The following is a 60,948-nucleotide window of genomic DNA, read 5'->3' on the forward strand; positions in this document are numbered from 1 at the left end:
TAATTCTAACAGCTCTCATACCTTCCACATCAGCTAGGTTTAGTAAGTATTGCTTTTGAACTAAGATTTAAAACAATTTTAATTAAGTAATTCCAAGAACATGTGCCTTGCTATCCAATTGCTCTAACTGAATGGCAATGTGGAGAGTTCATTTATGTTCTACAGTTATTCTTTTTTAAAAATTCATTTATTATTTATTTTTGCTTGTTCTGGGTCCTTGTTGCTGCAAACAGGCTTTTTATAGTTGCAGCGACCAGGGGCTCCTCTCCATTGTGGATTGCCCTGCAGCATGTGGGATATTACCAGACCAGGGATTGAACGTGTGTCCTCTGCTTTAGCAGGGGGATTCTTATCCACTGCGCCACCAGGAAAGTCCTTAGAGTTATTCTTCATCAGCAGCTCTTCATTTGTCCCCTTTATGGGGATAAATTTTTTATAACAAATACAGCATCATTTTGATTTAATGCATTCAAATACTCAAAATGTAACATGATGCCTGCACGTAGAAGTATGGGCAGCGTTTGTTGACTCGACAACATGCTTTGTGTAGGTGGACTTGGCTGCGTTGCTTTGGAGCAATGTGGAAGATTAAAGTCCAGGTTAAAGCACTAATGTATGTACCCATTGTTAGTCGCTCAGTTGTGTCCAACTCTGCAAGCCTGCGGACTGTAGCCTGTCAGGTTCCTCTGTCCATGGACTTTTCCAGGCAAGAATACTGGAATGGATTGCCGTTTCCTTCTCCAGTGTACCCATTAGAATATTTCATAAAAGAGCTTAGACGATTTACTTATTCTTTCTCAAAGTGTCACAAAGTATGACAGCTTTCTCAATTTAATCTTGCTATTGTTTAATCACTAAGTCATGTCCAACTCTTTGCGACCCCATAGATTCTAGCCTGCCAGGCTCCTCTGTCCAAGAGATTTCCCAGTCAAGAATATTGGAGCAAGTTGCCATTTCCTACTCCAGGGGATCTTCCTGATCCAGGGATGGAACCTGAGTCTCCTGCATTGGCAGGCAGGTTCTTTACCACCATACTGCTGGGGAAGCTTAGAAGGGGATATTTAGAATACCAAAATCGTAATCTTTTCATATGATCACTTCAAGAAATTTATGTGTTTATTCGTTTGTTTTTAATTTGCAGGCAGACCATTTTTGGGCCTGGAAAATGAGGCTTTAATTGTGACATGTTCCAGACAAGAAAAATATCCATACCCTGTGGACTGGTATTACTCAAAGACCAACAAAAGTATTTCTACCCAGAGAGGAAATCGGATAGTTGCCTCAGGGAAGCATCTCAAGTTCCTCCCAGCCAAAGTCAGCGACTCGGGATTTTATACCTGCATTGTCAGACGGTATTGTCCAGGCCTGCTCCTTCGTCTTTAACAGCTGATATTCTGAGCTGCCTCACTTCTCTTCCCTTTCTAGACCTCTCGAACAGTCATATGTATGAAGTAATCTGAATAAAAAGCACTTCTAGAAATGTCTTCATGGTGAAGTTCAGGTGGTGGTGAACTATTTGTCATTATTACTTGGAGGCACTGCAAAGCATGCAGTATTTTAGTTCCCCGAACAGGGATTGAGCTCTGTTAGGGATGTGCCCCTCTGCAATGGACTCACAGAGTCTTAACCACTGGCCCACCAGGGAAGTCCCTGGTAAGCTATTTGTATGTATAATTGCAGGGCTTAACTTATAGCCCAATTAGAAAAAGACCAGGTTGTTCTAGTGGCTGAGAAACTGAGAGCAATCACTCACTTTGAGTTCCAAACAAGAACAATCCAGTATAAAAAGGTTAGGCTTGTGATGAATGTAAAAGGGTGGTCACCTGGGCCTTCCACCTGAGGGGCAAGCCCGAGTGCATTACTCTACATGCGGTTGTCACAAATGTTGTCTCATAAATGTTGTGTGCCTGTTTGGTAAATATAAGCTATGAGACCAACTATGTCCAAAGGCAAATCGCTCTAGCTGGGTACCTGGGCTCTGAGGTCAGATGGTGCTAGTTTTGAATCCACGGTCCTCACTGCTTATCTGTGTGCTGTTGTTAAGTTGCTTCTCCTTCACTGTTACCTCATCTGTCAAATACACATGATAACAGAACCCACTTCAGAGCCTGTTATGAGCACAAAATGAGGTAATATTACCACCATAAATAGTATATAGAAAACTCTTAATAGATACTAATTATTTTCATTATTATATCAGGCGTTGGTGTCACAGCACATACAGTATACAGAGAAATGGTGAGGGAGTCCTTTTTAAGGCTACAGCAGAGGTTATGCTTTAAGCTTCGCTGGTGGCTCAGTGGTAAAGAATCTGCCTGCCAATACAGGAGATGTGGGTTCATCCAGGACGATCTGCTGGAGAAGGAAGTGGTAACCTGCTCCAGCATTCTTGCCTGGAGGACCCAATGGGTAGAGGAATCTGATGGGCTACAGTCCATGGGATTGCAAAGAGCTGGACGCGACTGAGCAACTGAACAGCAGCTACAAGGGGTTATATTTTATTTAAAATGTAACCAAAAAAGCAATTAAAACTGTAGATTTTAATGACTATTTTAAAATAAGAACTACTGTGTATCAATTGTTTTAGGAAGAAACATTAGAGTTGAATTATTTCATAGTGTTAGTATTCAGTAAAAGTTAGAGTCAGAGTAAGTCATTTCATAATGCTGCTGCTGCTGCTGCTGCTAATGCTAATATTAAGTAAAAATTAGAGTCGGATTAGGCTTCCCTGGAGGCTCAGTGGTAAACAACCTGAGAGCCAGTGCAAGAGACGCAGGTTTGATCCCTGGGTTGGGAAGATCCTCTAGAGAAGGAAATGGCAATCCACTCCAGTATTCTTGCCAGATTAAGAGTTGGATTAAGTCATTTCATAATGCTAAATAATATTAAGTAAAAGTTAGAGTTGGATTAAATTATTGCATAATGCTAAGTGACTTTTTAAAAATTGCTTATTTTATTTTAATAGTCCTACCTCCAATAAGACTGGATATGTGAATGTCACCATTTTTGAAAAACAACCAGATTGCAATATTCCAGATTATCTGATATATTCAACGACATCTGGATCAGAAAAAAATTCCCTAATATTTTGTCCTACAATTAACCGCTACAATTGGACACAGCCTGTTGAGTGGTTTAAGGTAAAAAGAAACTTGCCGGGAAATAGATGAAAATACACAATCAAAATAGGTAAGAAAGAATTACTAAAAGTGGACTGGAACCTTTCATTTCAGAACTGTGAAGTTCTCCAAGGACCAAGGTACCTGGTACACAAGTCGTTCTTGCTGATTGACGATGCAACCAACAAGGATACTGGTCATTATACATGTAAATTTATACACAACGAATATGGAGTCAAATATATTGTAACAGCAACCAAATCATTCACAGTTACTGGTAAGCTACTGAATGTAACAAGGGCAATATCGAAAAAAGATAAAGTGAGAGAAATCGTGTCCTTCTTGTTGATTTGCCTGTATTTTATCCTCCTCCTTGAGCTTCCTCCTGCCTCACCTTTTCTTACACATCCTCTAATATGATGCAAGGAGATTTTCTAAATTATACACCATCATGTTTTAAGACATTTGGGGGAGGGGGCGAAATTACACTATGAATCCAAAGCCACATCTGCTCTCTCCTCTATGTTTTAATTTTTCAAAGGTAATGCAATCACCTAACTTTTTTTGAACTGCAACTCAACTATTTGAAGAGCAAGATTAACTCTCTTTCTCCCAATGTCTTGTCAGAGTTTCTGTAAATAGAGCAAGATCTATTTACTCTCTGATATAACTAACTGGATTAGAAGTATAATGAGAAACTTTATAAAGAGATGCATAGATATTATTGGGTGGTTTTCAATCTTGATTTGCAAGGCTTTCATCATCATCTACCACCTTAGGTGGTCATTTAATTCTAAGTTTTAAGTTCACCTTACATTCTATAAAAATCCATCAGGGGAAAGGCCTCACAATCAAACATGCCCGATCTACAAAGAGCTGGGGTCTCCTCAGCACAGCTTGATCTATGGGTATAGATGAAACCTATATGCCTGGCACATTTCTTTGGGCAGAACCATAGTGGACAAGAGTTTTGTCTGGAGTTTTCCAGGGCTCCGCCCCTGTAAAATGAGCAGCACTGGACCACATTTGTGCTCGCATCTCTCAGTGTTCAACATCAAACCCCACGGAGGTCCTTAATCACAGCATTCTGAGATAAGTGAGAATCAAGGGGTACAGGAATGCATGCGTGCTCCATTAGAACTAACTTCTCATTCAGTTAGTTATATCAGAGATTAAATAGGCTTCTCTCTATTTACAGAAACTTTGAGAATATTTTTACCATGTCTAAGCAGGAATTTGGACTTTCTGATATGGCAAGCCACATAGGTGGAAGGTTGCGAGCAGAAGTGTAGACTGACGTGTTTATCACTTTCACGGGTCTTTGGAAATCCTCCCTGTAGCGTTATGCCTATTCTATGGAATCAAGGTTTTCTGGCAATTGCTACATTATGCAATTCATTTAATGGTTTGCATAGTATTTGTTTTAACAATAAAAAAGAGAGAAGAGAAAATATATATATAAAAAAAACCATAGCTAATAACAGAAAGGTATTGCTTGACTGTTTTGGTTTCATTTGTGTGTGTGTGTGGGGGGGTGTATGTGTATACATGTGTATTTCTTGCCATGGATCACTATTGAAAAATTTGAGAAATATCACTGTGAAATAGGTTAGAAATAAGAAAATACAACCTTTGTATTGACGACTATTCAATGCTCTCCAAATATTGAAATTCTGTCTTTGTCTTTAATTTCAGAGGAGAAGGGCTTTTCTTTGCCTCCTGTAATTAAAGCGCCTCCACAAAACGAAATAAAGGAAGTGGAAATTGGTAAGAAAACTATAAGAATACTGTAAAATTTTTGCCTGGAAAATCCTTCCACGTGACCCAGGGGTCAGGCTATCTCCATAGTAGGTCTTGAGGATTAAATGAGATATACTTGCAAACACCCACCTTGGGCACTTTCTAAAATTAGGGATATGTGCTCACCACCATATACAGCACTCACATTTGTACTGTGCTCTGCTTTGCTTTTTGTTTTTTGGTACTTTCACCTGTGCTGCCTCATTTCCCTCTTGCTTCTGTCCAGGAGGTAGATATTGTCCCACTTAATGTTTATGGATGGTTAGGCTTAGACGGATCAGTGTGTGCTGTGTGCTAAGTCACTGCAGTCATGTCCCACTCTTTGCGACGCTATGGACTGTAGCCTGCCAGGCTCCTCTCTCCATGGGATTTTCCAGGCAAGAATACTGGAGTGGGTTGCCATGCTTCCTCCAGGGAATCTTCCCAACCCAGGGATCCAACTCGCAACCCACATCTCTTACATCTGCACTGGCAGGCAGGTTCTTTACCACTAGGCACCTGGGAAGCCCCATCTTTCTATTAGAACGCTAGAGTACCTTGTGTTCCAATTGTGTGTTTATACCCTTGTCATCTTCTGGGAGACTCTAAACTCCTTTTCTCTCTTCAGATGCCTCTTGTTTGTTTTTTTCGTATTTTTAAAGTCTTTCCTGAATTTGTTACAGTATTGCTTCTGTCTTACATTTTGGCTTTACGGCTGTGAGGCATATGGGATCTTTTAGCTTCCCAAACAGGGATTCACCTCACACCCCCTGCATTGGAAGGACAATTCTTAACCACTGGACCACCAGGGAAGTCCCTGGATGCCTAATTCTTGACCCAGGAATTACGAACTCAGTAGGGGACAGCTGAATGCACTGTCCTAAGGCAGGAAACAGCCCTTAAGTCTTTCCTCTGAAGGAGGAAGTCTCAGATTAACAGGAGGGAGAGTAGAGAGGCTCTTGTTAGAAGATTAGAAATAGTGGAATAGTTAGAAATCGTGGAATTGTAGCTGAGTCAGGTGAAATGGTTTTACCTACAAAGGTAATAACAGGGAGAGGAGGGGTATTTGGTAGGATGAGAAAGGAGTGGAAGACAGCCATTAAAAAGAAATTGCAAATGACCCAATTTCATTCCTTTTTATGGCTGAGTAATAGTCCCCACAGTGAGTGAAAAAAGTCAGAAAGAGAAAAACAAATATTGTATATTAATGTATATATGTGGAATCTAGACAAATGGGGCAGGTGAACCTATTTCAGAGCAGGAATAGAGACGCAGATGTACAGAATGGATGTGTGGAAATGGTGGGAGTGGTGGAATGAACTGGGAGATTGGGACTGACATATATACACTGCCGTGTGAGACAGATGGCTAGTGGGAACCTGCTGTACAGGGCAGGGAGCTCAGCGTGGTGCTCTGTGACGACCTAGAAGATTGGGATGGAGGGGGGTGGAGTGGGGTGGGATGGATGTCTGACAGAGAGGGCATATGTGTGTACATACAGCTGATCCGTGTTGTTGCACAGCAGGAACACAACATTGTAAAAAAAAAAAAACAAAAAAACATTGTGTGCTCAGTCACTCAGTCGTGTCCCACTCTTTTCAACCCCGTGAACTGTAGCCCGCCAGGCTCCTCTGTCCATGGGATCTCCTAGGCAAGAATACTGGAGTGGGTTGCCATTCCCTTCACCAGGGGATCTTCCCAACCCAGGGATCGAACCTGTGTCTCCTGCATTGGCAGGAGGATTCTTTACCACTGAGCCACCTGGGAAACCCCAAACAACTATATCCCATTTTTTTTTTAAACAGCTATACTCCAATTTAAAAAAAATAAATTTCAATGTATAGTAAAGGGAAATCTTAGATTATAATGTGGCATTGGTGAAACCTCTTTAGTTTCTGCTGCAGAGCAGGGGAGAAAGGCGAGGGGGGAGGGGGCTGACCTTTACCCTGACCTGTGAGTGAAATGAAGAAGCTGGGAGAGGAGAGGAGGAGGCGAAGGGAGGGCAGAGAAAGAAGAAGGTGCTGCCGATGAGGAAGGGAAACGGGGATACATTTATAGCCATGCATCTGCCTGCAGTGCAGGACATGAGGACTGGCTTCCCGGGTCAGGAAGATCCCTGGAGAAGGGAGTGGCAGCTCACTCCAGTATTCTTGCCTGGAAAGTTCCTTGGACAGAGCAGCCTGGCAGGCTGCAGTCCATGGGGTCAAAAAGAGTCAGATGTGACTGAGTAACAATTTCACTTTTCTTTCGTGGCACACAGAGGATGTTCAGTGAATTTTTTTCACATTAAATTAAATCCCATTTGAACAGAATTTTATGGATGAGTTTCTTTCCTTCTTATCTAGGAAAACCAATAAACATAACGTGCTTGGCTTGCTTTGGGAAAGGCCCTCAGGTCATGGCTGAGGCCTTCTGGCGGGTGAACGGAAGTGAGGTCAAGAACTTTGGTGAAACGAGAATACAAGTGGTGCAGGAGCAAACACAAAGGTATTTTTAAACGGCAGTTAAAGCAGTCCCTACCTTCCCACATGGTTTGCAACTGTACAGTAAGCGCTGAAAGTAACAGACTGCCTTTTAATCCTAGCGATGAGCTGACTTGCCGAAACACCGTTTTAAAAATAGAGGATGTAAAAGAAGAGGATTTGACATCGAAGTACGACTGTCTGGCCATGAATTTCCACGGCTTCATCACGCACACTGTAACACTAAGGAGGAAAAATCCAAGTAAGGCGTGTTTCTGAGACTCCAGTCACTTGAGTTTGCTGTATCAACTGTAAGCTGAAATCATATTCTTAGAGAACAGTGTGTTGGTGTGCGGTTGCAGGAAAATCCATCAAGACAACAAAATGCTCCATCTCACAAACTGAAGAAGGCAGGAGGAGAAAAGATTTGTCCTGGGTGTAGGTATTACACATATACACATTGTATATACAGACAGATATATATTGTGTAGAGAGACAGAATTCAAGACAGAAAGGAAGCGATTGAACTGGCACCGTGCTTTTTATGATCAGCACACTCAGACACCGTTAAACCAGTCAGTAAGGACACACTCCTTCTCCCTGGGAGTGAGTGCACCTTTCTTCCACTCCCTCCATGTACGACTGTACACAATGATGGCAGCAAAAAATAGTTTCACAAACACTTCCTTCCTGAGCACCTGTCGATTCTCTCACTTGTTTGCACATCCAAGTAAAGACACTCCCCTGGTTAGATGAAGCATTTAGTCCAGTGTAACAAAGGGTGCAGGGAAAATTCTGATATCTTTTCTTGTTACTCCATGTGTGATGATGTAGAAATTATTTAATGTGTTTGTCATATAGTCACAGGGAGAGTTCAACTCTCAGTTTATACCGGTAAGTGGGGTACTGTGCTGTGCTTAGGCGCTCAGTTGTGTCGGACTCTTTGTGACCCCATGGACTGTAGCTCCGCCAGGCTCCTCTGTCCATGGGAATTCTCCAGGCAAGAACACTAGAGTGGGTTGCCATGCCCTCCTCCAAGGGATCTTCCCAACTCAGGGACCGAACCCAGGTCTCCCGCATTGCAGGTGGATTCTTTACCATCTGAGACACCAGGGAAGTCCAAGCGAGGTACAGTCCAGATTAATTTGGATAAACCCACAGCAGCACAACTTGATTGGGAGAGATGGGAAAATTTAACTAATTTGATAGGGTTATTTAGTCTTTGCCTGAAGTGGTCCTTGGGATTTTTCTTGTTTGAATTCAACATGAACCACTGATTTGTAAGTTTTTGTAAAACAATGGAGCCATGACTACTGCAGATGATTTTAAATGCTATCATGCTCCATGGGTTGTCAGGATTCTGCTAGTTATATATACATATATATATCCATGTCATCTCAAGATGTGTTGACCCTGATGAGATGTCATTTTATGCTGACATTTGTGGTGTTGGTGGGCACAGAAGACCCCACAGGAACGGGAAAGCCACCCGACCCCAACTCTGCCACGGCGTCCTTATCCCACTGCTGTCTGTGCTCACATTGTCGTTTTATGAATGTTCTCTAGGTTCCTGTGTATTGGAATTGTTTTCTTTCTTTTTTTTTTTTTGATTGGAATGTAATTGTTTTTTTTGTGTTCGTTTCTGCTGTTCGACCAAGTGAATCAGCTATGTGCATACATATATCTCCCACCTTGGATCTCTCTCCCATCCCCGCCCCCATCCCACCCCTCTAGGTCATCACAGAGCTCCCAGCTGGAATTGTTCTCATGTTCTGCATACATGTGATTTTGTTTCTTCTAATTCATCTTTATATGCTGACTTTCACCTGCTTTTCTTCAAATCAACACGATTATACTGTCTCAACAACTGTGTAAATTAAACAAAAATTGTTGCAACTGCTTTTAATGGTCATAATCAATTCCTTTGTTTCTAATCATACAGTAAAAGAAATTACACACTGTCCTGAATTTTAAAAATGAAAACTTAAAAAGCCTATGTCCCCATATGATTAAATATTCAACATTTGATACTACTACTATTAATAATAATAATGCGTGCATTCAGTTGTGTCCAACTCTTTGTGACCCCAAGGACTGTAGCCCGCCAGGCTCCTTTGTCCATAGCATTCTCCAGGCAAGAATCCTGGAGTGGGTTGCCATTCCCTTCTCCAGGGGATCTTCCCAATCCAGGGATCGATCCAGGTTTCCTACATTGCAAGCAGATTTTTTACTGTCTGACCCATCAGGGAATACTACTAATAATAAACATTTATTCATTGTTCTCTAAATATGAGGACCAGTCATTATTTTTCATACAATTTTTCATTTGTTTTATCAAAAATCCATAATGCAGTTATGATTACTATTGTCTACTTTTATAAATGAGGAAATTGAAACAAAGAGAGGTTGACTAATTGTGCAGTTTTACGAGCCAGGATTCAGACACAGCTTTTCCTGTTTATAAACACTTACGGAAAATATTCAGTGTTAGGCATCACATTTAAGGGTTATTTATGCATTTGTAAAGTAACATTTAGGAAGATACTGAACTTCAACTTCTCTAAATGTCTTCAATTAACTTCTCTCTGCTTGTAAACCAGTCACATGTATAAATATTGTGCAAGAAACTGGAATTCCCAGCGCTTGTCCAAGTATTATTTTTAGAAAAAGTGACCTGGAGAGGAATCGTGTTGAAAAAATTTACTTAGGGAATATTTATCATTTAAACTGATGACAACACAGACACCAGGCCCACGGCCAATTTTCAGTTTTGAATCAGCTCACTTTAGTCATTATTTTTACATTTTTTTTATTAAAAAGTTTTTTTTTTTTAAATTTGGTTGTGCCATTAGGCATGTGGGATCTTAATTCCCTGACCAGGAATCAAACCTGTGCCCCCTGAAGTGGACATGCAGAGTCCTAGCCACTGGAGTGTCAGGGAATTCCCCACCTTGGTAATTCTTGATTTCATACTGCTAGATAGTCAGGGAGCTGATGAACTAATGAAGGAGTTTGCAAATCTGGACCAGTGATTTTCTTTGCAAAACTGGGAGCCTATGTCTTGAGATCAGATGCAAATGAAAAGGGAATTATCCAGCCAAATCTCATTTGAGTCTCCTCAAATTTATCTTTAAGTGGGACTATTTGTAAGATAGGATGGTTAACTATTTTAAAGAGAGAAGTAGACTTACAACAGCCAAAATTACTATTGATGAGCACAGTCCTTACATTCAGTTTGTATGTATCTGATACAGTCCAGATGGGGACCCTCTTGCATATATATGTTGTGAAGCAACGAGTAAGGGTAAAAGTGCAGCAGTGGCTAAAAAATGTTCAACAAAAGGGAAATAATGATGTGTTTAGGACCTGCTGCTGCTGCTACTCCTGCTAATTCTCGTCAGTCCTGTCCGACTCTGTGCGAGCCCATAGACAGCAGCCCACCAGGCTTCCCCGTCCCTGGGATTCTCCAAGCAAGAACACTGGAGTGGGTTGCCATTTCCTTCTCCAATGCAGGAAAGTGAAAAGTGAAAGTGAAGTCGCTCAGTTGTGTCCGACTCTAGCGACCCATGGACTACAGCCCACCAGGCTCCTCCGTCCATGGGATTTTCCAGGCAAAAGTACTGGAGTGGGGTGCCATTGCCTTCTCAGATTTAGGACCTAAAACCCAGTAATTTGACTTTATCAAACACTCATTAGAGAGTTACAAAGTTCTTGTTTCTCCCGTTGCTTTCACCAACCCCAGATGTGGTAAGTCTCTAAGACCTGCTGATTATTTCTCCCTAGTGCCACCAATGCCAAGCTTGTCCACTCTTTTCTCCTTATTACATGGATCTGGCCCCTCCCATACTGCAGAAACTTCCCTCTCATTCTACTCCGAGGATCTATTGGCCACGGAAACAAAACTTTCATACCATCAGACTAATCTTGCTTGAAAACCACCTTTATTGTTAAGGAACCACTCAACACTCTTCAGTGGTTCCCACAACCAGGATAGAGACAAAATGCTTTTCTGGACCCTCCAGTCTGATCAGAACCTAGGCCTGGATCCAGCTTTCCAATCATGTATTCCAGCAATTCCCCAAATTAGATTATCTGTCTTCCTCAGAAAACACACTCCCATCTCTGCCCTTGGAATCACAGCATCCTTGCATGCCAGGAGTGCATTTTTTCCTTTGAAACTCTCCGAGTCTTACTTGGAGACCTCCAGGGACCTCATTCTGCAGGAAGTCTCCAACTGCTAGTCCAGTACACTGTGGGCACGCCTTCCTGAAACCTCTGTTAGCTAAAACTGAGTCTTTCACTTTCTGTCTTAGCTAAGTTTACACGTGTCTCTACATGTTTTATATTGAAAAGACCCTGATGCTGGGGAAGACTGAAGGCAGGAGAAGAAGGGGACGACAGAGGATGAGATGGCTGGGTGGGATCACTGATTCAATGGACATGAGTTTGAGCAAACTCCAGGAGATGGGGAAGGACAGACAAGCCTGGCATGCTGCAGTCCATGGGGGCGTAGAGTCAGACATGACTGAGCGAGAACAACAGCTGTATCTCTTATGCTTTGAAAATCCCCTACAATGCCTAGCCTGGTACCTTGCACAGAATGGAGGCTCAATAACCATTAATTTACTATTTCTTGAAACAGCCATGAGAATTCCACGTAGGCAGTCCTTGTGTGAATCTCTTGTCCTCCCAATGGATGCCAGTACCCACGTGTGTTTTTATTTTCTCCTGTTTTAGAAATAATAATAATCATGTTTCTCCTCCCCCATCTTTTGAATAGTGGATCAACAAAGTACCTACTACATGCTTGCAGGATTTACCCTATTATTATTACTAATCAATGCCTTGGTGATAATTCTAAAAGTGTTCTGGATTGAGATTATTCTGTTCTGGAGAGACATAGTTAGACCTTCCAAAACTAGGAATGGTAAGTGGCAAGTTTCAAATTTTCTTTAATGGAAAAGGTTCTATAATGGCTGTTGTTTGCGTATCTAATAATCTCTTAATAGTTATGCTACTAAACTTAGATTTTCTTTTGCTTATTATTAGCGTATTATCAATAAATCTTTGTGAGTACTCAGAGGACACTCTTCATCCTGTCTGGTCATTCCTTATGGTTCTGAAATTCACCTAAACAGCTCCAATTTTCTCCCCAGTAGAACTGCTGTTCTTACTAATTCCTCAATAACAGAATCTGCTCCCAGCCCAGAAAGGGCATTTGGGGAAATATGTACTGGTAAAACTTTACGGAAGTCAAACATTTACAAAATTGTTCTTTTCCAGAGGTGAGCATGTTAGAAAGGTCCATCAGATTGTAGGTGTATTTTTACCAGAAACCCTGTTCCGTAAAGAGTCTTACCTCCCTACATATGTATACACATGAAAGGAAGCAGTTATACCTGCTAAATATGAACACCGTTCTTTCATTTGGAGGCAGATAAAATTTAGATTTTCCATAGAGTCACTCAACTAGAGCTAATTGTTTGATTTGTGAGAAATTCAGACCCCTTAAACATTTCTCCTCCCTTGCCACCATGAACTACATTTTAGCATTTTCACTTCCCCATGGGGAAAAGAAAAACTAAAATTTAGATTTGCCTGGCACAGCAAAAAAATCCCTTATCTGTGACTATAAATACTTATTAATATATTATTAATCAAACAGGACAATATGGTTTGAACTAAACTGGTCAGGCACTTGTCTGTGTTCAGTCTGAACAATCTGAACTCTGTTCAAGTTCAGCTTGAACTCAGTTCAAGTCTAAGACAGTAAAAAGGAGAATGTGGGACCAAGACTGGTTTCCTGATGACTGAGTGTGCTGAGTCGTGTCTGACTCTTTGTGACCCCATGGACTGTAGCCCGCCAGGCTCCACTGTCCATGGGATTTCCCAGGGAAAAATACTGGAGTGAATTGTCACTTCCTGCTCCAGGGGATCTTCCCAATCCAGGGACCGAACCCGAGTCTCTTGCGTCTCCTCCACTGGCAGGTTTATCCTTTACCACTGTGCCACCTGGGAAGTCACTTTCTGACGACATTTTGGGGATGGTAGATTGTTGTCATCCTCTCCAGATTCTAGAGTATTTGAGAGGCTGTGGTATATTCACCAATAATCCTAAAACTCTCCCCGAGAAATGTCTATCAAGAGTAAAATGAGAATTTTTTAAGGACCAGTTAATAATGTTGTGTTCCTTGCTCTCATGTTCAGATGGGAAGATCTATGATGCTTATGTGATCTATCCACGAAGCTGCAAAAACAGTCCAGAGGGGGCCAGCTCTGTGGAGTACTTTGTTCACCAGATTCTGCCCGACGTTCTTGAAAATAAATGTGGTTACAACTTATGCATCTATGGGAGAGACCTGCTTCCTGGACAAGGTAAACTTATCCACAACCATCAGGGACAGAAACTCTCATTCCTCAGAAAGCTAAGTGATGAGCTCTTGGATCAGGAGTTGCAATCATTATTCCAGGTCTTAGGACCAGAACTTTTAAATATTTCTCCAGAAGAAGGAAGTACTTCTTCTTTTCTTCTCCTCTCCCCATCACCACTCTGATCCTGAGGTCTTCACAGGAATGGCAGTGATGTGAAGACAGGGTAAGACATCCTTGTTTGTGGATCTGGCAGGGCCCAGCCCCTACTTTGGGCTTCCCTGGTGGCGCAGTGGTAAAGAGTCTACCTGCCAATGCAGGAGATACAGGAGACACAAGTTCGATCTGAGTCGGGAAGATCCCCTGAAAGAGGGAAAGGCAGCCCACTCCAGTATTCTTGCCTGGGAAATCCCATGGACAGAGGAGCCTGGTGGGCTACAGTTCTTGGGGTCACAAAGAGTTGGACATGACTGAGCAACTGAGCACATCCACCTGCCCAGGTCCGCCACTGGGAGAACTGACATCTCTGAAGTCTGTCTAGATCTGAAAGAAGACTTAACATCCAAAGAATTACATTCTGCTATCCAGAGGCACTGGCTAACATATTTGAAAGGACTCAAAGTTTTTATAATTTTCCTGACACTGGAGAAACATTTGCAAATGTATGTCCTCACAAGAACAGATGGAACTGTCTTCTGTTTCTTAATACTCCTTGTCAATTTCACGTGCTTTTGACAGCTGGGTCACAACTCTAGCATTTCAGTAGTGTTTCTTCTTTCTCTCCATATTTATGTCAAGTACTACCTTAGGGACCCTCTTTTTTTGCGGGGGGGGGGGGGGCGGAGGCAAGGAATACCACTTTATTTAGAATGGCCAGCCTCAGGGAGGGGATGTGTTAATTTCTTCTTTCCTGTAGCTATCCCCAGGTGGACAGGGTCCTGAACAAAGACACTTTGGAAACCCTCCTTCTAATGCTTCTCGAATTCCTCAGGGACCAGGAAGCATTTGGAACATGAACCAGGCAGGGTATGTTTCATAGACTGTGAGTTTCAACTGGCATTCCTACCAAAAAGGGATTCAAATGCCTATATGCGAGACAGCAAAAGAGACACTGATCTAAAGAACAGACTTTTGGACTCTGTGGGAGAAGGCGAGGGTGGGATGATTTGAGAGAACAGCACTGAAACATGTATATTGCCATATGTGAACTAGATCACCAGTCCAAGTTCGATGCATGAAACAGGGCACCCAAAGCCAGTGCACTGGGACAACCCAGAGGGAACAGAGAGGGAGGGAGGTGGGAGTGGGGTTCAGAATGGGGGACACATGGTGGATACACCCATGGCTGATCCATGTCAATGTATGGCAAAACCCACCACAATATCGTAAAGTAATTAGCCTCCAATTGAAGTAAATAAATAAAAATTTTTAAAAAGAAATGAACACATCACAGGTGAATCTGATTCATCCTGAAATATTCAGGTACTGTTAATGGCCTAGTACCAGCTTGCGAGAACTGTAGAGTATACAATTCAGGAGGATGTAACCCACATCTCTCCTGAGGTGCCCTTCTTCCTCCAGCTCTCCCCATTGGCTATTTGTGGACCCCATGGACTGTAGCCCTCCAGGCTCCTCTGTCCATGGAATTCTCCAGGCAAGAATACTGGAGTGGGTTGCCGTTCCCTTCTCCAGGGGATCTTCCTGACCAGGGATGGAACCCACGTCTCTGTTTCCTGCATTGGCAGGCAGATTCTTTACCACTAGCGCCACCTGGGAAGTCCACGTCCTCTGATCTCACCTCAACTAAAATAAATTAAAAACCAACACCAAAATTCACTTTTCCCTTAGAATAATTTCATAACTGGGCCATGCAGTGCATTTCTTCTCATGACGGTTACCCGCCATCAGCTCTTTCAAGCCCACTCTGCACCCCCTACTCCATCCAGTGGCCTGATGACTGATCTTTATGGAAGGCATCATCTGCTTCACACCAGGCTAGGCCAACAGGAGGCACAGGCAGGGGCTCAGAGGGCAGGGTGTATCCCTGGTCCCCTCCGGGTGGGGTAGCCTAGGTAGCTGTGCTTCTCCCTGCTGAGCACTGGCTGCTGTTGGCTGGTCCTCCAGGTACACAGCTTGGGCTCCGTAACCGTTCCCACCCTTCACACCTGGAGGGTGACTGTCACTCTCTGATGTTACCAGTTGTGGAGGTCTGAGCGTCTCTCATTGATTTCCCTTGGCTCCGCCCACATCTTTTATAAGCTGTCCTTTCATTAAACTCTCTCTTCTCCATGCTTTCAAGTATTCTGAGATTTCTGTTAGGATCTACTGACACAAGGGCTCTGGTTGGCACCATTCGACACTGATTTCCTGCTTTCAACCCTGTGGACTGGCAGTCTTTGGCCCCTGCTCTCTAAGAATCTCTGGACTTTTTTTTTTTTTTTTCATGGATGTGCTTCCTTCATCACTCTCTTCCCTCTTGCTTTGACAGCTGCATGTTTTACATGTTTTCAGTCCACCCAGAAGTTAAGGGAAATCACCGTAGAGTTGATGGTCGATAAACAGTGACTTGACAAACGGATCTCATCTTCCTTAAAATTTTCCTAGTTTCAATCAAATTAGCTTCTAAAAAAGAGACTACTGGGGGTTGGGGGGGGGGTGAGCAAAGTGGATCCAAGACTTCCTAGAGACTTGAGTCAGTTCAGAGAAGCAAAGGTTCCTGAGTTTGCGCTCTTCAACAAGAGAGTTAAAATTCTAAGTCAGAGTGAGAGTAGCACGGAAGTATATACATTACAATGTATAAAATAGGTCGCTGGTGGGAAGCTGCTGTACGCAGCACGGGGGACTTAGTTGGGTGCCCTGTGATGACCTAGAGAGTGGGATGAAGCAGGGGTGGGAGGGAAGCTCAAGATGGATAAAGTAAGTGAAGTAAAGTTGCTCAGTTGTGTCTGACTCTTAGTGACCCCATGGACTGTAGCCTACCAGGCTCCTCCCATGGGATTTTCCAGGCAAGAGTACTGGAGTGGGATGCCATTTCCTTCTCCAGAGGATCTTCCCCACCCAGGAATCAAACCCAGGTCTCCACATTGTAGGCAGACGCTTTACCGTCTGAGCCACCAGGGAAGTCAAGACGGACGGGATATGTGTATACTAATGGCTCAGATATGCAGATGACACCACCCTTATGGCAGAAAGTGAAGAGGAACTAAAAAGCCTTTTGATGAAAGTGAAAGAGGAGAGTGAGAAAGTTGGCTTAAAGCTCAACATTCAAAAAACGAAGATCATGGCATCTGGTCCCATCACTTCATGGGAAATAGATGGGGAAACAGTGGAAACAGTGTCAGACTTTATTTTTGGGGCTCCAAAATCACTGCAGATGGTGACTGCAGCCATGAAATTAAAAGATGCTTACTCCTTGGAAGAAAAGTTATGACCAACCTAGATAGAATATTGAAAAGCAGAGACATTACTTTGCCAACAAAGGTCTGTCTAGTCAAGGCTATGGTTTTTCCAGTGGTCATGTATGGATGTGAGAGTAGGACTGTGAAGAAAGCTGAGCACCAAAGAATTGATGCTTTTGAACTGTGGTGTTGGAGAAGACTCTTTAGAGTCCCTTGGACTGCAAGGGGATCCAACTAGTCCATTCTGAAGGAGATCAGCCCTGGGTGTTCTTTGGAAGGAATGAGGCTAAAGCTGAAACTGCAGTACTTTGGCCACCTCATGCGAAGAGTTGACTCATTGGAAAAGACTCTGATGCTGGGAGGGATTGGGGGCAAGAGGAGAAGGGGACGACAGAGGATGAGATGGCCGGATGGCATCACCAACTTGATGGACATGAGTCTGAGTGAACTCTGGGAGATGGTGATGGACAGGGAGGCCTGGAGTGCTTTGATTCATGGGGTCACAGAGTCGGACACGACTGAGCGACTGAACTGAACTGATGGGTGATTCATGTTGTACAGCAGAAACTAACACAACATTATAAAGCAATTTTCCTCCAATTAAAATTTTAAAAATTTTAACAATTCTAAGTCCTTTTGCAGTATGTAAACTAATATTCTAGGAAGATAATGTGTAGATAATTCCTCTGTCCATGGAATTCTCCAGGCAAGAATACTGGAGCGGGTAGTTGTTCCCTTCTCCAGGGGATCTTCCCGAATCAGGATTGAACCGAGGTCTCCCGAATTGCAGACGGGTTCTTCACAGGTTGGGCTACCAGGGAAGCCGCAACGTGTGGACAATGAACCTGAATTCCAAGTCTCCTGCTATGTAACTGTAGGCTCCCCTTGATCTAAAGAACTCTCGACTGCTCTGCCTGGGAGAGGAGAGGGCTTGGCACTCGCGCGGTGACAGCTGTGTGCGGGTTCTTACCTCCTCCGCCGTGTCTTTTATCACTAGATGTAGCCAGCGCAGTGGAAAGCAGCATCAGGATGAGCAGGCGGCACCTCTTCATCCTCACTCCCGAGATCGTGCACAGCAAGGAGTTTACCTATGAGCGGGAGATCGCCTTGCACAGCGCCCTCATTCAGCAGGACTCCAAGGCCATCCTCATTGAAATGGAGGCTCTGTGCCCGCCTGGCGGCCTGCAGTTTGAGGAGCTCCAGGACTCCCTTAAGCATCTCATCAAAGTGCAGGGGACCATCAAGTGGAGGGAGGACCACGTGGCCAACAAGCGGTCCCTGAATTCCAAGTTCTGGAAACACGTAAGGTACCACATGCCACAGGTGCCAAGCCGACTCCCCAGGAAAACTCCAAGCTTGGCATCCTTGAGTGCCCAGGGGTAGCAGTGGTTGCTTTGATGGCGAATGCATCCCGTGTTGTGGAGCCGTATTTCTCCTAACTGGGTCACGCTGCTGTACCAGACGCTGAGCTCCAGAAATAGGACTATAGCGGAGGGATTTCAGACCTCAGGCTTCATGCTCTAACTTTACTTCCGTTTCCCTGATTCCGGGTGCGTGCAAAATGCCCAGGGATTTTCAGCCTCAAGCTCCCTGACTCTTAACCTCACATTCCATCTCCCTTGGCTAGTCCTTCTCCATTGTAGTTTAGCATATTCTAGCTACAGGAGCCTGGTGGGCTGCAGCCCATGGGGTCGCTAGAGTCGGGCACGACTGGGCGACTTCACTTTCTCGTTTCACTTTCATGCATTGGAGAAGGAAATGGCAACCCACTCCAGTGTTCTTGCCTGGAGAATCCCAGGGACGGGGGAGCTTGGTGGGCTGCAGTCTATGGGGTCGTGAAGAGTCGGACACGACTGAAATGACTTAGCAGCAGCAGCAGCTATATTCTTCCTCTCTCTCACTCTCTCATTCTCTCTTTATCCCTTGTCTATATTACATAATTTGAACATATTTTGAAAGTTTTAGAATTAAATTTTCATGTAATCTTAAAGAATACTCAGATCATCTCTAGCGGAACACTGGTATTAAATCTTCCTCACTCTGCCAGAACATGTTCAAGTTTATTCAACCAGATGCTTAATTTTTATCATCTCAATATTGCCGATTTTGTTGGTGTACCTTACTCAATTATCCAGTTGTCATTATATTTGTTGGTTTTGATTCTAAAATTTATTTCATATGAGAGAAATGAGAATAATCATACCAAAACTCCTTGTATTTCTGTGCTAATCAAATGAGAAAGTATTTAGACCAGAGTAAGAGTTCATGAAATAGTGATAACTTGTTAAGACATGTTCTTGCAATGTGGATTTCATTCTATGTCCTCTTAAGCAGAGGTCCCCAATCTCTGGGATCTAATGCCTGATGCTCTGTGGTGGAGCTGATGTAATAATAATAGAAATAAAGTGCACGAGAAATGCAATGCGCTTGAATCATCCTAAACCATCCCCCCCACCCCCCACCCCCCACCCCCGGCCATGGAAAAACTGTTTTTCATGAAACCAGTCCTTGGTGCCAACAGAGTTGGGGACCAGTGCTCTGAAGAGTGAATTCTCTCCAGATTCACTACCACCTGGAAGGACAGAGGCTTTTCTGATTCATGAACATGGGATATTTTGGAACTGATTTTATTTCCTTCTTTGCATTAACTACTTGAAAGCATAAAGCCAAATCTGGAATCTTTCTATAGCAAATACATGGGCTATCATAACAGGGAATTGAAAATAATCTCTTCCCTAGCTCCATAATAAAAGAAACTGAAAAATTGGATGTCATCAAAGTTTCAGATGTCTGCTGATAATTCTCACCTTACTAGTCTCTTTGGGAGGGGCAGTTCCTTTTCAGAGAGAAGTAAAGTAAGAATTTTTCCAGGTTTACCTATTCATTTTTAAAATCACCTATTGATTAGCAGACATTTAAAATTTTGATTATGCCCAACTTATCAATTTTTGTTACATGGATAACATGTGTTCATTTTCTGTGTCCTAAATTTTTTTTTTTTTTTTGCTTATCCCAAGGTCATGGAGAATTTGTCTTATGTACTGTTATGAACTGTATATGATTCCAGCTTTTATGTTTAAGTCTATGGTCTATTGTAAGTTAATATTTGTATGTAGAAATATCCCCCCATAGGGATACCCAATTACTTCAGCAACATTTGTGAAATAATTTTCATTCCCTACTGAACTGACATGGTATCTTGGTTAAATAGCTATAGACTATATATGTGAAAGTGAAAGTTGCTCAGTCATGTCTGACTCTTTGTGACCCCATGGACTATACAAGTCCATGGAATTCTCCGGGCCAGAATACTGGAGTGGGTAGGCTTTCCCTTCTTCAGGGGATCTTTCCAACCCAGGGATCAAACCCAGGTCTCCCCCATTGCAGGCAGACTCTTAACCAGCTGAACCACAAGGGAAGCCCAGACTATATATGTATGGATCTGTTCTTTTATTTTCCACGTATATGCTCATGTTAATATCACACTACCAAGATTACTATTGCCTTGTAAACCTTCAAGTTGGTTTGATTCCTCTCTGTTCTGTGAGATTGTCCTGACTATTCTAGATGGTTTGCATTTTCATATGATTTTTAGAATGTGTTTCAGTTTTTTTGAAAACTCCTCCTATGACTGAATATACAGACTCTATAAATTCTGTAGTTTGTGGAGAGTAGATATCTTAACAATGAGTCTCCCATTCATAGACATGGGTCTAGCCCCCCATTCACTGGGGTATTTCCTGTCTCCTAGCAGTATTTTATATATTTCATAGTAGATATCTTGCATATCTTTGAAAAAAAAATATCCTTTGGTATTTGATTTTTTTTATGTTTTTGTAAGTGGTATCTTTCTAGCAAAGTTCATTTTCCAAATTTCCATTTTTAGTATATGGAATTGCAATCTGTTGCACTGATGGTCTGGTAGCAAGCGATGAGGATGAAGACAGAACATGAAATCTGGTGCAATGGGTCAGCAGATCTGCAGCCTCTATTGAACTGAGGTGCAGAGTCCACTCTGAGTCCAGTTTTTATTCCTAATTGCAGACTACAAGATTTTCTCAGATCTTAATCTTTCTCAAGACACATGCTGTATTAATAACGTACTCCTAAATGTCATGGACTACACTGACAAAGTCCAGATCTCCTTGTGTTTACCCCAAGCCTTTCCCTTCTGGGCTAGTCTTGGGAACAATTAGCAAGTATGTAGGCAGTGTTAGTGCCTGACACTGACTAGCTTTCCAAGATCCATGCTTTTATGATCCCAGTCATACTCCCTTCTGGGTCTGGCCTTGGGGTTGTAACAAGGAGATTATTCTTAAGGAAAACATAAAAGATAATCATTACCATAGTTTCTTAATATATGCTATTTTTCCAGGTGCTATTTCTGTGAAATTTCTCAAAGCTGTGAAAGTACATTATTAGGAATTCCCACTACACAGTCAATTTCTATATATTCACCTTGTGTTTTGTGATCTTGATAAATTCATTAATTTTTTCCAACAGGCTTTTCTTGTAGATTTCAAAGGGTGATCAACATAAAATTATGCCCTCTGCCAAAACCAGTAGTTTTTATTTCTTCCTTTCCAATCTTTATGCCTTTTACTTTTATTTCTTTACTAATTACAAAATATTTGTCCTAGATGAGAGCTGACATCTTTATCTTGTTCCCCATCTTAGGAAAATGCCAAGCGTTTCACCATTAATTATGTAGTTACATGTAGCTTTCTTATAGGTGTTCTTCATCAGCACCCATTCATAAGAATGGTCCCTTCTGTTCCCAATTTCCCTAGTGTTATTAATCAAGAAACAGTATTGAATATTGCCAGTTGCTTTTTAATTGCATTTATTGAGAAATCCTATGGTTTTTCTCTTTTATTAGATGAATGACTTTGATTGGATAAAAAGAATGAAAATCACTCTCTTTGAGCCCTTTAACCTCTGCTATGGGTTTCATTTCTCATTTTTGTTTGAAAGATACAATCACAGGCCAGTCTAAAAATACATCCTGAGTTCCATCTGCTGATTTTTTAAAAAATGCACAATGTGGGAGTTGAGAGTTAAAGTTGTATTGGGGGCAAAATAAGGACTGCATCCTGGAGATAGCATTTCAGATAGTTCTGAGAAACTGCTGTGAGGAAGTGATGGGAGGAGCTAGACTATTTAGGAGTTTTGCAACCAAAGGCAGGTAGTTGGAAACATCAAAGGATTACTGTTAATTAAAGAAACCAGATGCTTCAGGTTAAGGAATTTAGCTCATTTCTATGTGTGGGAAGATTCAAGAGTCTGGGCTCACTGAAATCATTCCTTTGAGGTGCATCTCATCTGTCTGGGGGTCATATCCTGTATTTGCACGTCCTGAAGTGCCTCAAGCTTCACCTTAGGGAGCGGCTACATTCTGCTGACAGCTAGATGGCAGGTATTCTTTCCTTCCAGAGTGACCTTAGGGCTCACATTGGAGGGCTGAAATCGTGGATATCTGTGACATCCTTATTTACTGATACGGCAGGAAATGTTCCATTTCTCTCACCACACCATAAAAACTTACAAACACACCTCCTTTAGCCTCCTTTTCTTCTAACCCTTTTAAAATTTCAATTTAACATCCCTGTGCTTCTCTTTTACTTCCCAAGAGGGAACGCCCATCCATCAGGCTTAGCAGAAAGCCTTAGGACCCAGCCAGGACCCCAGGGCTTGAAACACCAAGTCCTCCGCACCTTTGGTTAGCCTCGGGGAAGCCGGGCCCCGCGGGTTAGGACTGCTCTTCTGCCTCCAGGGGGCCGCCTGCCGGCCCAGCTCCTTCTCTTAAAGCGCAAATGCTCTCAGTCCAAAGACTGACTCCGGGACTCTGGTGCAAGCTGCCCGCTGCGCCCAGGGTGCGTAGCAGCTGCCCCGGCGCGCCCCCTCCTGGCCCCGGGGGCCGCTAGCCAGCTTCGGGGACCTAGGCGCGCCGCCCCTCGCCGCAGCCTCCTCAGCCCCCTCGGCTCCCGGCTCCAGCGAGCCGCTCCCCGGAACCCAAGGGCGGGGCGCCCAGCGACAGGAGCCTGTACCCCGAGCGCGGCGAGGAGCGCGCACTCCGCTCCCAGTGCGCCGCGGACCGGGACACCCAGGACCCAGAACGCGCCGAACCTGGGACACCGGGACTCTAAGCGCCCCCATCCGAGGAGCATCCCCAAACTGGGAGAACCCCGGACCCGGAGCGCCCCCACGGAGGAGAAGCCAGACTCGAAGAATCCTGACCGGAGCAAACCCGGACGGGGAGTGTCCCAGACCCAGGACTCGTTCCCCGGCACAGGAGCAGCGAGCACCCCACTCGCAGCTGAGTTCTGCCAGACTCTTTGTTTTCATACTTTCCGTTCCTTTTTTTTTTCTTTTTCTTTTCTTTTCTTTTTCAACCTTCTCTGTTTGCACTTGCGGTTCCTTTCTTGTTTCGAGGTGGGAGAAAGGCAGCAGGTATTGTTTCTCGCCTGCCTCCGCCAACCGAACCGTGTGGAGGAAGCCCCCGCCCTAGCCTCGGGACCCCTTCTGAAGGTAAGAAAGACCTGTCTTTTTCACCTTCACCTTCTTCCACTGTCCTCTGCTGCCAAGGGGCGGCCAGCCTCTGGGGCAGCATTTCTGAAAGATCAGTTAAATATGACGATGTATGAAAGTGTTCGTCGCTCAGTCGTGTCTGACTGTTTGCGACCCTATGGACTGTAGCCCCGCCAGGCTCCTCTGTCCATGGAATTCTCCAGGCAAGAACAGATGGAACAGAGTCGCCTTTATGTGTCTCCTGGATTGCAGGTGGATTCTTTACCGCTGAGCCGTCAGGGAACTCCATTATATATGTTATGCGTATAATTTTAAATATTAAGTATATGTGCATACTTACATGAATAATTGGTGATTCACCATCATCAACTTTCCCTGATAGTATAATTTTAGAGTCTAAAACCGTCCCAATTTTTTTTTTCTAGAAAGGTGAGAACAGGGAAAGGAAGTGAGAGTTTTCGTTTATCAAGCAGTTACTTGTGTCTGACGTTGTGTAGAAAACTTTTAGATGCTTCGTTTTCGATTTAGCCTCCTACAGGCCAAATGAAGTATGCTTCGTATTCTTTTTTTTTTTTTTTGGCGGGGTGGGTGTAATTGCTTTAGGATGTTGTGTTGGTTCTGCTGTACAATAAAGTGAATCAGCTGTATGTATACATATATCCCCTCCCTCTTGAGCCTCTCTGCCCCTTCCCCCTCTAGGTCATCACAGAGCTCTGAGCTGAGCTCCCTGTGCTGTACAGCAGGTTCCCACTAGGTATCTATTAAATACATGATAACACATATATATATATATATATATGTTATATATATAACATATATATACATGTACCATATATATATATATGTCAACCCTAATCTCAATTCGTCCCATCCTCCCTTTCCCTCCCTCTGTGTCCACATGCCAGTTCTCTATGTCTATGTCTGTAGTCCTGCCTTGGAAACAGGTTCCTCAGAACTGTTTTTCAAGATTCCACATATATACGTTAATATATGATACTTGCTTTTCTCTTCCTGACTTACTTCATTCTGTATGACAGACTCTAGGTCCATCCACGTCTCTACAAATAACCCTATTTCATTCCTTTTAGTGGCTGAGTACTATTCCATGTAACCCACTCCAGTACTCTTGCTTGGAAAATCCCATGGACGGAGGAGCCTGGTAGGCGACAGTCCATGGGGTCGCAAGTAGTCGGACACGACCGAGTGACTTCACTTCCTTTCAGTGTTCCGTGTAGCACCACATCTTCTTTATCCGTTCATCCATCACTGGACGGGTTTAGGTTGTTTCCACGTCCTGGCTATTGTAAACAGTGGTAAAGCATGCTTCTTAAAAGGAGGGGGCCCGAGTGCAGAGAGGTCTGGTAGTTTACCCAAGGGCATCCAGCTACTAAGTAACAGATTCACAGATTCACTCCTACATTTTCCTGATTTCAAAACCTTTGCCTTTACCTGAGGTGCCTCCCAGGGTTTTAGAACCCCAGCGGCTGTACAACAGTTATCAAATAGGTGCCTGGGCTGTGCCTTCAGATGCAGGTACCTGAGCTCAGTGTATTATTGAAACACCACACCCTTTTGGTACTGTTGTCCTGGGATCTGGAACCCCATTTTCCAATGCAAAGGCCTTGGATGGGCTGGGAGGGAGCACTGGTTTGATCCCTGGCTGGGGAACTATTGATAAGATCCCATGTGCCACATAGTTCAACCAAAAAAAAAAAAAAAAATCAAAAATTACAAAGCAAAAGAATGATAGACTTGAATGCATAAATATAAAATTGTCCATACGTTAAGACATCAAAACAGGGATTGAAAAGGAAAACTATGCAACAAATTGAAATTTTGTAACAAATTTCTTAAAAATTTAAGAACTGGATTAAAAAAAGCATGAAGACATGGATATAAAATAGCTGAAAATACATGATTGGTATTTTGCCTCATTTATATCCATAGAAATGCAAGTTAATAAGCCATGAAGTAAAAGCCACAGAGAGGTAATAAGTCATGAGTGGTAAAAGCCACTATTTTACCAATTTAAATACCCAATCAGATTTAAAGAAGGGGAGAACTCAATGCTAATGTGGGTGTAGTAGAGGAATATTGTTTTGTGCTGGTGTGTTAGCCGCTCAGTCATGCCCGACTCATTTGTAACCCCGTGGACTGTAGCCCACCAGGCTCATCTGTTTTTCCGGGCAAGAATACTGGAGTGGGTTGCCTTTCCCTTCTCCAGGGGATCTTCCTGACCACGGGATCAAATCTAGGTCTCCTGCATTGCAGGCAGATTCTTTATCACTGAACCACCAGGGAGGCCCAGGTCTTGTGCTGGTGAGGGGCATGAATTATTACATTTTGGGTACAGTTTGGTGGTATGCATTTATCATGTTTAGAATATATTCTTTGACTCATAGATATACTGCCATGTAGTATGCTATGCTAAGTCACTTCAGGCACATCCGACTCCATGTGACCCCATAGATGGCAGCCCACCAGGCTCCCCCATCCCTGGGATTCTCCAGGCAAGAACACTGGAGTGGGTTGCCATTTCCTTCTCCAATGCATGAAAGTGAAAAGTGAAAGTGAAGGCGCTCAATTGTGTCCAACTCCTAGCAACTCCATGGACTGCAGCCTACCAGGCTCCTCCATCCATGGGATTTTCCAGGCAAGAGTACTGGAGTGGGGTGCCATTGCCTTCTCCGGCCATATAGTAGCACCAAGAAAAAAATAAGAAATACTGAAAAATATTTGGTTGGCCAAAAAGTTCCTTCTAGGTTTTCATACACTGTTACAGGAAAACCTGAATGAACTTTTTGGCCAACTGGTAATAATAGCTCAGTGATATTTATCACTCACCAGACACTTCGCAGCAGTAGCTCATGTAACCTTCACAACATTTCTGGGAGGTAGTATTGTTATTCCCTTTTATGGGTAAAGTGATTGAGGAACAGAGATGGTAAGTGACCAGCCCAATGTTATTCAGCTGCTAAAGAGTAGAATGAGTTATCTATTTTATGCATACTATCAATAGTGTATATGGATCAATCCCAATCTCCTGATTCATCCCACGTGCTCCTTTTTCCCATTTGTATCCATGTGTTTGTTCTCCACATCTTTCTCTTTCTGCTTTGTAAATAAGATCATCTGTACCAGTTTTTTTCAGGATCCACATATAAGGATTCATATATGACATTTGTTTTTCTCTTTCTGACTGACTTCGCTCTGTACAACTGTCTGTATAAAAATAGATAACTAATGAGAACCTGCTCTAGACCACAGGGAACTCTACTGTGCTCTGTCATGACCTAAATGGGAAGGAAATTAAAAAACCAAACAGGGGATATATGTATACATATAGCTGCTTTCCTTGCTGTACAGTGGAAACTGACACATTGTAAAGCAGCTATGTGTGTGCCGTCGCTTCAGTCAGGTCCCACTCTCTGTGACCCTATGGACTGTAGCCTGCCAGGCTCTTCAGTCCACGGAATTTTCCAGGCTAGAATACCGGAGTGGGTTGCCATTTCTTACTCCAGGGGAAGGAACTATACTCCAATAAAAATTATTTGTTTTAAAAGGGTAGAATGAGGATTCAAATCCAGCCAGTCTGGTACCAGAGGCTGTACCCCAAAAACTGATCTATGCTGCCATAGATCACTTTATAGTAAAATAATAAAGTCATTTTATAGTAAAATATATCTTGTAAATTATAAAATATCCATAAGAAGGAATATCATGTGGTAGTTAAATTCATAACAAAGAGTATTTTTTGACACAGGAAAAGGATATTTCCTTAAGTAGTAACTACAGGATATGAGATGATTTTAAATCTTTATTTGAAAATATACAGAAAGAAGTATGAACCAATGCTAAAGTATGATGCACATTGAAATTATCTTCTTCTTTTCAATCTTTATTTTATAAATGTTCCATAATTGGAATATATTACTTTAGAAATCAGAAAAAATTTTTTCAAAGAAAGAAATAAAAAGAAAAATTTAAGAATTATGAAAAGGCAAAAAAAAAAACATGGTATCAACATCAAACATAACACTAAAAATACTCACCAAACTTCTTCCATGTAAGAAATGCAATACTTATATCCTCCTAAATATATCTTATTGATAAGTAGCAGGATGTCTATGACATTTATCAGAATAGCTTTTCTTTTGGAAATGACTTTCATAATTTAATATCTTAATGTTTTAAATCCATAATGAGTACATTAAAAATTTTATATATACACATACAGAGAGCAGTGCAAATACCAGCTAATCTGTATACTGGGATCTTCACATGTTGCATATTGAAACTCAGAGTTAAATCATCAGAATGCTGAATAATCTCATAATAACTTCATCTCTTAGCAGACCTTGAAAATTTTAAAAATAAAACAAAAAAACCCCAGCAGTGTCCTTTACAAGGCTGTGTTGACCTCAACCAGAGGAAATGAAGCTTTTCATTCTACCTGAGATAAGAGGATAGTGTTAATAATAAAATTGTGTCTGTGTGTGGTCGAGGGATTGATTTCAAACCATAGATGTATTCTAATTTGGTTATGATCAGTTGGTACTTTCCACTCATACTATATTCCTTTGTATTTACATTATTGAGTATTCTCTCTCAGAAATTACATCAAAGGCTTGGTGATGTTATTCCTAAGGCTTAATGTGAATGGTTTGGCAGGTTAGCCATTAAACTTCATTGAGGATTTGGGCATTAACAATATTCTAAGAGCCTCTTGATGAAAGTGAAAGAGGAGAGTGAAAAAGTTGGCTTAAAACTCAACATTCAGAAAACGAAGATTATGGCATCTGGTCCCATCATTTCATGGCAAAGAGTTGGGGAAACAGTGACAGACTTTATTTTTGGGGGCTCCAAAATCACTGCAGATGGTGACTGTAGCCGTGAAATTAAAAGATGCTTAATCCTTAGAAGAAAAGTTATGACCAACCAAGACAGCACATTAAAAAGCAGAGACATTACTTTGCCAGCAAAGGTCTGTCTAGTCAAGGCTATGGTTTTTCCAGTAGTCATGTATGGATGTGAGAGTTGGACTATAAAGAAAGCTGAGCGCCAAAGAATTGATGCTTTTGAACCGTGGTGTTGGAGAAGACTCTTGAGAGTCCCTTGGACTGCAAGGAGATCCAACCAGTCCATCCTAAAGGAAGTCAGTCCTGAATATTCATTGGAAGAACTGATGCTGAAGCTGAAACTCCAATACTTTGGCCACCTGATGTGAAGAACTGACTCATTTGAAAAGACCCTGATGCTGGGAAAGATTGAAGGTGAAAGGAGAAGCGGGTGACAGAGGATGAGATGGTTGGATGGCATCACCGACTCCATGGACATGGGTTTGGGTGGACTCCGGGAGTTGGTGATGGACAGGGAGGCCTGGCGTGCTGTGGTTCACGGGGTCGCAAAAACAGGGCTGAGCGACTGAGTGACTGAACTGAACTGAACTGAACTGAGTGGTGATTAGTGAAAGAATTATTTGGGGTAGAGAGACTACCACACCTGTAGGAATCCTGCATAAAGATTTGCTCATTTAATCGCTCAGTACTTTTTGGAGATAGGCCTTCTTATCAACACTATTTTGGTAATGAGCAAATAAGCCTTGTGACTTCTAAGTGACTTGCTCAAGGTTGCACAGCCTGTGAAGACTCAAGCAGGAATGCCAGCCCAGTTTTGTATGTCCCAAACTCCAAACTCTTTCCACCGTGTTTCACTTCCTTTACAGGTATGTGTTATATAAGGAACATGGGTTTGTTTATGAGATATTCAGTCTTGATCTATGAACCCCAATGCACCCATTTTTGTATTCTCTCTCAATTTGTATTGTAATTAGTCAAACAAAAGATGGGTTGGATTAGTATCAAAATTCAACACAGATTTGAATTCATTGAGTCCATTTAGCTTAGGCATCTGGATTGTATAAAACTTTGAAATTTGGGAGTTTTTCTATGGTTGTGTGAGTAAAGACACACCTCTTCCTTTTTAACAAGTATTAATGAGTGCTTACTATGTGGAAGGCATTGACTTTAGTCATACAGTGATGAGCAAGATAAATGTAGCTCCTAATTTGTGAAACAGAGAAGGCAATGGCACCCTACTCCAGTACTCTTGCCTGGAAAACCCCATGGACGGAGGAGCCTGGTAGGCTGCAGTCCATGGGGTCACTAAGAGTCAGACACGACTGATCAACTTCACTTTCACTTTTCACTTTCATGCATTGGAGAAGGAAATAGCAACCCACTCCAGTGTTCTTGCCTGGAGAATTCCCGGGACGGGAGAGCCTGGTGGGCTGCTGTCTATGGGGTCACACAGAGTCGGACACGATTGAAGTAACTTAGCAGCAGCAGCAATTTGTGAAAAATTTAGTTCTGAAAAGAAAAAGGTCAATATTTAATAATTCAACTCATATGAAGATGGTGATGAATATTTTGGTGTAGTGGGAGGGAAAAAAAGAAGCTTCAGTGCACACACACTCACACTTCCACACAGGCAGACTGTTCATTTACAGGGTAGTGGATTTTCTGGAAATTCTGTTGTCCTCACCTTTGACCTTCGAGGTCAGATTTAGTGGACCAGACCTAAAATACAGCAGGCCGTCTTAGAAATTTGCATTTTTAGGTATTCCCCCTGAATTGCCTTGAAATTTTATTAATTCTGCATGGCTGAAAGTTCTAAGGAACACTGGTGACTGTATGAAGGGATATAAACATTTGTTGAGCTAATATTTTAGCCTGTATGCCAGAAGACTTTGAAAACCTCCTTCATGAAACAGGTATGCTTTTGTTTGAAAGTCTTGGCTGAATCTGTTTTATTCTGTTTTCCAGAGAAGCCATTTGAAGCAGAATCCTAAACATGCATTGTAGAGAAATACCCCTGACAGTTTGGGTACTTATGTTTATAAGCACCTCAGGTGAGTAATTATAATCAATCACAAGCTTGCTTCATTGGTGTTCTAGAGGGAATATCAACGTTTTACTTATTTATGTGGAGGTGGTTCCTAAAGATGTTGAACTATTAAAAATTGTGTTTTAAAATTTTACTTTAGAAAATTACCAACCCTTTGGTATCCCTGGCATAGAAAATGAGAGATTCATAGGAATGGAATCAAGTAAAAACTCATGTGAGGTTACTGATAAAGGAAAGATTCAACCCTGTGAGTTTATGTAGAGAGCAGGAAGTGAAAACTTTTATTCTGAAATACATTTGTCTGAAATTGACTTCATGTTATTTGAAACCAAAGAGATCACAACCATCCTTGTCACTGATTTTTACAAAGTTTTTCACATGTGATTTCCATCCCAAAGGGAGGTTATATCATGGCTCCCTGGGGTTTCCCTGGTGGCTCAACAGTAAAGAATCTGCCTGCCAAGCGAAAGACCTGGGTTTGATCCCTGGGTGGGGAAGATTCCCTGGAGGAGGGAATGGCTGCCCACTCCAGAAGTCTTGCCTGGGAAGTCCCAGGGACACTGGAGTTTGACGGGCTACGTTTCATAGGGTCACAAGAGGCAGACACGGCTGAAGCTACTTAGCAAGCACGCATATGTAGGTTATATCTCTCAAACTGGAACGTATATCAAGCTCTTACTGACCTACCATCCTTTTAGGTGCCAGTGAAAACTAACACCCTCATTCACACATGTATCACACCTTCTAAGTTGAAGTCCTGAGCTGTAAGTTAAAGGTTTTGTGACAACCACCAGAAGCAAGATTCATGTTCATTAGGTGCTGTGCTTCGAGGTCGTTTTGACAGCCATGTTTTCAAAGCATGCTTCTGCCATTGGAGCCACTTCCTCTCTACCCTGTGGTTAACAACACTGAATTAAAACCAGACAGTTGCTTTGAAAAATAAACCCTGGCTATAGAGAAAGCACGCACTTTGTATCCCCCCAGAGAACTGCTTGGTTCAATGTACAGGTTCTCATGTTCAAAATGCAGTCAAAGGGAGCTTCCAGAAGATAGGATAGGGAAAAAGTCCATTCCTGCCTACTTTGAACTATTGGAAGTGAAGAAGGAGGGGAGAGGTGACTCAGGATGACCCAAAGGATCCAATAAATCCCTAAAGCCATAATGTCTGGATTAGTTGAGAAAGAGGGAAGGAGAGAGAGATCTCAGAAAGGAGAAGTGACCCAGATTTGAGTAAGTCAATATGAATTAATCATCAGTATGAATTATATGAGTCAATTATTGATTACCCACATGATAACCTAGAGAAGTAATGGATTTACACACACATAAGCATACTTTTAACCATCCTCTCCCTTGCCCGGGGAATGGTTAGATAGACTGGTTGAGAACAAGACCCGTGAGACTTCTGATGATTTAAAGGGGAAACTCTGAGGTTTCTAGGTTTCTTTTTTTTTTCCCTATGGTGATGCCTCAAGTGGGATGTTTCAGGATAAGTGTGGCAACACTGTGACCTTGGTGACTGTCGTGTGTAACATTTTCTTTTAAGAGACTACATGCATTTAGTTGTCTTCCAGCTTCTGTAGGTTAAGTTCCAGTATCTTCCTGTTTGGGAGACGCTGTTGGAAATTTTGTCTTCATTTACCTTCTGCAAGTGCCTTACTGTTAGAGAGATTGACCTCCCGTTTCTTAGTGTTGGAAAGGTTGACCCTAAAATAAGAACCCACAGAAATGAGACATCGAGTTTTCTCAGGACGTTCTTACCAATCCAGCTTCTTCATCTGAAGAAAACTTACGTTTGTCATTCTGGCTTTTTTTTTTCCCTTTTACCTTGCTAATCTTTAGAAGAAACTTGTACCTCACGTCTTCACATTACCGCAGTCGAAGGGGAACCTTTCTATCTGAAATATTGCTCATCTTCACCCGAGCATGGGAAAAAAACAACCACCATAAAATGGTACAAAAATGAATCGCATGGACCTGTTGACCTGAGCTTGCGCAGTTCACCCAGAATTCTTTTGCGTGATTATGTTTTGGAGTTCTGGCCGGTGGAGTTGAGTGACAGTGGATCTTACTCCTTCCAAATGGGGTGAGTACACTTTTCATTGCGGAAGTATATTTCACAGAACTCTTTGACTTGGTTTGGCAAATCAAATAAATAATAATTGGAGAAGTCTGATTATCCATATGTTTTCTTCTTCCTCTTCTTCCTACAATGTGAAGTAATAAGTCATTGTTGAAAAACTGAATTAAATACTGCCCTGTGTTTATTTTCTTAGTAATGTTAATGAAAGGGGATTGCCTCAGTGTGACTTACTTTTAGGTGACCCTTGCCAAAGATAAGTGAGGCTTCAATGAAATTCATTTTTTAATGCAGCTGCCCTGTTGCCCAAAGTCACCAGTCAAAAGAATCAAGTGGTGCAGGCTTCATGATGTTTCTAAGCATGAAGTGAAGCAGAACAGATTCCGGGGTGATGACCTCAGACTGGGGAGATGGGCTGGAATTGGTGTAGATACTCTCTAGTCCTGGTGGCCATAATTCTTTGGTGGCTCGGTGGTAAAGGATCCGTTTGCCAGTGCAGGAGACACAAGAGACACAGATTTGATCCCTGGGTTGGGAAGATCCCCTGGAGAAGGGTATGACAACCCACTCTAGTATTCTTGCCTGGGAAGCACCATGGACAGAAGAGCTTGGTGGGCTACAGTCCCTGGGGTTGCAAAGAGTCAGGTGTGACTGAGTGACAAACACACACACCCTAGTCCAGTTTTCAGGAGTTGATTGAGAGCCACGTGGCAGTGCTGGTGAAAGATGTGTGTGTCAGACAATCACAAACCTACCTCCCAGGGCAGTGAGAGTGGAGCATCCAATGGACTTGGCACAGCCTTCTCAGGACTAAGCCTAGATAGAGTCTTCCAGGATACCTGTAGTCAAGAATCCTGAATTCTATGAAATGACGGCCACTCACTGAACGTGTCAGTGATTATTACTGAACTTAGTTCTCTTTATACTTTATTTGGTGAGATGGGGAAGGAGTAACTGGGACAAGAAATAGTCTATGTGATGAACCGTTAGTGAGAACATGGATGATGTAGTGTTAATCTGGTGCCTCTGTGATGTTGTGTATGTACTTATGTATACATGGTATATGTGTATGTACTTATGTATATACATAATATATATACATGTATATATACATGATATATGTGTGGTTTTCTTTTAAATTAATTAATTTTTGTTTTTGGTTGCACTGGGTCTGCACTTCCTCTAGTTGCAGTGAGCAGGCTTCTCATTGCATTGGCTTCTCTTGTTGCAGAGAATGGGCTCTAGGGCATGAGAGCTTCAGTAGTTGTGGCATGTGGGGCTTAGGTACCCCATAGCATGTGGAATCTTCCCAGACTAGGGGTTGAACCCATGTTCCCTGCATTGCAATGTGAATTTGTAACTACTTGGCCATGAGGGAAGTTCCATGTGTGGATTTTTATAGAGATTTGAGACTGACCTGTAGAAAATAGCTCAGCGCCAGGTGCATGGTGATGGAGCACTGCTGCACACAGTAGATTCTTTCACGAGCACCTCTGGAGTGAGTCCTGATTTATCATCAGAGCCCTTGAGAGCAGAGTGAGACATCGCAGTGAAACCTTAATTGCACTCCTGTGGTTTTGCAGAGTGAGGTCACTGGGGTTTGTTACATACAGGAACTCCCAGGAGTCGGGAAGAAATTCAGAATCTCTTATTAACCTGTGAATGTTATGTGACCTTTTAACAGGGTTGATTCCAGAAGTGGGTTTACAGCTGGGTCTTTCCACACTAAGGTAGACTATATAACTCACAGTTGGGGTAGAAGAACAGGACTTGGGCATCCATGAATGAGTCTCATTTTACAAAAATAAGGAAACATTTTTTCATTGGATTGGTTACTGAAAAGTGGTATTTGAAAAGTCTTTGTCCTAATGATAAAATATCTCTAACCTTTATTTTCTAGAAATGATACTCATGACTGGAAATTAAATGTCATCCCAAGAAGCCCACACAGCTGTTTTACTGAGAAACTGGTAATGAGTAAAGCTGTGGAAGTTAAGAAATCTTTGCAGATACCCTGTGAACACAATTACTATCAACAACTGGCCAATAGAACGGTATTATATAAGGTAGTGCCTTTAAAATATTTTAACTGAAGACAGTAGAAAAGACAAAATTCCAAAAGGAGGGTCTGATGGCTGTGCAGCATTCTGGTCTCATAATGTGTAACATACAAGCTGTGGGTCTGCACAGCTCAGCTGACTTGTCTGAGCTCCTACATCCACGTAGGATGCTCCAGGTTAGGTGTTCAGTACACACGTTGAATCCATATTGGCAGTCAGATTCTTAACCCTGGATCACCAATGAAGCCCTCTTTATGCCTTTCTAATCAGTCCACTGTCTTCTGATGAGGGACTTCAGCGGGCTGGGTGGTGTGCGAGGAACATGATTCTCTGAGTAATTCTGCTCCCCACTCCACTACCACCCCTAGGATGGGTAGTCCTGAATACATGGAATTAGGCTAAAAGCATTAAGAAATAGTTGTGTGGAAAGTTTTGACCCAAACAGGGATATTTTTGTGGTAGTGTTTTTTTTTTCCCTCTCTCTCTCTCCCCTTCCTCCATTTCCTCCCTCTCTTTGTGTATATAAGAGAGAGATGAAAAGGAAATGATGAAAGCATTTACAATATCCCCATACTCTATTTCCCAGAGAATATTAATAATACTAATGATAATACCAGAAATAGGATTATATTTCTTTCTTTTTCTTTTTTTATTGTTCACATATACCCTTTATTCATCTTATCCTTGTTAACAATATATATACATAACCATATAATACAACAGTCATGAGCAGGAAATTAGCACTGATACAATATGCTTTTGACCTGTGGTGTTGGAGAAGACTCTTGAGAGTCCCTCGGACTTCAAGGATATACAACCAGTCCATCCTAAAGGAGATCAGGCCTGGGTGTTCATTGGAAGGACTGATGTTGAAGCTGAAACTCTAATAGTTTGGCCACCTGATGCGAAGAGCTAACTCATTTGAAAAGACCCTGATGCTGAGAAAGATTGAGGGTGGGAGGAGAAGGGGACAACAGAGGATGAGATGGTTGGATGGCATCACCAACTCAATGGATGTGGGTTTAGGTAGACTCCGGGAGTTGGTGATGGACAGGGAGACCTGGTGTGCTGGTTCATGGGGTTGCAAAGAGTCGGACATGACTGAGCGACTGAACTGAACAATATTATTAACTAAACTACAGACCTCATTCTAATTCCACTAGTTTATCTTTTTTGTTTCAGGGTCCAATTCACTAATGGGAGTATATTTCATTGTTCCAGTAGAGGCAGTACCAAATCACTGAGACATTTGTTCAGAAATTGCTAGTTTTCATTCTCTTTCCCTCTTTCTCTAAAGATCTTTAACTTAACATTTTAAATTCTTGTCATAGGATACCATTTTTACTCAAGGTATTTTAACTTGCTTTTTCTAAAACAGAACTGTGAAAAGATGGAGAACAATCAAAACCCATTTTTAAAGAATGCAGAGTTTAAAGATCAGGGATATTATACCTGTGTGTTTTTCCTACATCATAATGGAAAGCTATTCAACGTCACCAAAACCTTCAATATTACAATAGTTGGAGGTAAGATAAATTTTAGAATCAGGAAGAAACAAATATGTCTTAGTAAAATGGACTATTTTCTTTCTTCTAAAGTCATACAGGAAGGCAGAGGCAACTTAGTTGGACTTGTGACCACATCACTAATTCACATATAAGGGTCAAAATCATTTTGACATCATCTTCCACTCTGGATAATTTTGCAGGGATGGAGTGAGGGTGGGTAATGAAAGTTGTTATAAGTGAACCTCTGATGTTCTTCCATTTACTATTTCAGTACATTGTGGAATCTTTTCTTAAGCATCTGCTTTTACTCAATATTGCTTATTGAGCATCTATATTCAATAAACTGAGTATTAGGAGGTAAGAAAAGCAGGGAAATATGAAATTAAGTGAATAATGCACTGTTTTCAGGAATTTGATTATATATAGTCATGAGAGGTTAAAGCCAAATCTGAACTCTGGACCCTGACACTAAATTAAATCTTGGAGACAGAATTTTAGGTGAAGTAGAAAGAAATAGCTTTATTACTTTGCCAGGCAAAGGGGGCCACAGTGGGCTAATGCCCTCAGGATTGTGTGTCTCCACCTGGAAGGGGTAGTGAGGAGTCAGAGTCATGATTCAAAGAGGGCATGGTCAGCTTGAGGACATTCTTCTGATTGGTTGGTGGGGAGGTAAGTGAGCATCAGCATGATCAACCTGGTTGTAACCAGTCTGGGGCCTACATTCTTGTAGGCAGCACACCATTCATTGTCAACCTAAAAAATATTCACAACCTCAAAGTTGAGAGTTGTGAAGCCCAGAAGGCAGCATCTCAAGTAACCCTGAGAGCACTGCTCCAAGGAGGTGAACGGGGAGCCGGGTTAGAAGTTTTGCAACAAAGGGTAGGTAATCTGAACCTCAAGAGCATTGTTAATTAAAGAAAACTAGGTATCACAAGTTAAGGAATTTAGTGCTTTTCTGTGTATGGGAAGATATAAGAACCGTGGCTCCTTGAAGTCATTCCTTTGCTATGCACCTTTGCTTCCGTGATGGCTCAGCTGGTAAAGAATCTGCAATTCAGGAGACCTGGGTTTGATCCCTGGGTTGGGAAGATCCCTTGGAGAAGGGAAAGGCTACCCCCTCCAGTATTCTGGCCTGGAGAATTCAATGGACTGCATAGTCCATGGGGTCGCAAAGAGTGGGACACAACTGAGCAACTTTCACTTCACTTCACTTCAGCCATCTGGGGCCAGTATCCTGTGTTTTCACATCTGGCATTTCCTAAGGGCTCACCCTGGGGAGTGGCTGTAGCCTGATGACTGTGAGATGGCAGGTATGCTACTTCCCGAGTTCCCTCAGGGCTCAGAAGCTCACATTAGTGCTGTGCTCATTTGCTTAGTTGTGTCTGACTCTGTGCAACCCCATGGACTGTAGCCTACCAGGCTCTTCAGTCCATGGGATCTCCCAGGCAAGAATATGGGAGTGGGTTGCTGTTTCCTAATTCAGGGGTTCTTCTCAACCCAGGGATTGAACCTGGAGTGGGTTGCCATTTCCTCCTTCAGGAAATCTTCTTGACCCAGGGATTGAATCTGTGTCTTTTGCAACTCCTGCATTAGCAGGTGGATTCTTTACCACTAACACCATGTGGGAAACCCTAACTCACATTGGAGGGCTGCAATCTCTGATGAGGATGGGATGGTTGGATAGCATGACAGACTCAATGGTCATGAGTTTGAGCAAACTCCAGGAGATAGTGAAGGACAGGGAAGCCTGATGCACTGCAATCCATGGGGTTGCAAAGAGTTAGGAGATAGTGAAGGACAGGGAAGCCTGATGCACTGCAATCCATGGGGTTGCAAAGAGTTAGGAGATAGTGAAGGACAGGGAAGCCTGATGCCCTGCAGTCCGTGGGGTTGCAAAGAGTTGGACCTGGCTGAGCAATGGAACAACAACTGATGACTGTGACATCCTTTGTTAACTGATAGGGCAGAAAGTATTCTATTTATCACTGCTAAGTTCTCCCACCTGGTGGGGGTTTCAGTGTTTGCAAAACAGCTCAAAGATACTGTTCTGTGTACCCCTTGAGGGGGAACCAGGACGCTGCCCCAAGGCTGCACTATTCTTTCTTGACTGTTCCTCCCTTGTCGCTGCATCCTGGAAACTCAGGGAAGGTCCTGGAGGCTGAATGAAGCCAATTTCCTGTATTCAATAAATGGGGGACACAGAAAGGCTTTTGTGCCCAGGAGCCCCCCTGGATACTGCTCTGTATCAAGATGATAAGCCACATAGAAGCCCCATGGAATATGAAATTAGAGTCATCTGTGAGTTTCTAAGGGTTCAGAAAGAGTCCAGAGGTAGAAGACATGCTGGAGGCTGTTTGAGCTGGTTCCTAGAGGCAGAGCATGAAGGACAGATAGGAGGACATGCTAGGGAGAGTCCACTCAGGCGAGAGCATGTAAGGAGCACAGGTGTGGCTGTGGAAGAAGCTTTTCATTTGGGGATGATGCCTTTTATTCTGGTTTACCATGAACCCAGACCCTATGTAATGGAAACACTGAAGCCTAGACTTGTAGGGTATTGGAGACCTTGCTTGCTTGCTTGCTTGGAAAGTCTCTTCAGTCATGTCTAACTCTTTGCAATCACATGGACTGTAACCTTCCAGGCTCCTCTGTCCATGGGGACTCTCCAGGCAAGAATATTGGAGTGGATAGCCATTTCCTTCTCCAAGGGATCTTCCCAACCCAGGGATCTAACCCAGGTCTCCTGCATTGCAGGCAGGTTCTTTACCATCTAAGCCACCAGAGCACCAGAGCTGGAGACATTAGAAGTAATTATTTAATTAAATCCCACGCAGTGAAGATATCCTTCATATGGCTCAGCCAATAATAGATCATTCAGTCTCTTCTTGGGAACTGCCTTGGAAATGACCAAATCACTCAGCAGCTGGGTCCAGATTTTAATGCTTAATTGTCAATGAGTCTTTTTTTTTTTCCATTGAGTCCAGTTATGCCTTCACAATGAACTGTGGAAAATTCTTAAAGAGATTGGAATACCAGACCTCCTGACCTGCCTCCTGAGAAATCTGTATGCAGGTTAAGAAACAACAGTTAGAACTGGACATGGAACAACACACTGGTTCCAAATCGGGAAAGGAGTGTGTCAAGGCTGTATATTGTCACCCTGCTTATTTAACTTATATATCATGAGAAGTGCTGGGCTGGATGAAACACAAGCTGGAATCAAGATTGCTGGGAGAAATATCAGTAATCTCAGATATGCAGATGACACCACCCTTATGGCAGAAAGTAAAGAAGAACTAAAGAGCCTCTTGATGAAAGTAAAAGAGGAGAGTAAAAAAGTTGGCTTAAAACTCAACATTCAGACAACTAAGATCATGGCATCTGGTCCCATCACTTCATGGCAAATAGATAGGGAAACAATGGAAACAGTGAGAGACTTTATTTTCTTGGGCTCCAAAAATCACTGCAGATTATGAGTGCAGCCATGAAATTAAAAGACAGTTACTCCTTGGAAGGAAAGTTATGACAAACCTAGGGAGCATATTAAAAAGCAGACATTACTTTGTCAGGAAGGTCCATCTAGTCAAAGCTATGGTTTTTCCAGTAGTCACGTATGCATGTAAGAGTTGGACTCTAAAGAAAGCTGAGCACGGAAGAATTGATGCTTTTGAACTGTAGTGTTGGAGAAGACTCTTGACAGTCCCTTGGACAGCTAGGAGATCCAACCAGTCCATCCTAAAGGAAGTCAGTCCTGAATATTCATTGGAAGGACTGATGCTGAAGCTGAAACTCCAGTACTTTGGCCACCTGATGCGAAGAGCTGACTCATGTGAAAAGACCCTGATGCTGGGAAAGATTGAAGGCAGGAGGAGAAGTGGACGACAGAGGATGAGAGGGCTAGATGGCATCACCAACTCAATGGACATGAGTTTGAGTAAATTCCAGGAGTTGGTGATGGACAGGGAGGCTGGGCATGCTGCAGTCCATGGGGTCGCGAAGAGTCAGATGCGACTGAGTGGCTGAACTGAACTGATGCCTTCCTGTAGTTTCCACTCGTGTCTGTGGTTGCCTTCAGTAACTCCTCAAATTAAATCTGGTCCCTTCTGCAAATGACAGCTCCTTCAAGTGTCTGAAGACAGGTGGCTTATCCACCCTTCTTGTTCTTTCCCAGGAAGCTGTAAACTCCTAGGTTGACTCATCCAACAAAGTCATGGGCTCACAGTTTCTAGAGCTCATTTACTTTAGCAGCGTCTTCCCTCTTCTCTCCAACTGTCCACTTATATAGCTGTATTCCACACATGCATTGTGAATGTACAAATTACCACAAACTTCCTGTCTTCAAACAATATAAATTTATTGTACAGTTTTAGAGGTCAAAAGTCTAAAATGGTTTCCCTGGGCTAAATTCCGGGTTTTGGTAGGATTGTGTTCATTCTAGAGGCTCTGCAGGAGAATCAATACCTTGCCTTCTCCGGCTTCTAGAGGCGCCTGCATCCTTGGCACATGCCACTTTACAGTGCCTTGCACCCAGTAAATCTATTTTGAGGCATTGAGGGCAGAGAGAAGGGAGAACATAAAGACAATTCCCAGTGAGTCTGCATCTTCTAAGTCTGGAGGTTTCATTGACTTCCTGCACCTTCTGGCTTTTAGCGGTGCTGGGCAGAAGTCATAGGTGGAATTGAGGGGAGACCAAGTTCAGTAAGCTCTCTCCAGCTAGGTGAGCTTTGAGTTGATGGAAAGTGAAAGGGCAACCAGTATTCCCTGCCTCCCTTATCTAATGAAAATACAATTAAGTAACAAATGTAAAGTGATGATTGTTAGAATCTTTGTTCCCTGGAATAATAAGTATATTACAACAGAGGTTGTAATACATCTGTCTTAGCAAAGCTCCCTGCAACACTAATGCGTTTTTGTTTTCTTTATTCACTTTCAGACCACAGTAATATAATTCCAGCTCTTCTTGGACCAAAGATCGAAGAAGTTAAAGTGGAACTAGGTATATTTGACATACATATATTTTGGGTTTATGAACAGGGGGCATAATTGAGTCTTTCAAGGCTGATTCTGGTTTTTTATTGATCAACGTTGTATTCGTAACACATGCCATGTTTACTGAAGAATATTGCAGAAGCAGGAAAACCTTGTCATTGTTTGAATGTTGCCCCTTTTAGTGATAGTTAAAATTAGCAATGTGTTCAAAAGATTATGGAAGTGCCGATGGTTTGCAGACCTGTGGTTTTAATCACTTTCTATGTGGCTTTTCTCTAACAGTAACTTGTTTAGTCACTAAGTCATGTCCGACTCTTTGCGACCCCCTGAACTGTAGGCCTCTAGGCTCCTCTGTCCATGGGATTTTCCAGGCCAGAATACTAGAGTGGGTTGCCATTTCCTTCTCCAAATAGTAACTGTGGTCATTTTTAAATATGAAAACTCAGTGAGAATTCTCTGGAGAAATTATTCAAACTTACTGTATGGTTTGAATATTTGATTAAGGGATTCAAATATTAAGGGATTGATTTGATTTGAATCAGTGTTTGAACTGGTGTTTTTGCTATTCAGTTGCTGAATTGTGTTGGGTTTAGTGACCCTGTGGACTGTAGCCCGCCAGGCGCCTCTGTCCATGTACTTCTCCAGGCAAGAAGCCTAGTGTGGGTAGCCATTCCCTCACCAGGGGATCTTCTGGCCCAGGGATTGAACTTGTATCTCCTGCATTGGCAGGTGGATTCTTTACCCCTAAGCCACCAGGGAAGCCCCAGTTCACCCTGGAAGAACTTTATTCCTCACTGTACTTTCTGTCCCACTGTTTCTCTTGGTTTTCCCTGAACTTTGACATCTTTAATTTTTAGCTAATTTAATTTTTTGTCTTTTATCCATTTTGTTTTTCTAGACGTTACAGTGGGTGTTTTGGCCTGACACTACTTATTAGACTGTTGGTTGAAAAGAAAGTCCACTGGCCTTCCTAAGTTTTAATAATTGATTTCAACATAAATATTTGAATAGAGGCCAATTCATAGTTTGGTGATGACTTGTAATCACAACCTAATTTCTCTGCTTTGTAAGTTTTTCTTTTTATTAATGAAAACAGGCATATTTTTCTTAGATGCAGCACTATATTAGCATTGTATGTTACATTAATATACATTGGCTTTATTAATTTTAGCCTTTGGGAAACTTGAGTTTCTAAAATCAGAACGTTGGTTGTCAACTTTTACCTAGGAAAAGATATACAGCTCAACTGCTCTGCTCTGCTGAATGAAAAGGATATAATTTACTGGAACACCTGGAGAAAAAATGGAAAGGATCCTAATGTACATGAAGGGGAAGTGACGAGAATTAGGTATGGCTATGTGATATATTGTTGTTGTTCAGCTACTAAGTCGTGTCTGAGTGTTTTGCAACCCCATGGGCTGTAGCCCGCCAGACTCCTCTGTCCATGGGATTTGCCAGGCAAGAATACTGGAGTGGGGTGCCATTTCCTAATTTAGGAGACCTACCCAGACCAAGAATCAAACCCACATCTCCTGCATTGGCAGGTGGGATCTTTACCACTGAGCCACCAGGGAAGCCCCTGGATCATATATATATATGAGATCAAAACACCAGACTCCTGAAAGACTGATAGGATGCTTGGGATGAATTTAACTTATAATTATAACTTATATATTTTATAATTATAATTCTCATATCTAAGCTGATGAATGATGCAGAAATTTATTGCTGAGGTCTAAGTTAGAAAGAGAAGGTCGGGACTTCCCTGGCAGTCCAGGGGTCAAGTCTGCATGCTTCCAATGCAGGGGGTGTGAGTTTATTCCCTGATCAGGGAGCTAAGATCCTGCATGCCATGTGGTGTAGTCAAAAAAGAAAAAGAAGGTCAGTGAGGCTTATTAGCACTGCCTTACGGAATTAGCTTTTGGTGAGTCAGGATCTGATGGGGGTGAAGACTTTACCTCCACCATCTTATGGAAGAGTGATTAACTAGGCCACTGTCGTATGAGCTTTGAACATTGTGTTAAATGCTTTGATTTTACGAATGTGCCAGAGAAAAGGCCACATCAGGAGACTGGGGCATGTACAAGCCACTCTGGGCCCCTTGAGTGCACTCTGGACCCTTATTGCATGCCTGGCTGTGTTGCCTATGTGTCACCGTGGGGCCAGCTGGGTGTCCGTAGGTGACGCAGTGCATCATCAGCACCTCTCTCTGAGAATCCTGGAACACCCCCAGCCACAGGCAGGCCATCTATTAATACCACTTCCTCTCCAGATCTGCCCCCTGTACTTCCCCCTACACACTTTTCTTTGTTCTCTTGTTGGAAATTATGGAAACGAGGAGAACTAAAAATCGTGAAGATGCAGCACTATTTATAATAGCCAGGACATGGAAGCAACCTAGATGTCCATCAGCAGACGAATGGATAAGAAAGCTGTGGTACATATACACAATGGAGTATTACTCAGCCATTAAAAAGAATACATTTGAATCAGTTCTAATGAGGTGGATGAAACTGGAGCCTATTATACAGGGTGAAGTAAGCCAGAAAGAAAAACACCAGTACAGTATACTAATGCACATATATGGAATTTAGAAAGATGGTAATGATAACCCTGTATGCGAGACAGCAAAAGAGGCACAGATGTATAGAACAGTCTTTTGGACTCTGTGGGAGAGGGAGAGGGTGGGATGATTTGGGAGGATGGCATTGAAACATGTATAATATCATATAAGAAACGAATCACCAGTCCAGGTTCAATGCAGGATACAGGATGCTTGGGGCTGGTGCACTGGGATGACCCAGAGGGATGGGATGGGGAGTGAGGTGGGAGGGGGTTCAGGATGGGGAACACGTGTACACCCGTGGCAGATTCTTGTTGATATATGGCAAAACCAATACAATATTGTAAAGTAATTAGCCTCCAATTAAAGTAAATAAATTTAAATTAAAAAAAAAAACGAAGGAAAAAAAAATCGCGACGATGGAGAGAGCCATTTGAAGACAGTTTTGTGAGTGTGAGGGGATATCTTCACTGGCCATGAGCTACGCTGACATAGACACTGCCTCCTGCTCTTTAGGGATAGTTCAGAGCTTCTTTGTATAGCATTCCTTATAGTGATTATCTTTATTTTTTTTTAGGGTGGTCCAACTAATCAATTATATTTGCTTTTTAAAAATTTTTATTGGAGTGTAGTTGCTTTACACTGTTGTGTTGGTTTCTACTGTACAACAAGCTGAATCAGCGATATATATGTACATATATATATGATTCTCTTTCTTAAGGGTGAGAATTAAGGGATTTTCTCAGGTCCAGGAGGGTTTCCAAAGATTGTTAGGTGAAAATGATGACTCAAGAAAACACTGATTTAAAGGACTAATCACGTACCCCCTGACATTTGTTGTTGGTCGACTGACATTGACCATAGTAATTATGGCAGCCTTTTCCCGTCAGTGTCCATTAATGGAAATTAGAAACACAGTAAGAGCAGATAGAAAAACCCAACAGGGTGGTTAGGTGTAAATATCTAGGAGGCAGCGTTACTGCAAAACGTTCCAAATGGCGTATAGTTTAATACTTAAATGTCCTATATTAAAGAACATGAGTTTGAGTAAACTCTGGGAGATGGTGAAGGACAGGGAAGCCTGGTGTGCTGTGGTCCTACTGCCCATGGGGTTGCAAAAGAGTTGGACATGACTGAGTGACTGAACAGCAGCAACAAAGGAATGGTTATACTGTATTAAAACAAAACACACTGAACCTATGACCATTTACTCATTTTTGCCTGCACCTGCCTTTGTGGGATCTTAGTTCTCTGACCTAGAATCAAACCAGCACCTCCTAAAGTGGAAGTGCTCAATCTTAACTGCTGGACCACCTGGGAAGTCCCTCTACGGCCATTTCAATGCTTCTGAATGGTTTGGAGTCATTACCATCATTATTAAGGTAATTGTACACTCGGGTTTTAGTGAGTCATGGTCCTGAGGTGTCTGTCACCTTAGCTGCATTTTTTAGTTTTTCCTGCTTTTTTTATACACACACACACACACACACACACACACTTGTTTGTGGATTTTACACTGATGTTGAAAGAAAGATGAAAGTGTTAGTCGTTCAGTTGTGTTTGACTCTTTGTGACCCCATGGACTCTTTACACCAGGCTCCTCTGTCCATGGAATTCTCCAGGCAAGAATACTGAAGTGGGGTGCCATTTCCTCCTCTAGGGGATCTCCACAACCCAGGGGCCAAACCAAGGTCCTCCCACATTGCAGGCAAATTCTTTACCGTATGAGCCACCAGGGAAGCTATTTCTGGTTTGGTGACTTCTGTAGAGAATTTGGTTCTAAAATGAAACAGAGAGTTGGAGGCTGCTGCGGGTCCCATGTCCAGCTGCTGGAGGCCTGGCAGGTGAATGACTATACTTGGGAGTGCTGGTTGACCCCAAGCCTATAGAGCCTGCCACTGGCAAGAGGCAGATATCAAGAGCATTTGCCTTGTATCAAAGACAGGACATCTTGAGTCCTTTCAGAAAAGAAAGACAGTTGGCTGTGTTGGTGGTCTCTGGTCATTTTCTGACACTTTCTGAGCAGCTTAACTGGTATTTCTCATGTGCTTGGAGGATGTCTGAAAATAGTATTGTGTTTTAACTTAAATGCAGAACAAAATAAGAGTTATCATTAGGATTGTGAGGACAAGCTTGACATGCATCTGTATCTGTACTAATGATTCGCAGCCCTGTCACTGCTGGCAGAGACTTCACGGTGGGAGGGACACTGAATAGTCGGGACAGGAGGAATGGATGAAACACAGGCACACCTTGGAGCTATTGTGGGTTTGGTTCCAGACTACCACCATAAAGCAAATACCGCAATAAAGTGAGTCCCATGAATTTTTTGGTTTCCCAGTGCACGTGAAATTATTTACACTATATACTGTGGGCTTCCCCAGTGACTCAGTGGTAAAGAATCTAGGAGATGCAGGAGACGCAGGTTTGATTTCTGGATTGGGAAGATCCCCTGGAGAAGGAAATGGCAACCTACTCCAATATTCTTACCTGGGAAATTGCATGGACAGAGGAGCCTGGCGGGCTACAGTCCATGGGGTCGCAAAAGAGTCGGATACAACTGAGCGACTGGGCGTGTACTGTACTCTATTAAGTGTGTAATGGCATTAAATGTAAAAAACAATATCCATACCTTATTTAAAAATACTTGATGGCTAAAATAAATGCCCAAACCATTACAATAGTAGCATTGAAGATCGCTGATCACAGATTCCCTAATAAATATAATGATAATGAAAAAATGTGAATTTCTGAGAATTACCAAAATGTGACACAGAGACATAAAGTGAGCAAATGCTGTTGGGAAAATGGCACCCAGAGACTTGCTTGATACACCTTGAATTTGTAAAAAGTGCAATATCTGCAAAGTGCAATAAAGCAAAGTTCAGTAAAATGAAGTATGCCTGTAATTGAGAGAGAAAATATTTTCTCGTATTTTTAACTGAACACCGTCGTCTTCCAGGCATTTAGTTCTAGGCAGCACCTGCCCCAGATGGTCTCAGGAAGACTGACATCCCCAGGGAGCAGGCAGCTCACACTTGAACAGAACTCACCAGAAAGCGAAGATCTCTGAAGTCCACAGAGCATTGCTTTTTACAGATGTATTTGCGCAAACAGATTCCTCTCTCATGGGTCATGTCGCTGGTAACGACACATAGCCTATTGCTAAATCATGTTCCTCTCTTACAGGACGTCAGAAGGCAAATGGCTTGCTTCCACAATACTGAGGATTGAGAACGTAAATACAAGAAATCTAAACTTTTCATACAATTGCACTGCGGTCAATGAGGGAGGCATCGACACCAAAAGCTTCCTCTTGCTGCTAAAAGGTGTGAGGAATTTTATTTTTGGAAGTCGGTGCAAACCTAGACTGCTACAGCTGAGAGGCCCGTCATAACTCATCACTTCCTCACCTCACATACCAAGAACCAGGCTCCTGAGAGGTGAAGGGCTTGACTTTTCACAGGCGTCCAGTGGGAGCACTGGTCTCAGCTCACTGCTGTCCCTCATAATATAACGTTAAGCGACAAAGAGTGATCACCATGTGGGTCCAATTAAGTAAATGTTTTCAGGGAAAAAAGAAAATCTAGAAGGAAATGTACTAGCATGTTGGCAGTGGCCATGGCCACACTGTGGAATGGTTATTACAAATTATTCTATTGGGGTTTCCCTGTGGTCTGGTGATTGGGACTCCAAACTTCCAATGCAGGGGGTGTGGGTTCGGTTCCAGCATAAGATTCCTCATGCTGTGTAGCCAAAAAATTAAAATAAAGAAAAAATACAATGTGCAACTTTAAAAGTTTTGAACAGATTTATTAAAAAGAATTATTCTGTCCTTTATGACAGAATAATTTAATTTAACCTTTATGGGTTATGTTGTCCATAATGAGCATAAACTCAACCCATCTAGGAAAGGTAACTTGTTTTCTCAAAGGACATTTTCATATAAAAATATGCAAAAGTTCTCAGAGCTGAGGGCCAGGTAATGTGCTCACTACTTATTTGTAATATTTAACCCACCTTCAAAGCAGCAGTCCTGTATGTGAAGGAGAAAATACTAGCTTCATTGCTGTCCTGTGTGTACAGATAAAACACTAAGAGTTGAGGGTATCAGTGACTTTCTCTAGGACACAGAATAGGTGCTGGATCCAGGCTGAAGCCCACATGCCCTCGCCTGGGCACTCAGTCTCTCAAGGTTACCAGGGAGTAAGCGGGTGGGGGAGGGGCAAATCGGAAGTTTGGGATTGACATATACACAGCGCTGTATATAAAACAGAGAACAAATGAGGATCTACTGTATAACATAGGGACCTCTACTCAGTATTCTATAATGGTCTATGTAAGAAAAGAATCTGAAGAAGAGTGAATTTATGCCCACACATAACAGACTCACTTTGCTGTGCATCTGAGACTGGGATAGCAGTGTAAATCAACTGCGCTTCAATTAAAATACAGTGTCCTTTGCAGAGACATGGCTGCGGCTAGAGAGTGTCATACCGAGCGAAGTCAGAAAGGGAAAAACGAATACCGTATATGCATATGTGTGCAACGTAGAAAAACGGTGTGGATGCTCCTACTCGCAGAGCGGAAATAGAGACACAAACGTAGAGAACAAATTATGGGTACCCAGGGGGAAGTGGGGGGTTGGGATGGACACATAGAGACTAATGAGATAGATGACTAATGAGGACATACTGCAGAGCACGGAGAACTCTGCTGAACGCTTTGTGGTGAGCTGAATGGGAAGGAAGCCCATTCGGGAGGGGGTACATGTGTGGCCGATTCATTTGGCTGTACAGTAGAAACTAGCACCACATTGTAAATCAGCAAAAATTAATTAAAAATAAATAAAAATTAATCTTAAAAGATTCCACGCCTTCACAATATGTTCCCAGCCCACTAACTGAGATTTATGTGTGGGTCCTTCTGCATTTTGCCCCGGTGTCTCAGCATCCTAGAAATCTGACTTCCTTGGGTAGAAACAGATTCTCAGTTCACATCTCTGTATAATACCCTTGTACACATTTCTATGGAGCAAAAAGATCACCACAGGAGACTAAGGGCAGGAGTTCAGAGTAACTGGATAGACAAGTTGATTTGTGTTAAAGGTAAAAAAAAAACTGACCACAGCAATATGACGGTGAAAGACTCTAATGAAATTTCCCTGACTGATTTTCCCATTTTCTTTTTCTTTCTAGAAGACATGGTTGACATCCCAGGCCACGTCTTCACTAGAGGAATGATCGTAGCTGTCGTGATCTCAGTGGTGGTTGTCTGCCTTGTGACCATGGGTGTCATTTATAGAGTTGACTTGGTTCTATTTTATAGACATTTCATGGGAAGAGACGAAACCTTAACAGGTAATGAATGTCATAATGCTGGGATCTCTTATCTTACAGTTTCATTAAGAAGCTATGAATTAATCTTCACCTTATGTTGATTATATTGTTGGGTTAATGGTAGTAGTGGAGAAGGCAATGGCAACCCACTCCAGTACTCTGGCCTGGGAAATCCCATGGATGGAGGAGCCTGGTGGGCTACAGTCCATGGGGTCGAGAAGAGTCGGACACGGCTGAGCGACTTCACTTTCACTTTTCACTTTCTTGCATTGGAGAAGGAATGGCAACCCACTCCAGTATTCTTGCCTGGAGAATCCCAGGGATGGGAGCCTGGTGGGCTGCTGTCTATGGGGTCACACGGAGTTGGACACGACTGATGTGACTTAGCAGCAGCAGCAATGGCAGTAGAGGTTTTCCATAAGAAAAATTGATCTGACGAATCATCTGCTGTGGATGTTGTCTGTGCCACTTTTTCTTGTGCTTACTTACCTGTTGTCAAAAATTATTCTCTAATGGTTTCATGCATGTATGCTGTGTCCTTCTAAATGTGCTGTGACGTGTTCTTGCCCAAGGACTGTGTGTCTGAATGTCATTGCTCACACACCATCTGGTGCCTTACACAAAGTGCACACTCAGTTAAAGTCATTTAAATTGAGTTGAGTTGTATCATGGTTCATTATTTAAACCCAGCAAAGGAGGCTGCATGATGGACTTGCAAGAACCTTGAACTCCATACCACATGACCTGAGTTCCAGTCCCCTAGCTCTGCTATTTTTTTATCTGCTCCTCCTTCTATCTGGGGACTGTGGTTTCTCAGTTTTCCTAATTTTGAAGGTGATCAGAGGTCCTCAAGATTCAAAATAGAGGGGCTTCCCTGGTGATCCAGTGGCTAAGACTCCACGCTCCCAATGCAGGGGCCCCGGGTTTGATCCGGGTCTGGGAACTAGATTCCACATGCTGCAGCTAACAAAAGACATTCTGAGTGTCACTACTAAAAAGAAACCCCACATGCCACAGTGAAGAGCCCAAGGGCTGCAAATAAGGCCCAGGGCAGCCAAATAAAGAGATAATTTTTTTTTTATTTAAAATAGTTACCAAATTAGAAAGGTATGGGTATAATCCACTGCACTTGCTTTTATATCTGTGTGTGTGTGTGTGTGTGTGTGTGTGTGTGTAGCACATACATAGCTCAAAATATTAAAACTCTTAGAAATGATACGTACATGTTCGTCCAACGCCTGTTTCCCGCCTCATCTCCTATTGGTAATATATTCAAATGAATGTTAATAATATAGAATCATATTTTACTCCTATTTGAAAGACAGATCTTGCCATGCTCTACACCTATTCTGAACTTTGTTTTATTGTATCTTGGATACCCTTCCATCTTAGTTTATAAAGCCTCTCGTTTTTTCGGGTTGCACAATGTTTTATTTCTATGAATGCACCTTTGTTTATTGAGTCACCACTTGATGGACACTCGGGTTTCTTACAACCTTCCATTATTGCAGAAGTGATGTAGTGGAGAACTTAGTATAGTCATCATTTCGTTTGTGTGCAGTGTAACTGAAGGGAAACTCCCTAAAGGAGAATAACTAGAAATGGAGATGTGGATACAGTTGGTTTGATGTACACTCCATCGTGTCCAACTCTCTAGCCCCGTGGACTGTAGCCCGCCAGGCTCCTCTGTCCATGGAATTTTCCAGGCAAGAATGCTGGAGTCAGCTGCCATTTCCTACCCCAGGGGATCTTCCCAGGCCAGGAATCAAACTTATGTCTCTTGCATCTCCTGCATTGGCCGGTGGATTCGTTTACCATTAAGTCACCTGGGAAGCCCAGTAGAATCACTGACTCTTACTTATACTGAGAGATAGCTGTATTTCACAACAACCTAAGAGTTATGCAAGGGACCCACTTACTGATTAAATTCAGAAGTAGCTCTGTTTCTGCCAACTTTTCTTACCTTTGATATGCATGTGAATTCTGCAATTTTTACCAAATGTTCAGTCTTTTGTATGTGCTCTATTCCTCAAAGCAGTTGCTCTAAACCAAAGATAAGTTCTGATTTGAACTGCTGAACCAGGATGCTAGAGGCAGAATTGAAGAATCTTTTCCCAGAGACAGAAAGGGTTGTTTTGTGAGCCTGGATGCTGCTGAAGATATTGGGCTGGGTTGTTGAGCATAAGTGATACTCAATATAAAGAACATGGACCAAGAATGCTTTTACCCTATTCTTTTGAAGTAGAGAAGCCAATAATATTTAGCCTTAAACTCAGTAGCAAATTCATTCACCCCAGTAATGTACGCAAGCATAAATCTAATTCCTCTAGCATCTAACCAAATGTCATGGGATAAGGTAGACCTTTTTACACCTACTCCCCCTTCTTCCTCTACTGACCCCAACTAACATCATATCCATGGAGATCTCTGCTCACTCTTAGACCAAGTTTTTTTTGTTTATTTGTTTGTTGTTTCGTTTACACTGTCTTGTAGCTGCTAACATTATTTGTCAGCTTTTCCAAGATGTTGCCTGTGTCCACTCTGTCTTCTCAAATAGATTGGATGAAAGCAGAAGAGAGAAATGTGTATTATTTTTCAGTCACCCAGTTAGTAGAACAGTCTTTATTGTTTGCTGACACAGTCTCCTTGAACATTGCTTTCCTATCCAGAATTAAGTAGGAGCAAATGTCATCAATGAAAACCTATAATAGAACAGAAGCTTTTCTATTGCTGTCTAAAGCATCATAGACCATGTAGCATGTGTTCCTATAGCATATGATTTCAATCATCTCCAGTCACTTCGTTCCATTCTCCAGGGTAAATACTCAGCTTTGTTTTTATTCTCACTTTCAGGGGGTGGTTTTGAGGGTAGATTCAGATGGCAGTAGAATTAAATGATATTAATAGCAGTAGAATAAGCCAAGGTAAGATTTGCTCCCGGATCCTGGAGAGAACATATTTGGGCTCCTTGACCTTCTATTTTCTTTAAATTTCTTTAATGCCCTAACCTAAAGTTTGTAGTCCTTCCAGTTATGGCTTTTTGGAGGCCTGGTCTAGAACTTGAACTCTTCATCTGTTTTCACAGGTCTCTGTGTCAAGAGACCTTTTTGGTGTCAAACAATGGGACTTTTAATGTACATGCTTAGGAAACATTTGCCAGTTGACTACTTGATTCCCATACAAGGTCTGAGTATGTTATTTTTTTGTTGGCCTATAATAATAACTGAGTGTATTCCTTGTTGACAACTTCAAAAGTCAGAGATAAAGAGTGATGCATGAAAAACATGGAACCAAAGGATATTTGAGGGACCTTATGCATTACCTAGTTTAAACATTCTTGTTTTATTTTAAAATTTGTTTTCTATCAAAAATATTTTATTCTTTTATTTAATAGCTTCATCGAGGTATAATCAATATATGAAGAACTGCACAGATTTTTTTATTGGAGTATAATTGCTTAACAGTGCATTAGTTTCTGCTGTACCACAAAGTGAATCAGCTCTATGTATACATAGGTCCCTTCCCTCTCGGACCGCTCTCCACCAACAAGCCCCCCGCCCCCGCGACATCCCATCCCCCTAGGTCATCACAGAGCACCAAGCTGAGCTCCCTGTGCTCTCCAGCAGCTTCCCACTAGCCATCTGTTTCACACATAGTCATGTATGTAATTTAATGTCTACACTGTGTCGGACTGATGTGTTTGAATATGAGGATGCTCTATTTGACTTTTCTCTTTCAGTGATTCCATTCCCACCTTCCGGGGCTTTCACTCAAGTCTTTAGTTAAATAAAGCCTTGTTTTCACACTAATGAAAGGGGTCAACCTTATCTCCTAGATGGAAAAACATATGATGCTTTTGTGTCCTACCTGAAAGAGTGTCAGCCCGAGCATGGAGAGGAGCACGCGTTTGCTGTGGAGACTTTGCCCAGGGTGTTGGAGAAACATTTTGGGTATAAGTTATGCATATTTGAAAGAGATGTGGTTCCTGGAGGAGGTAAGAAAGGGAATACCAGATAGAAAACTAGTGGAAGGGGACTTCCCTGGCAGTCCGGTCATTAAAACTCCTAGCTTCCAATACAGGAGGTGTGGGTTCAATCCCTGGTCGGGGAACTAAGATCCCACATGCTGTGAGGTGAGGCCAAATAAGTAAATACACATTAATAATAAATAAACACAGTACATCCAATTTTAAAAGAAGGCCTTAAAAAATAAGGAAAATTAGTGGAGATGGTTTTTAAAAGATGAATAGCTTACCTTATAAAAGGCTCTCCTGTTTGCTTAAAAATGAAAGAAAAGTGAAAGTGAAAGTCACTCAGTCATATCCAACTCTTTGTGACCCCATGGACAGTCCAGTCCATGGAATTCTCCAGGCCAGAATACTGGAGTGGGTAGCCGTTCCCCTGTAAACCAGAAATGATGAGCAACCTGTACTCCTTCCAAGTGTGGCCTCTGGGGAGCCTGGTCCAGAACTTGAACTCTTCCTCTTGCTTCAGAGGTCTCTGACTCTGGAGAAAGGGAGCAAGTGCTCCATTTTCAGAACCAGGGCCAGAATTGCTATTACAAAGCATTTAATAGACCAGAGTAAGGACTTACCCAGTGGCTCAGCAGTAAAGCATCTGCCGCCTGCCAGTCAGAAGATGCAGGTTCTATCCCTGGGTGGGGAAGATTCCCTGGAGGAGAAAATGGCAACTCACTCCAATATTCCTGCCTGGAGAATCCCATGGACACAGGAGCCTGTGGGTTACAGTCCATGGAGTCACAAATCATCAAACCTGACTGAGCACAGGATGAATCCCTCTTTTGATGGTATTTTGTATAGCAAAACCTAATAAAACTAATTTAATATGTGATTCTTTGGACTATAAATGCAGATTAATTCTTACCAAAAAATGTTTCTTCTTTATCGTGTTAACATTGTGAGAAAATTAAAGTAGAAATTAGGAGTAATGGTAAAGGTTAAATAAAATGAGATTGATGGTTCCTACCATATTTTGATTGTGAAATTCAAGTTTTAAATTAATATATGAATACAAATGGCTGTAACATGATACTAAAGCATATTACAGCTAAACTCAAAGAGATTTAGTAACACTTCCACATTTCCTCTGAAAGTCTTTCAGAGATTTGGAATCTGGTGTCAAATTATTATAGATGCTGCTGCTGCTAAGTCACTTCAGTCGTGTCTGAGTCTGTGTGACCCCATAGATGGCAGCCCACCAGGCTCCCCTGTCCCTGGGATTCTCCAGGCAAGAACACTGGAGTGGGTTGCCATTTCCTCCTCCAATGCATGAAAGTGAAAATTGAAAGTGAAGTCGCTCAGTCGTTCTGACTCTTAGCGACCCCAAGGACTGCAGCCTACCAGGCTCCTCCATCCGTGGGATTTTCCAGGCAAGAGTACTGGAGTGGGGTGCCATTGCCTTATAGATGCTAGTGCCTCACAAATGATGCAACACAAATGTCTTGATAGTTACCATCACTCATTCATTCATTCATCATTTGCTGAGCACCATCCTTGTGGCAAATTCTAAGTTGGGCATTTAGGATAGGGCAGGAAATAAGAAACAGTTGTGGGGACTTCCCGGTGGTCCAGTGGTTACGACTACACCTTCCAATGCAGGGAGTGCAGATTCCATCCCTGGTTTGGGAGCTAAGATCCCGTGCACCCAAAATGCAAAGTGTAAAACAGAACAATATTGTAACAAATTCAATAAAGACTTTAAAAATGGTCCACATCAAAAAAAAAAAAAGTCTTAAAAAAAGTGTTTTTTCCTTCCTAGGTTACAAATTAAGAAGGGAAAATGTTACACATTAGAAAGAGAAAATATTTTTAAATATCACATAACCTCTCTAAGGGATAACATACCAAACTGTCAGATGCATTCGACACTGTGATGCTTTGTGTGTCACTGCTTTGTATCCAAGGAGACACGCTGTCACAAAGTATTTCTTCTTGACTTTGCATCCATTTTATTATTAAATATTTCCATTATTTTCTAGGAAGCATTTAAATAACAGGTTTCTTCTTCACTCTTAAATAAAAATAAAGAATGCTTGTATTGTTGTTCAGTTACTTAGTCACGTCCATCTCTTTGGGACCCCATGAACTGCAGCATGCCAGGCTTCCCTGTCCTTCACTATCTCCCAGAGTTTGCTCAAACTCATGTCCAGACTCATGCCATCCAACCATCTCATCCTCTGTTGCACCCTTTTCCTCTTGCCCTCAATCTTTCCCAGCATCAGGGTCTTTTCCAATGAGTCGACTGAGTGGCCAAAGTATTTGGAGCTTCAGCTTCAGCGTCAGTCCTTCCAGTGAATATTCAGGGTTGATTTCCTTTAGAATGGACTGGTTTGATCTCTTTGCTGTCCAGGGGACTCTCAAGAGTCTTCTCCAGCACCACAGTATGAAAGTATCAATTCATAATTAGTTCAGGTTAGAACCTCAGTCTTCGAAGGGCTGGATCTAGAACAGAGGTTGGCAGTCTGTCAACCACAGGGCAGCTCCAGTCCTTGAAGCAGCCACACACATTTGCTCCTGTGTTGTCTGTGGCTGCTTTTGAGCTAATCAGCAGAGTTGAATAGCTGTGACAAAGACAGTATGACCTGCCAAGGCTGAAATATTTACCATCTGGCCCCTTACAGAAAAGGTTTATCAACCTGTGGTCTGGAATAATGGCAGTGTTGTGGGTTTTTTTTTTTTTTAATATTTCAATTAGTATTTTAGCCTGTTCTTCCATGCGTGTAAAGAGGCAGGATGGTGTCATGGTTAGGAATAGACACTCTGGAACCAGACCACGTGGGGTCAGATTCCAGTTCTGCCATTTATCAGCTGTGTGACTCTGGGCAAGTTACTGAACCACTCTGTGCTTTGGTTTCCTCCTCTGTAAAATGAGGGTGATTACAGTACTTTCTTCATAGGATCATTGTGCTGATTAAAGGAGTTCATATACGCAACATGTTTAGAAGAAGGTATGGCACAGAGTTGGAAAAAGAAGTAACAATGCACTCCATTATTCTTGCCTAGGAAGCCCCGTGGATAGAGGAGCCTGGTGGGCTACACCCATGGGGTCTCAGAATCGGATGTTACTGAGCACACACACACCGGGCACAGAATAAGGCTAAGGAGGTATTCATTATCTTTGTGCAGTTGATTGCTTCTTTAAATGCAGGGGGTGTGAGTTCTATCCCTGGGCAGGGAACTAAGATCCCACATGCCACACAGCCAAAAAAAAAAAAAATTAGTTAAAAAAATAGGCATATAAAACTGAGAATGACCTACTTTAAACTTTATTAGTGAAGCTGAGTTAAATAATACAAAATAGGACTGTGCAACATGATTTTTATCTCCTGTCCACCCTTTTGGTTTTCTTAAATTAACCTGCCACCTCTTATATTTTCAGCTGTTGTTGATGAAATCCATTCATTGATAGAGAAAAGCCGAAGACTGATCATTGTTCTCAGTAAAAGTTATATGTCTAGTGAAGTCAGGTATGAACTTGAAAGTGGACTCCATGAAGCACTGGTGGAAAGGAAAATTAAAATCATCTTAATTGAATTTACACCTGTCGGAGACTTCAGATTTTTGCCTCAATCACTGAAGCTTTTGAAATCCCACAGAGTTCTGAAGTGGAAGGCAGATAAGTCTCTGTCTTATAACTCAAGGTTCTGGAAGAATCTTCTTTATCTGATGCCTGCAAAAGCAGTCAAACCCTGCAGAGATGAGTCAGAAGTCTTGCCTGTTCTTTTGAAGTCCTAATCTTCAGAAAAGCTGAGCAGAAGAAAGAGCTCTTGACAGTCTGAGGACTGAGTGTCTGAGCCTGTGGATAACAGAGGGCATTATTCAAATATTTAACTCTACTCTGTGAACATCTTACTCACAGACTGAAGATGAACTTGGCATTTAGGTTGCCAGGGATAAGACTAAACATTCATCTATGGCCGGGGACTTCCACTGTTTGTGTGCTTAGTCGCTCAGTCACGTCTGACTCTTTGTGACCCCATGGACTGTACCCCACCAGGCTCCGCTGTCCATGGGGATTCTCTAGGCAAGAATATGGAGTGGGGTGCCATGTCCTCCTCCAGGGGATCTTCCCAACTCAGGGATCGAACCCAGGTCTCCCACATTGCTTGCATATTGTTTGCCATCTGAACCACCAGTGAAGCCCAAGAATACTGGAGTGGGTATCCTATCCCTTCTCCAAGGGAACTTCCCAACCCAGGAATCAAACCAAATCTATTATAGGCAGGTTCTTTACCAACTGAGCTACCAGCGAAGTCCCTGAGCTCCCAGAAGACTGGGGAGCTCAACAGAAATGTGTCTCCTGTTTCTCCTTCTATAACTGGATGCAGGCAGTCTGCTCAGGCACATGTTCAGCAACTGTGAGGTTGGATGTTGTTCAGTCACTCATTCGTGTCTGGTTCTTTGTGACCCCATGGACTGTAGCCCACTAAGCCTCCCTGTCCTTCACTATCTCCCGGAGTTTGCTCAGACTCATGTCCATTGGATCAATGATGCCATCCAACCATCTCATCCTCTGATATGAGGCTGGACATGGCACAAATAACTTAGGCCTTAAAATAAGGGCAGGTTTTAAGAGCTTTTTAATGCTAAAAGTTGAGCTAAAGGATTTTAAGTTTACCTTGTGGTATTGCCTATGTAGTGGGTGACACAGGAACTGGAATGGAGTCTCTCCCAGCTCTCGCAAGAGCTGCTACCTCTACACACCTCAGTGCCTGGGATTGGCTGGGGATGGGGTGGCAGGGCTGTGTGCAGGGCGAGGTATGAGGTTTGAGCTATTGTAACAGTGTTTCAACCTCAGGGCATCCTTAATTATCCTTACTACAGTTGCAGGCCTACAGTTGAAATCCCACTAAGATGCTACAGAGGGCTTGCTTAATTGGACCTATTTGTGGAAATTTCTTAAAAAGGAACTGCAAACAACCTTTTATCTTTCATGCCAGATACAAATCATTTTCTGGTTTTTTTAAAAAACAGTCTCAGACATTTATTGATTTTGAATGTTTAGACATGGGATAGGGACCAGATCAAATTAGTTATTAAGCAGCCAAAAAATTGATGGTTACTTGCTCAATTTTTTTTTGAACCTTTTATTTTATATTGGGGTATAGCTGGTTAACAATGTTGTGATAGATTCAGGTGGACAGCAAAAGGACTCAGCCATACATACACACGTATTCATTCTCCCCTAAACTCACTTCCCATCCAGGCTAACATAGCACATAATGTTATATAACATTGAGCAGAGTTCGCTGTGCTGTCCAGGAGGACCTTGTTGGTTATGCATTTTTAATATACTTGCTCCATTTTTAAAAGGTTACAAATTTAAAATGCCCCTCAGCTCAGCAGTAAAATAAATCAGCCTACCAATTTATTTGATCGGAGAAGGCAATGGCATCCCACTCCAGTACTCTTGCCTGGGAAATCCCATGGATGGAGGAGCCTGGTAGGCTATAGTCCATGGGGTCGAGAAGAGTTGGACACAACTGAGCAACTTCACTTTCACTTTTCACTTTTCACTTTCCTGCACTGGAGAAGGAAATGGCAACCCACTCCAGTATGCTTGGAGAATCCCAGGGATGGGAGCCTGGTGGGCCGCCGTCTATGGGGTCGTACAGAGTCGGACACGACTGACGTGACTTAGCAGCAGCAGCAGCAGGATCAAACCTACCAAGGGAGACACAGGTTCCATCCCTGGGTCGGGAAGATCCCCTGGAGAAAGAAATGGCAGCCCACTCCAGTATTCTTGCTGGGAAATCCCATGAACAGAGGAGCCCAGTGGGCTACATTCCATGGGGTCTCAAAGAGACAAGACTGAGCACCCACGCACAGACCTCGGATGGAGGGCAAGGCTGGGGGTGTGCAGCCAAGACACTTGAACTGGATCCTGGGTTTACTATTACCATGACCTCTGGCATCTCCTCTGACTCACCTGTGATGAGTTTTCCTCATCAGTAAAATTAGAATTTACAAGAATTGTACAGGGGGACTAAATGAATAAATATAAATGAAGCACTTACATCAGTTACTGGCACGGAATTAACACTCTGTAAGTGTTGGTCCTGCCACTTTGCTATTAGTTGTTGCTTTTATTATTATTAGTTGCTAAGTCGTGTCTGACTCTCTGCAACCCCATGGACTGCAGCTTGCCAGGCTTCCCTTTCCTTCACTGTCTCCCTGAGTTTGCTCAAATTCAGGTCCATTGAGTCAGTGACTTGAGGATATTCGTTTATTCAGAGAAGCATAGAGGAAAAGCATATCCGTAGGATAAGCTTCATTGGAAAGGATATTTCTTCACTGGACATGTGCAACTTTCAATGTCTAAAGACATATATCTGTCTCCTTAAAGTGAACCCAGTCCTCTGGGCCTTTCTGATGGCCTTAGTGGTGATGGCTGGGCCTGAAAATCAGTGAGAGAGTGAGAGCTACCAGCCTTACAGAGAAAGGAAAGAGCTGGGTAAGCTTGGAAGCCTAGTTGGATATATGGGTGCAGTATGACAATTCCAAAAGAATTTAAAGCAGATACTGTTTAAAACAGCTGTGGTATTACTGTATATAAAATAGATGATCAGCTAGGACCTACAGTACAGGCCGGGAAACTCTATTCAGTATCCTCTAATGACCTATGTGGGAGAAGAATCTGAATGGATATATCGATACGGATACATGACTCACTTGGCTGTACACCTGAAACTAACACAACATTGTAAATCAATGATACTCCAACACAAAATAAAAAATTTAAAAAATTAAAGGCAACTTAAAAAATTAAATAGAACAGCTGTGGTAGATACTACTGAAAATCAAAAATAAGATTTTCAGTATAAGAAAGTGATCTAACTTTTGTAGCACTACTTACAACTTTGTATGCCAGTTGTATGGTTAAAAATGTAAAATGATTTAATTGCTAAGATTTATATGTGAAAATATATGGTCGTGAGAAATTTTATTCCTGTCATCATTATCTCTAACACACAGAATGATTTCCTTTCTTATTATGTTTCTTTAAATACATTAAATGGATTTTGTAGTAATGTGTTAAATGTATATATTAAATATGTGCTTTAAAACACATTAACGAACCATTGATGTTGTGCTTTTATTTTTGAAAAAATCTCAAAATCTTTTTCACTTATTTTAAAATTTCAGGAACTTCTCTGGCAGTCCAGTGGTTAGGACTTTGCCTTGCAATGCAGGGAGTTCGAGTTTAATTCCTGATCAGGGAGTTAAGATCCCATATATCTCTCAGCCAAGAAGTCAAACATAAAACAGAAACAATATTGTAACAAATTCAATAAAGACTTAAAAAAAATGTCAACCCCTCATTCTCAATGTGGATTTCCACCTCTTTGATAAGATGTGGGTCATTCACAATGAACATTTCCATCTATCTTTTTTTATGTCAAATTGCTTTGTACATACTTTCTCAGTTTCACCTTCCATCCAGGAGCCAAAACTGAGCTTACTGTCACAAGGCCACCCAATGCCCAGCAGGAATATCAGGTTATTCACATGCCAGTTAATTCACGTGCATATTTTAAAATGTAAGTGCAAACATTTCCAACCAGGACCAATAAGTAACTGGCTGATAAAATAATGTCATTCTCTTTTATGACTTCATATGTCCTTACATGTGGAGTCCGTCTCAGAAAATCAGAGATGAGTCCGCCACTTAAGATGTACAAAGAAACACTCCGTGTGTGTCCATTATGTGCTGGAAGTATTTACTAAATTATTCTGACAGTCTCTTAGAGCAGATGGTGGTTTAGTCACTAAGTCGTGTCCGACTCTCTGTGACCCCATGGACTGTAGCCCACCAGGCTCCTCTGCCCATGG

At 42.3% G+C, this 60,948-nt stretch overlaps 2 protein-coding genes across 6 annotated transcripts in view; both read left to right on the forward strand.

The window, feature by feature from the left end:
* The window catches only part of IL1RL1 (interleukin 1 receptor like 1), a 26,302-nt gene extending 7,340 nt beyond the window's left edge, over positions 1-18,962 (forward strand). Inside the window, exons 4-13 of one of the 2 annotated variants that reach the window (XM_061431787.1) lie at positions 1-42; positions 1,142-1,352; positions 2,966-3,140; positions 3,234-3,396; positions 4,815-4,886; positions 7,244-7,385; positions 7,465-7,622; positions 12,141-12,287; positions 13,568-13,735; positions 18,125-18,962. The exon at positions 1-42 is cut by the window's left edge and continues 128 nt beyond it. In XM_061431787.1, the coding sequence (XP_061287771.1) occupies positions 1-42; positions 1,142-1,352; positions 2,966-3,140; positions 3,234-3,396; positions 4,815-4,886; positions 7,244-7,385; positions 7,465-7,622; positions 12,141-12,287; positions 13,568-13,735; positions 18,125-18,510 (1,664 nt within the window). In that variant the 3' untranslated portion in view covers positions 18,511-18,962. The remainder of the gene's footprint in view (positions 43-1,141; positions 1,353-2,965; positions 3,141-3,233; positions 3,397-4,814; positions 4,887-7,243; positions 7,386-7,464; positions 7,623-12,140; positions 12,288-13,567; positions 13,736-18,124) is intronic. The other variant, XM_061431788.1, reaches the window with a different exon arrangement.
* Positions 18,963-23,565: 4,603 nt separating this feature from the next.
* IL18R1 (interleukin 18 receptor 1) lies at positions 23,566-60,180 on the forward strand. Of its 4 annotated transcripts, none has more exons than XM_061431792.1 (11): positions 23,566-23,655; positions 30,480-30,565; positions 32,404-32,647; positions 34,542-34,707; positions 36,080-36,227; positions 41,140-41,202; positions 42,423-42,543; positions 46,948-47,087; positions 48,957-49,118; positions 52,933-53,091; positions 56,495-60,180. In XM_061431792.1, the coding sequence occupies exons 2-11, from the start codon at positions 30,508-30,510 to the stop codon at positions 56,848-56,850; spliced, it is 1,617 nt and encodes a 538-aa protein (XP_061287776.1). In that variant the 5' UTR covers positions 23,566-23,655; positions 30,480-30,507; the 3' UTR covers positions 56,851-60,180. The 4 variants fall into 4 exon arrangements, with proteins under 4 accessions (XP_061287776.1, XP_061287773.1, XP_061287777.1 ...); XM_061431789.1 differs by having other exon boundaries at positions 41,140-41,198; positions 42,419-42,543; positions 56,495-60,173; XM_061431791.1 differs by lacking the exon at positions 23,566-23,655 and adding an exon at positions 25,077-29,380 and having other exon boundaries at positions 41,140-41,198; positions 42,419-42,543; positions 56,495-60,173.
* Positions 60,181-60,948: the final 768 nt, after the last annotated feature.

This window comes from Bos javanicus, chromosome 11 (genome assembly GCF_032452875.1).
Source record: "Bos javanicus breed banteng chromosome 11, ARS-OSU_banteng_1.0, whole genome shotgun sequence".
Taxonomy (NCBI): domain Eukaryota; kingdom Metazoa; phylum Chordata; class Mammalia; order Artiodactyla; family Bovidae; genus Bos; species Bos javanicus.

Bases quoted from the DNA above. Each gene is read 5' to 3' on its own strand.
- IL18R1 (XM_061431792.1), top strand. From the start codon at position 30,508: ATGCATTGTAGAGAAATACCCCTGACAGTTTGGGTACTTATGTTTATA. The intron at 30,566-32,403 runs GTGAGTAATTAT...GCTAATCTTTAG, and splicing joins TATGTTTATAAGCACCTCAG to AAGAAACTTGTACCTCACGT. The intron at 47,088-48,956 runs GTGTGAGGAATT...TTTTCTTTCTAG, and splicing joins CTTCCTCTTGCTGCTAAAAG to AAGACATGGTTGACATCCCA.